General features: G+C 39.4%; 1 protein-coding gene across 1 annotated transcript; it reads left to right on the forward strand.

The window, feature by feature from the left end:
• The first annotated feature begins 28256 nt into the window (after positions 1-28256).
• Positions 28257-31053, forward strand: gpr85 (G protein-coupled receptor 85). Its single transcript, XM_081363143.1, has 2 exons — positions 28257-28386; positions 29528-31053. Exon 2 carries the CDS (start codon positions 29687-29689, stop codon positions 30818-30820), a length of 1134 nt encoding a protein of 377 aa, XP_081219269.1. The 5' UTR covers positions 28257-28386; positions 29528-29686; the 3' UTR covers positions 30821-31053.
• The last annotated feature ends 41036 nt before the right edge of the window (positions 31054-72089 follow it).

Here is a 72089-nt window from a genome sequence, read left to right on the forward strand (position 1 = left end):
CAATGCAAGAAGACAGGTTGCTCTTGAGACAACGTCCCACAGGAAATAGGTTGCTCTCTCTCTCTCTCTCTCACACACACACACACACACACACACACACACACACACACACACACACACACACACTCACGCTTTTGTGCCGCAGTTTGTCACAGGGCCAGTTCGGACAGCCACTCGGCCTGAGCCAATCACTTCAGTTTGTTTTTGCGGTAATTAGTCATTACAACAGAGGCTATATTGATAAGTGCCAAGACAAATGAAATGCTACCATAGTGTATGAGCTGTGGAATAGCAGTTGATGCATAGGGTTCTTTTGGACATGTATCAATAATGCTGCCTTTACGTGCTATCAGAATTATTGTAAATACGAGTTTTATAGTTAACCGGCCTCTATAGTCATATTTACCACTGGAAGGCTCGGGGATAATTTTGATAGCTGAGTTTCCGAGTTGGACGGGCAGTGAACTTCAAACATGGCTGAGAGGAGAACGACTGCTGCTGTGACTGCTAGTCTTTATTCGTTTTTTCCCACAACCGTGATATCGCATCATTTCGTCTTTAAAGTAGTGCATATTTACATACTTGAATAATCATTTGAAGCATATTTGATGTTTTATAAATAGCCTGCATTTTACCCAAATTCCTGGATAGCAAGGTGAATGTTTAAATGGTTGTCAATGAATGGGACGCTAAATATCATTTTGACTTTAAAGGGATAGTTCACCCAAAAATATCATTTACTCACCCTAAAGTTGTTTCAAACCTGTATGAGTTTCTTTCTTCTGTTGAACACGAAAAGAAGATATGTTTGTAACCAGACAGTTGACGGTAACCACTGACTTCCAGAATATTTTATTTCAATGGCTACGGTCAACTGTATGGTTTACAACATTCTTTAAAATATCTTCTTTTTGTGTTCAACAGAAGACAGAAATTCATACAGGTTTGGAACAACTTGAGCGTGAGTAAATTACGAGAATTTAATAAGATTTTCTCAACAAATAAAGGCAAGAATAAACCTGGTGTCCTCCATGATTCCTGCTCTTTCTGACAACAAAGCACTTGAATGCAACAAGCTCGTAACCACAAATTCAGAAGTGGGAAGTAGGAAGTTTCCGATAGCACGAGAGGGCAGCATAGCATGTTGTTTTTTACATTTACCATGGTATTCTAAAAAGTACTTTTTTTATAAGGAAAATTATTGATCTGTGGTGCTCATACAGGCAATGCCATTTAAAATCCGACATTTCCTCAATCCCACTCCCCAACATTTCATGTAATTTCTTTTTCCGTAAGTTTCTGTCCTACCCATAATGTCCATTATTATTAGGCATTGGTAGGACAAAGTTATTTGTGATTAATAATAATAGCAATAATGTTAATAATAATTATTGTTTTTGTTAATGTAATTGTTGTTGTTATTATTATTATTATTATCAGAAATTAAATAACTAGCTTATTTCCAAGAAACAAAAATGATAAAATGGTTATATTAACATCAGACCAGATATGTTCTTAATGTAAACAGACAAATGACTTGTCACTGAAACCTTGATGCATCACGCCTGGTTCGAACATGTGAGAATGTTACCATGCAGTGTGTTTTTTTTAAGCATAAGAACTGCAAGACTGTGAAAACTAGATGATTCATCCCAACTGTTCTGAAAAGAGAGAGTTTCACTCCCCCGCTACTCTGAATGTTCTGTCTCATTCACTTTCTCTCCTTCACACACACACATACACTGTGAGATTGTGAATGTCAGATGAGTACGTCTCTGTGTGTCATGCTCTTTTATTCCCAAACTCTTTCTGTTACACGCTCACTCTCTCACTTTCTTCCTGTTCCTCAATAACAATGTTTTATTCTATATACAGTAGACTCAATGCCACATGATTACACAAGATTGGAATACATAATCAATGCGAAACTCTAACAAGGAGAACTGTAATGGTACCATGGTACAGTGATGGTATGGTACTTTGTTATATAGTATTAATTACCATAATCAAATACCAAGGTACCATGGAACACCATGTCAAAGAAAAAAAAAAAGCACATTGTAATATGGTACTTTGATGTTTGCTACAAAGAATAATACTAGGGTATTACCATAGTATACCAAAACACAGCAATGTCTTGGTACAAGGACACAGTTTATTTACTATTAATTATTATATTAAATATTTATTTAGTTAGACATTTCTTTTGTTATTTTGTAATAACACCAGAACAACAACATTATTATTATTATTATTGGACAAAAAGTAATTGGTGGTTACTAGTACCCTTACAAAAAAGTACTATGGTGATAGCATGGTACATTGTTTTCATTAAACTCTATCAAAAATAATACATTATCGTTATTTTATGGGTATGGCAAAAAATTATTGTTGGTTATTGGTACCCTTACAAAAAAATCCTATGGTGATAACATTGTTTACATGGTACTCCATGGTGCTTCAAAGAATATTACCATGGTACTATATCCACAAAACAAACAAAAAACAAACATGGTATTATCATAGCAACAATGATAAAAATGCCATGGTAATACCATAGTACCTTTTGGCACTTTTATTGTTAGTGAAAGCAGAGGAGTTCTGCAGTGATATACGGCATAGGGTCACACTTCTACACACACACACACACACACACACAAACACACACAAATCCTAACACAGCAGAAGGATCTAGACGGCAAATGGATTGAGGAAGTGTCTCCTCCGTCCACTGGATTGTGTACACGAGCCTCAGAGCTTTCAATCACCTGCTCCTGGTCCAACTAAAGCTCGGCTCCACAGCCATCGAACTGCGCTTTATTATCGCTCCCTGTCCAACACATGAGCCTCAACATGACATCCATCTCCTCCACTGCAGTGTTCACTGCCTGACAAGTGCTCAGACTAGGCGTAAACACAACCTCTGCCATCAGCTCCATTGCTGAAGGCAAAAACGATGGCACAGATGCTTGGCTCCGAGTCCAGTCTGAAATGAAGGGACCAGGGAGATGCTTGTGTGTGGAGATGAAGAGGAGGTGTGTTGGATAATGATGGCTAGTTCGTGATGGGTATATTCGGTGTGGAGTGTAGGTGGAAACACAGAACCTGGCGTGCAAATAAACTGAGGCATGTTTTGAAGAGACGTCTGGGGAGATTCTATTAAAATACCAATACCTACAGGAATAAAGAATATTTAGGTAGCATTCAGCATGGGAGTGTTGACTGCGAAAAGTCATATTTATTCAGGCTAAAAAAGCCACACATACACACGGTATAATGATGAAGTGCAGAGATGCTATGTCTGACATATTATTCTTGTGCGTTTTGTCCCCACAGCCGCCAACGACTGTCTGTTCACTCAAAGCGCCTGGCTTCCTCTTTTGATGCGCACACATCATCCGTCCCATACAGCGTAGAGAGCGTCGCCAGTGATTCACATGGGGTCACATCACAGGGTTCTGCAGCTGCATGTGTTTCCGCCACACGCAATAGAGAGATCAGACCGTGAGGGTATTTCAGTTCAACATTTAACGGTGGAATACTAAAAACTTCAGGACAACATTTCTGTTCCACCGATGACCGATGTGTAACACTGAGGTTTGTCCTGCTCTGTGCTGTCTCGTAAACAAGCGGATATTGCTGACGGTTACATCAGCAATGGTAATTAATTTTGATGACAACATTTACAACATTTCCTCTTTTCTGACTAGGCTGCCAAAACATGTCGGTTTAAATCAAGTGTAAGTCCTCCAACCAATAAATGTTGCTGGTTGATTGTCTTTATTTAGTCTCTACAGAGGTTTCCTAAGTCACTATATACATTAGCTTGCTTGATAGTGAATTTACACCAGAATTACCCTACAAAAAAGTACCGTGGTATAGTGATAGTATCACTGTGTTACTTTGATGTATACTATGGTACTGAAAATTATTTCAACAAAAAAGTACTAAGTGCCACCTTAGAACCGTCATGGTATTTTATATATATATATATATATATATATATATATATATATATATATATATATATATATATATATGTATATATATATTAGGGGTGTAACAATACCCTCATGCAGTGTTGGGGGTAACTCATTACAAGTGAGTTACGTAATCAGATTACTTTTTCAAGTAACTAGTAAAGTAATGCATTATTTTTTCAATTTGCAATAAAAGATCTAAGTTACTTTTCCAAATAAGTTACGCTAGTTACTTTTTCACATTTATTGACTGGCAGCTCTCCTGTCCCCATGTTGAGAGAAATAAAGTGAGGTGGTGGTGTGTGCGCTGTGTAAACATGATGGTTATTGTAGTTCTAGACTAAATGTGAACTTGCATTTACTCATCTCACTGCCACGAAAGCATTCAGTATTCCTCAAAATGAATAAAAACAGTAAAATGCAATCTCAGAATTTTACTCAACTTTTATTATTTAATCTCACTTTATTAATTAATGTCTTTGCTGCTGACCTTCAATGATCTAATTTAACCATACTAAGCAAAAATTACTTTAGATAAGATTTAGAAATAAGAGTGTTTAACTTCCTTCTCCTGTATATTATTGTTCTTTAAAGGGGGGGTGAAATGCTCATTTTCACTCAATCTCCTGTTAATCTTGAGTACCTATAGAGTAGTATTGCATCCTTCATATCTCCAAAAAGTCTTTAGTTTTATTATATTTATAAAAGAAAGATAGGCTGTACCGAGTCTTTCCAGAAAAAAACGAGCGGCTGGGGGCGGGCCATGTGGGCGAAGCTAAAGCTGTGCTAACGCGCCGAGCTAACAACACACAGAGACATTTGAAGCAGTTTTACTCACCGCCCGGTTCCAACGCACGACCGCGAACCTTTATCATTGTGACTGCTCGATCCTTAAGCATTAGACGATCTGCAAATCCGTCGATCTGGGCTTTGTTTATAAAACAATCATCGTCGAAATGCAGGGAACAAACAGTCTTGCACAACTCCATCCACTAGTCCCTTAACGCCGGGTTCTTTGGGAATCTGTGCAGGGTTGTCTTGCCCTGCATCTGACGTCACACAGGCCCATACTCAGAAAAAACTTTCCGAAACTTGTGACAAACCGGAAGGAGTATTTTTGGAACAAAAATACTCCATCAAACGTACAACTTAATTTTTTAAACTTTGTCCATGTTTAGCATGGGAATCCAACTCTTTAACAGTGTAAAAAACTCAGCATGCATGAAATAGCATTTCACCCCCCCTTTAATCCAGAACAGCAGCGCAGCTGAAAGGTTAGTTTGAGCGGCGCCCTCTACTGTACAAGTGTAAATATGCATTTCCTTCAGCCTGAGGCTTATTCAGTTCACTTTTGGTGTGAAAGGGCCTTAACATTTCCAAAAATATAACTTTTTAGTTGTTCTTGTTATTAAAAAACAAACAAGCAAGCCCAGCCCATCCCAGGTGAGAAAAAGTAACGTAAAAGTAACGTAACACATTACTTTTCATAAAAAGTAACTAAGTAATGCAAAATTACTTTTTTTTGGGAGTAACGCAGTGTTGTAATGCATTACTTTTAAAAGTAACTTTCCCCAACACTGCCCTCATGTCACGATTCGATACATATCACAAAACTGAACTCACGATACGATATTATTGCGATACTCCCGATGCACACACATAGGGTAAGCATAACGCGGTATAAGACATGGTACCACTTCAGTACTTTTTTGTGAGGGTGATTGATTCAAACCTCACAGAGCAGAAGCACAAATAAAATTGTGTGAATGAGTAAAAAAAATTAAAAAAATAACACCACTCTTTTCACCCAGCAAGTCGTTTAATGGAAGCTGGGAGGTGAGGAAACAAGGCACACAGCCTGCAGAGGATGTGAAACAAAGTCGACAGCCCTGACTTTCACCTCTGCAAACGCTGGCAGCTCACACTCCTCCTCCTCTGAGGTGCTCACACACACACTGGAAAGCAGCTTCCACTGTAGTCACAAATTACACCTGACTCACACTAAAAAAAAACTGGCCTTGATTACTAAAACCAGTGGGCTTGTTTTTATTGCTCTGGTAGAGGTTTTATGCTTGCTATGCATGAGGAGGAAAAACGTACACTTCCTTGCATGGCTTTTCACAGAGATTGATTTTACCTTGAGCGGCATGCCAGACAAACAGCACCTCGGCCTGCAGCTGTCAGCTCATGAGAATTACTGCCTTTAGCTCATGAGGCTTATGTATGTGTGTATGTCTGCTTAAAAAAAGTATTATACCAGTCTAAGGTGGTTTGCTGGTCTAAGCTGATGTTTAGCTAGTTGGCTAGCTGTTTAAAACCAGCCAACATGTCAGCCTGATCAGGTTTGGAAGTTATCAACCCAGTTTAGGCTGCTATTTTATTGTTTTTAGCAGGATAAGTGCGGGAAAATCTTTATTCTAAACCTTAAGCTGTCTAACTGTGTATTCAATACATAGAAAACTACACGTGTAATGGAGCATGCTAATTAAAATCTCAAAAATGGCTGCTTTAAGAATTAAGATGTTCTTCAAGGGCTGCAACTCTGTTTTTGATAGACATAAAGTGCACAAAAAAGAGAGGGTGATCAGGACCATTTGTTTAAAAAAAAAAAAAAAAAAAAGGACATAAAAATACCCAAAACAATAGTCAATTATACAGTTTTCGGTACAAACAAACATACGCACATACATTTAACGGTAAACTGCATCATTGACCAATCAAAATCAAGTATTACAGCATAAAGGTGCCATCACATTTACCATTGTTCAGCGAATTTTCTTGGGTTAAATGAAGTAATTTCAATAGGAATCCACACAATAAAGAATTTCCTCACACAGATTGGTCGTGCAAATTCCCCACGTTGACCAACAGAAAGCTGCATGGTTTGAAAGTGACTTCTGTGTGAGCTGTGCTTCATACATCGCTACACTATATCAACAAAGGATATTTTTTTTGCTGAAAAATGATATGACCACACCTTAAGGCAAGACAACTTTGCTACCTATACCATTTTGAAACGCATTTCCATCAGGTGCGCACCTGTGATTCCTTGATGTACGGCAAGCTTTGGAACAGAGCTACAGCGTGTGGTTGGACAGGTCTCTTTCTGCATAGAAACACTTACTTACACTCAGTCACACATGCCAACACAAGTGCACCTCAGGCCATGTGTGCTTTTCTTAAGTGAAATGGGTCACTAGACTCCATATGGGCAGGTAATGATGGCAGAAATGGAAGTTGTCCAATCTGATGGTTTTCACAGCTGTCAGAGAGCTATAGGAGCCATCACACATCACGACTCCATGGCCTATGCCTGGCATAAAAGTATGAGGGGGCGGAAAAGCTCCCTTCCAGACCTGATAGGTTGCCATAGCGACTGTCTTTGCATTGAATCGATATAGCCATCTAAAAAAAGCCTTGCATTTCAGCTGTAGCCCAGAAAAAAGATGAAAAAAACAAAACAAAACAGATAAAACATTCCAGCCTGCCCAAGACAAATTCAGCTTGATTTGTAAATATGGATACTGTTTGCATTTGAATAATTCCCATTTGATTTGGTCTGCTTGTGTTTGGGAGGACAAAACAGGGTTTTTTTGGCTCTGTGCCGCCTGTAGAGGTTGGCCGAGTACTGCCAAACAACAAAATCAATTAAGTCTTCAGCTCTCTGTAGCATTACAGTGTTTTACATTGACGCACACAAAATGTGCATGCTACACGTATACAGGTGAACCTGATTTCACCAGGTACAACATGTTCCTGGATCCTGGAACAACGATCCAATCAAGTTTACAGTTTATGTCAAGTTTAGGCTTACAAACAGGGTGCTGCTTCATCAGCATTATTCACCTATCTTTTCCCTCTGATTTTAGGGATAATTTATGGGTAGGATTAGGTTTAGGGGTAGGGATAGCACAACATTTTTGGACAGGAATATTGTTCCAGGATCAACAAAATACATTGACCCAGGTGCGCATCTAACTTGGCAAAATCAGGTTGGTGTCGACGTTACCAACCAGTCATTACCAAAATAAACACATGACCCGATTTGCCATAAAGACAGATTGGTTTGTGTTTGATGTGTGTGAAATTTAATTCGCTCTGTATTCGTCTGAGATGTCAGAAATGGACCTGGCCTCATTTCACAGCAAGGGAAAGGATTCCTGCTTAAACAGGCACAAAGTGTCTTCTGGGAGCAAGAGAGAGGGAGAGAGAAAGAGAAAGAGAAAGAGAAAGAGAAAGAGAAAGAGAGAGAGAGAGAGAGAGAGAGAGAGAGAGAGAGAGAGAGAGAGAGAGAGAGAGAGAGAGAGAGAGAGAGAGAGAGAGAGAGAGAGAGAGAGAGAGAGAGAGAGAGAGAGAGAGAGAGAGAGAGAGAGAGAGAGAGAGAGAGAGAGAGAGAGAGAGAGAGAGAGAGAGAGAGAGGGATGTCCTTCTTCATGTACAGACACAAGGAACAGTCACCAGGCGCTCAGAGACACCCGAACACATCAGGACAGGACTCCACCAATAGAAGCTCACACGTGTGGCGATACGAAGGGTTTCCAAGGCTACCCCTTCTCCCTCGTCTCCGTCCCCTCTGTCTGAATGTCAAACAGCTAATAAACGTGACTGGAACAGCTCCATCAGCTCATAACCCTCTGTGTGCCTTCATATAAGATCTACAGCAAATGAAGTTCAAGTGAAGATCTGACCGAAACTGTTTCCTCTAATCCTCTGAAGAAAATGTGAAAGGTGCTTTCCTCATTGCTAGGTGGTTTATATATGGTTGCTAGTGTGTTCTGGGTGGTCTAAAGTGGCCATATCTAATTCACTGTGAAATTGTGCTCCTTCAAAGTGAATCTTATCACTAGAAAAGTTTTTGCCAGTTTTATAATAATAATAATAATAATTCATTACATTTATATAGCGCTTTTCTCGACACTCAAAGCGCTTTACATAGAAGGGGGGAATCTCCTCAACCACCACCAATGTGCAGCATCCACCTGGATGATGCGACGGCAGCCATATTGCGCCAGAACGCCCACCACACACCAGCTTATGGTGTGACAACTGAAAATAAAGAGTAACTACAAGCCATTTTTTTAATCTATCATATTTAGCAAACTTTGATACTTAGGTTGCATCCAAAATCGCATACTCTCTAAATAGGTACTTTTTTTGAATTGACTGTTAAACAAGTAATAAAAACTCAGTGAGTGTTTTAGCGCAATTTTCTGACGTCATGGGATCACAACACTAAGAGATAGTAAATCTTTTCCTGGATTTTTTTTGTGCGTTCCCGAGATTAGACCTTCCTTAACATAATGCCGAAAACCCGAAGTCTCTATGTGGTCTGGTTGAGGAGTAGATAGAAGTGCAAGATTGGTGCGCACAGACAGAACAGAAATCATGAGTTAATCACAATTTTGTCTGGTGGAAAATTGCGCTAAAAAGTATGATTTATACACTCCTGGGGGGGAAAATGGACCAAGCTCAAAATGGCAAAGCACTAAGCTTTTAATTGTCCTAACCACAAATTATTGTAGTTTGCTCAGGAAACTAGAAGAATTTAAGCAAATGCACTCAAAAGGCCATTGATGTCTCAGAAAATAATCAAAGACAGAATTACGTTTTTGGCAGAAAATGGGAAGTTGTGTGTGGAGTGATGAATCACAATGAAACACGAGTTGCATGGTGATGCTTCAGAGCGATGTCTTAGAATATCTGGTGAGAAATATAATAATAAATGTATCTCTACCACAGTGAAGCATGGAGGAAGACGTGTCATTGGTCTGGTATTGGTGAGCTTCTTCACTGTGAAAAATCATTTAAATCTTTAGAGTACAGGAGAATATTGCAGAATGGTATGCTTCCCACAAATGAAAAGTTGTAACCTAAAGAGGAATAATCAGATGTTATTTTTTAACAAGACAATGTTCCTGCCCAAATTGCAAAGACAACCAAGAAATGGCTTGAGAACGTTTTGTTGTTAAACTGCCACTCACAAATTCTTTCGCATGAACTTATGGGATAGTTAAGATGCGCATCAGATGCGCACTTCAGAATCTTTAATGAAGTAAGAGGTTAGGTACTTTGTGCCTGTTATACTGTGAATTCAGACATACATTTCTTTTTCACCCACTATATAGTAGAGAAGTATAAATATTCAGATGCAGAGTTGGGCTAAGCTCTAACCCTAAATATGAGCAATAGCAATCGTGATGTTTGCCTTGGCAAGCACCACTAATAAAAAGCTACAAATACCCTAAAAGGCGCCTTTTGGTCAAAGCTATTGAGTAAATGTAGTTCTTGAGAGGGATAATCTCTGTTCCCTTTGGAAATGTGGAGATAATCCATGCGTACGGAAGATCTCAGCCATGTGCCTTTGGCTTGTTAAAATGAGAGGCAAATTTAGTAAAACCATTTTGTATTGGTGAGGATGGGTTTTTGAAATAGAAATTTGAAATAGCAACAGTAATAATATAAATGCTTATAAATTACCAAGGTGCATTATCTTCATTGAAAATACATGAATATCCCTTTGTAAAACCTAGGGAGCACGAACATCAAATTGTAAGGCTTATCAACTTGCAATTTTCATACAATGAATGAGGGACCTGAACCATATTTAGAGACTTGGGCTAGTACGCGACCACCTAGCAACCACTCAAAACACCTTAGCAACCTCAAAGAAACAAATTGGCAACACCCTATGTAGGGCATTGTGGCGGTGGGTTTTGCACAGGAAAATGCCATACATTTTCTCCAGAAAATGTTTGAATTGAAAGAGCGTCACACAAACAGACAAAATCATTCTTACCGAGTCAACACTAATAGTCCTTTTGTTTAGAGACTCCAGTGTGTGAGTGCATCGCTTCGCCGTTTGGTGGGCGTTTGCTTCATTAATCTGACTCTTTGGCCCAGTGGGGTACTGGTCTGTTATGGAGCAGTGATAATAAATGCAAACGATCTGCATCTCTTACCAGCAGAAAGAACAAACAGCATCAGATATCAACCCCATGGAATTATGGCACAGTCAGCTGATTTCTTACAAATGTTGGTTAAAAACTGAATGGAAAATAGCTAGTTTGAACTTTTAGGGGAGACAAACCAAAAAGGACATCTTTTTAATATCTCAAATGTTTCTCCTAGATACTGTAGCAGTGAGACATTTCCAATCAAAATGTCTCTAGATCTCAATATGAACTGAAATATTTCACATCAAAGTCTTCCAAAAGTAATCAGAAAGTCTTCCAAAAGTAATCAAGTAAACAGCTGGTTTGGTGGTCTCTGAGCCCAGTCAAGCTGGACCGTTGGCTGGTTTTAGAAGAGATTTTGGTCAGCCCAACTTAAACCTGCTAAGACCCCCAAACCATCTTAAGTTGGTTTATGTTTATGTAGTTTTATCAGAAGGACTGTATGTCAACAATTGGTTCATTTGAAAGAAATACAATTTTAGGACACACGGTTGAAACATACACGAAGCATATCTCAACTTGAACTTGACAAAAACACACTCCTTTAGGATCAGAAAACAATGGTTTTATTTGCTCTAGCCCTACGTAAAACAGGCCTTTGGTCCTGCTGCACATTAAGAGGATACTATGTAAAAATCAGTAGCGCATCTTAGGAAACTGTGAGATGTTTGTCCTCAGTGACATCTTTCTAGAATCAAGTTTTACCTCTATTGATTGTGAATGAAAATGTCATTTCACGTCCTTGGCGAAAGAGGACAATGGGGGATTATTCTCGGTACCTCAACAACCTTATGTAATCCTGAGATTGCTTCCTTCCACTTCACACATCAAATGTTCTTTTGGTGTACTCCGCTGTTATGTACTGTAGTCCTCTTCTATCATTGTGACAAAAAGAGAGGGCACATGAGTTTTGACACATGACTCAAGGTTGTGTCATCTTAGCACTTACCACAGCTGTGGTGCATCTGGTCTTTGTCTCTTTGACAAAATTTATTTAAAAACTTAAAATTTGTGCTTCTGCCTACTCTCTGCAAAGTGTCTACTGGCTCAAACATGCTAGCATTACATTCAGAATTAACATTTGCAATATGTGTACACAAAATGACCTACAGGAGAAAGCTTTGGAGTTGAAGTGTAATCAATGACAACGTTGGGGTAAATCTATGTAAGCCTTGTGTACATAATCATGTTTTTATAGATTAAGCCAGGGAATGACAAACAGGCCACTGCTGTAATTCATCCGTACCAGTCTGATAATTCTCAGCATTGCAAACATATCTGCTGGGCACCAGCTCTGTAGATATACAAATCGGGGCACGTCATAAAAATCAATTAGAGGAGAGGTTTTTCTTCTTCACTCGCATAAATTAGACACTAAAGACATCTCCTCATGAGGTGGCCAAAATTAAATGATTAAATCCATGGGGATTACTCCCCCTTCCATGTCCTGATGTGACATAGCAAAATCAAACACAACCAGATGTGTTTCCACATACATACGGTGTGTCATTATGCAATGGCAGAGTCCCACATATGTATGTGGATAATTACAAAGCTGGGAAACTCATCATGTGATAAGTTAGCCTTCAAACTTGCCACTTTCACCTGGCAGATGATAAAACTGGTGGGGGAAAATCCCATACATTTACATATCTAAATGATTTACACTATCTCTCTAGACAACAGAATGTCATACAAAATAAAGCATGGACTTTTGTCACTTGGGCCAGTAAGAAACCACTTAGAAACCACCCAAGCAACTCCCTAGCAACCACACAGACCACCTGATCAATGACCAAACAACCACCCAGAACACCTGATCAATGAATAAACAACCATCCAGAACAACAGAGCAATCATCAACTACCCAGAACACAATAGCAGTCACTTAGCAACTACCTAGCCACACCCTAACAACCATCCGGTAATGCCCTAGCCTGTAAAAAAAAAAAAACTTTTAAAAGATGATTAATTTTTTTTTTTTATATATTTAATTGGTCTCATTTGAAATGATTTCTTAATGGAGCTTTTGATGTATAAAAAAAAAAAAAAATGGGATTTGAAAAAAAAAAAAAGTCTGCCAAAAGAAATAAAGTTAAAGCAGAACCATTAAACCACCATAATTCACATAGGAAAAGTTATTTTTAGGGGCAGATGTTATAAACTTTGAGATTATCATGAAAAATCTCCACTGAAGTTTCTATAAAGCACTTTTAGCATGTAAATGAGCTCTAGATGGTACCATCATTTCATTCAAATTGTATTTAGACCTCTTAGACAAAATTGCTAGTGGAAGAATCACAGTTTTAATGGGCAGAGATGTTTTATGCATTTAAGAAGTACCTCACTTATAGCGCATGACTGGAGAGGGATTCTAAGAGGAATTTAGAAGATCCCAAACTAAATGGCACATAGTTCTCGAAAGCTGTCTTCTTTAGACATGTGCGTGTGATATGCAGACTCTGAGAGATATATTTTAATTGCGATGTGATGTTAAAAATGTGTTGTGCAAAGGGCAGAGGCATTAAAAAAAGTCTAAAAACCTTGGGAAGAAAGCCAATGGAAACAGCCTTTTCTACACTCAAGTAGAAGCCAAGTCAGGGAACTTTGCATTCACAGGGCATCCAAACATCAAATTACGGCTAAAAAAAGATGTGCTAATTGCATTAGAGTGACTTGTAACCACAATTTCTTGCTGTGCGGATGACACCAAGAGTTACAACACGCTGAAAGGTGTTATGGTATGAAAAGCAAAGAGATTAATTATCGTCTAAAATGTTCACTCCAATAAAACTGAATGTCTCTCCAGAGGGAAAATAAAGGCTTGCAGCATCTATGACAGTGTGTGCATGTCTTTTAACTTTATTAAAGTCAACATGAAGTGACATTCACAATGCAATTCTACTTATGAGTGAAATAGAATATTCAAAATATTCCCTTGCAAGTCTATTGAATATTGAAAAGTGGGCATTCCATACGAACCATGCACAATTAAGAAAGTTAATATTGTAAATTTTGATTTCATGTTGACTTTCTAGTCACTGCAACACATGCGGTGGTTGTTTAAACATTGACTAAAACTTAGTGCATTCACATGTTCTGATGACTACAAAGAGAAATACATACTTCAAGCACTATTAAAAGTGACTAACTGATGAGAATGAATCTTGCTGTCGTATAAATGAAGTGGCACACAATGGACCATATTTCTTTGGACTGAGAGCTATGGAGATCGGCCTGAGTCATCGATTAATCAGCAACCCATGTGGTGCTATAACTGACTCACCACTTTATACATATCTGCCAAAAAAATTGATTTTTTTTTTATTATTTACTGAGAAAATCAACAGTTGTCTAGTGGTAAACATGTTTGAACAGTTCAACACTCAAAAACGAGACAGGGATAGTGCCGGTCGGAGAAATCGACGTACCAAAAGGTAGAGGGCATGGCGAAAGGTACACAATGCTACATCGAATACTAAACCCTAAGTCGACCCTACACCCTAACACGCAGCTTTCACAACCTGACTTTCAGCACGCCCATTGCTCCGGACATTCAGGCCCAAGAGATGGTTAATTTCTTCAATGTTAAAATATTTTCCCCTATATTCGAGCAGGAAACCTGTTTGAAAGCAATACTTTTTGCAATTCTGTCTGGCACAGAAAAGTCTCTTCCTCCAAATCTTGTTTTTATCAAAATGATTTTTCGGTTTCTTTTTCACCTCTCATCTTCCCACCAGAAGAATGTGGTTATTAAAGTAAATGACTACAAATTACCATCCAAAGACATTCACCTGGTATTTCAAAATGAGTCTCTCTGATGTGTCATTTCTTCACCCCATCATCTCCCTATATTTTTTGTTTTCTTTCTGTCCATCAGTACATTTTTATTTTTCTGGAAGACAAAGACAGCAAATTTAGTCAACTTTAGCAGTATACTAGCATCTTAATGGATTTAAAGCTAACAGACATGAACTAAAACCCAGTAAACTCAATAACCTTGATTTCACAAGGTCTCTAAAAGCATTGCAAACCGATAGATATGGACACAATGAGCACCAGTTTCACACACAGAAGCAGGAATGGAGTAATTTGCTTTGAAACTATTCCGGCCGACAAAAACAAACAGTGTACTTTTGACCATATTTATGTCATTTTTTAAAAGTTCCCCCAATGAAGGATAATGATTTCCTCAGTACTCTGAGCCATCTTTACCTGTAAGTCCTTCCTGGAATACAGGAGAAATGCATGGTTAAAAATAACCCACCTCTCTGACACAGCAGAGCTTTCGCCGCACTCGGTAATTACCAGCAGTGCAATCAGCAGTGTCGTTCATTTCCCCTGATTGGCAGGCGCTGACGGCTCAATTGTTGGAAATGTACAACTACGATCTTCATAACTAAATGGAACTGGCATGTATGCAGTTGCGCAGCTCTCGCTGCATTCGTGAGATACTTCGACCGTGTGACACCTGACCGCCAAGCATCAGTATCCATCAAACTTCATCTAAAATAACACCTGCTACAGACTCCAGAGTTACAGAGTTTCCTGATCAAAACTGCATGTAGCCGAGTGAAATGGATTTTGCTATTTGAACCAAAGCCAATGAATCTGCTATACATTCACAGTACAGTCTTGGACCACTCCACGTAATCTTAATATTACAGTAGAGTGCCTGTGCTTTTCTCGAAGAGAGAGGGGGGAGGGGGGCGTTCATCGATTTGAAAGCGAAGCATTCTGAAGTGCTCCACCGCAGACGTTCAGCCAAAGTAATTGCCGTGAGTGAGCTAGCAGAACTGGCCACGGACAAATAGGTCACTTAATAGGTTGTTTACCACGCACTTGGACATGATTCATGGAGGGAAAGCAGCAGAGGTCCTGTGGACAGGGCCGCGGAGGGAATTCTGGGATGGCGCTACGATTATGATGGACAACGCATTTGTAATTGTGGGCTTGCTGCCACTTTCGACAGAGCCTGCACAACCCCTACAGAAAAGACCAGTGAAAAATCACCAGCATATGTTGCATCCCCAGCATGCATTGCTCCCTGCTGGACTGCTAAATGAACCGAATATCTTGTTCAAACCAGAACAGCAATGATCGATCAACTTCATCTTCTGGTGAAGGCTGGTCTAACTAACATTATTAGCCTAAACCAGCATGGAAATGCATACTTGTTTAAGCACTGAGACGGGCATGCAGCAGTCAATTATGGTTAAATATGCATTAATCTTGATTGGTTTCTACAGTATACCAGTGAAAAAAGATGGTCTCTTTCAGCCTGGTCAAGCTGCTTTTCATCTGTTTTAGTTGGTTTAGGAGCTACAAAGTGGCAACATTTCTCTAAAACCAGTCAACAGACAAGCCTGGAAGACCAGCAAACAGACTGGTTTAAGATAGAAATGTGCTAGTTTTAGCTTGTTAAAAAGGTGATTTTTGGGCAGGTTTAGCTATTTTACGAGCTACAAAATGCCAAAAATCTGTCTAAAACCTGTCAACAGACCATCAAACCAGACTGGTTTAAGATAGCAGGGATAGAGGACAAATTGCATTCAAGGCATGTTTTCTATCAGTTCATGGGTTCCCTGGGAGTCAAACCCATAACCTGCTGTTGCTAGAGCTATTATTCTCTACTATTTTAGCAACAGGAACACATCTAGGCACCATGTATATGGTGCGTTAACACGCAGAGACAGCATACACAAACAGGAAATCATGGAAAACAACATCTCACATCGAACAGCGATTGTTTATTCACATGCACAGCGGACAGAAAGCAAGCGTAGCTCAGCATTTATACCTTCTACATGCCAGAAATCTGAAAGACTGACTAAATTATTTGCACAAAAAAGGCTAAATAAAGCTAAAATGATTAAACAGATTGGCCAAATGAAAATCAGTGATACTACCATCAGAAGGGACCACAAGAGGTGTCGGCATCTAACGATTTTTTTTGACAGTGTACAACTGACACTGTGGAAAAAACCTCTGACAAAGAGAATTGCTGATGAAATCCGCTTTGAGGAAACAGTCAGCGCGCACGTTCACCGAGGGCTTGATGGCCCAATTATTAGTCTGTTGACATCCCTCTTGGAAACAGCCAAGAATCCTCTCCTGATGCTTTCATGTGGACTGTGAACCCCGAGCGAGGGCAGAGAGCTTCATGACAACAGCGAAAGCGAGGCTGAAGTCTGCATCACCATGGAAACAGTGAAACCACTGAAATGTTGCCGTCTCTCTACCCTGAAAAAACTCCTCTTAGCAGAAATACACTCCATGCAATCACTCCATGAGGAAAACATTAATGCTAACATTTAATTTAATATTCAACAATTATATTGATTTGCCTGCATTGTGACACACTATTATACAAAAACTGAACTGAGCTGGACGATGACTTCACGGTTTTCTCCAGAATGGCTATATGTATATAAACATGAACTAAATTAATAACTTTTTTAAAACAAAAATGAAACATCACTGAACTTACTTAAGCTGGACTGTGATGCTTTTTTCTTCTGGAAAAAAACTTTTTTGCATTATTTTCCTGTTATCTCTGTAAAGCTGCTTTGAATCAATTCTAAAAAGCGCTATATAAATAAATGTGACTTGACTTGACTCGACATAGCACTATATTTTGTTTGTGGGCATTAGTAGAGAGCCAAAAAGCAGTTCGGAAGTATTTATATAAGGGTGCAAAGGACTGAGTCCACATTGTTTCGCATTTAAACCTGGACATAAACTGAAAGGTTCAGAAAAGGTTAAAAAAAGAAAGAAAGAAATTATGTGAGTCATTAATGCCAAAGAGGGACAAAACGCTTACTGAGACATTCTGAAATTGTTTATTTTTAATTTCAATGGAAAAAACACAATTTTAACTAGTGGTTTCAGACTTTTGGACTAGAGGTCTGCGTGGGATGGATTTTTCAATACTCCTCCCGCACGCTCCTGCAAGATTCTCTACCGCTCTCGCCAAAAATATGCTATATTTTATCCCGCTTCCGCCTGAAACTTTCACATTTTGTCCCTTTCCCACCTGCAAAAGCCTGTGGGAAGAGGTTTACGTGGATTTGTTTTAGTCCCGGTCCAGTTAGATTCTGTCTAATTCCAGTCTTTAGGCTATTTTTTCAAATTTCCACACACATGACGCTTCAGATCTCCAGTTACAGACTTTGAGTGCTGTTATTTTTAGATAATTATATTTTGCGGGAGCCAATGAGTCATTTCTTTCTCCCGCTTCCCGCGCACATATCAGTAATTCAAATTGCAGAAATTCAAAACTCGTCCCGCGCCGCACTCTGTACCCCCGACATCCAAGGGCCTAGGATCTTTGTGTAAAAGTTTATTCAAAAATAGTGCTAAAATATGACCAAAAAATGATGTATGCTAAAATAAATCTGTAATAATGAATAATTGTAAATAATGTGAAAATAATGTATAATAAAAAATATAATAAAAATTCCCAATGATCTCCATATGTTTGAGAAGAAAAGTAATTTCATGACATAAAAAAGCATTTTGTTTCATCCTACTCGCCAACCAAATGAAAAACACTCAAGAAGAAAACAAACCGTTTTCTAGTGCTTCTAGAAATATGGTATTCAGACATAATCTGGATAATCTGCAAAAACCATTCTGACAGATAGATTAAGTTTCCAAATAAGGAGAAAGCCATGGCTTCTGCAAAAAATGTGGTGTAGGCTCCAAAAGTGGGTTTTCACAGGGAATGCCAAAGAAGAACCATTTTTGGTTTGCCAAAGAACCTTTCAGTGAACAGCTCTTAAAAGAACCATTTTTCTTGAGAACCTTTTTCCACTGTAAAGAAGCTGGAAAGATTTTATGGATGTTTAAAGTTATTTACGGGACCATCGATGCCAATACATTTGAATTATTTTTGATATACTTAGGATACTTACTGTAGGATTCTTAGAAATGACACAACATTAAATTTGCATGCATGCACAGTACAATACAATGCATATGTATACATAGAAAATGAAGATGTAAGATGTTTTGCTTGAGTGACCACACAGGTTAGCCTTTGAGAGGCAAAAAGGTCCCGCTGTAACCACCCAGGCACTGGCCCATGAAATGGTTTTGGATTTTGGTTTCTCAGATGCAGGCCTGCACTCGAGGGGTGAATTCAGAAGCGGTGGAAGAAAAGGAGCGCAATCACTTCTGTGCAATTTATCTTTGTAAAAGAAAGAGAGAGAAAAAAAAACACCAGACAGAACACAAACAAAACAAGAAAATAAAGCGGTTTGGTCTCAAAACCATTGATCATAAAATCCATTAAGATTTGACAGCGCACCAGATTGAAACTAGGGCAGTGAGCTTCCTTCACTTTGAGATGGAGCAATATGGAGAGAAAAAAAGAAACTCAGAGGTATAATTGGATTAAAAGGCAATCAAACGACTTAATTGATTTCTTGATTTTTGTCCCACAACTCTCAGATTTTGAGTGCAAACACTATCTGCTTAGCATATTCCCCATAAAACGGAGGAGATAAACATGGAAAACACATCCAGATGCTTTGTGGGAGACACTTACCTTGAAGTCATTTCAGTGTCCCTCTTTCAGTTGTCCGGCCATGAGTCATGAGACCATTCGCCCTTCGTCTCTGCCAGCATCTGAGCTCTGTTAAGTATTTAACATCCAGAACATTAGCACAAAAGCCACAGGACAATCCATTTGTCATGTCTCCTCAAAGGAATTCATTATGGATGTACCAAAGTCTTTGTACAAAGACTCCCATCTTTTCCAAGTCTTATCTCTACTAAGAAACCTATTTCAGTGCACAATTAATCAAGAGTGTTTTGTTCTATTCCAGTACAGATGCTTTGGTCTGTTGTGTAATGGACGACCGCAAGTTTACTAAGGGGCTGTGTTTACACGACACCATTTTCGAACTAAAAAAAGTAAACTTCTTATGCATTTTTTGGCGTTCATTTACACGACAACGGCGGTTTGGACACCTTTTGAAAACGATACCATTATCATCTCCACGTAAACTACAAAATGTGAATTTGTGGTGACATCATGCACATACTTTAATACGTGTTCAATTTATAGGCGTGTAGTGTTTCAAGTGACATTGCCATCTACTGGCCTGGCATGCATAATACAGCATTTTCTTTGTCTTTTTCGCAGATCTGTGTGAACAGGGATCTTTTTGACAACATTGGTGTCTGTACGCAACAAATGCGAAGGAAAAACTTTTCCGTTTTTAGTACATCATTGTCGTGTAAATATAATTTATATATATATATATATATATATATATATATATATATATATATATATATATATATATATATATATATATATATATATATATAAATTTTAAAAGTTGAAATAAATGAACTTTTGCATGATATTCTAATTTTTCAAGTTTCATATACAGTATATATATATTTATATATATATACATATATATATACACATATATATGAAACTTGAAAAATTAGAATATCGTGCAAAAGTTCATTTATTTCAACTTAAAAGGTGGAACTAATATATTATATAGACTCATTACATGCAAAGTGAGATATTTCAAGCCTTCATTTGTTATAGTTTTGATGATTATGGCTTATAGCTTATGAAACCCCCAAATTCAAAATCTCAGAAAGTTTTTAAATGTTCATAAACTGTAAGCCATAATCATCAAAATGATAATAAATAAAGACTTGAAATATCTCACTTTGCATGTAATGAGTCTATATAATATATTAGTTTCACCTTGTAAGTTTTTTAAGAATTACTGAAATAAATGAACTAAATTATATATATTGAACTAAATAAATGAGTGTATGTATATATATATATATACACTCATTTATTTAGTTACATTTTTTGTATATATAGAAGTATATATATATATATATATATATGAAACATTTTCCCTCATATTTTGCTGGTTTAATCAAACTTGTAGGGTCATTAAAATAGTGGTTTTGGCCACTACTGTAAACATCAATAAAAAAAAAATATCTAAATATAAATGCCCTTATATCACAGTCTGAGAATTAGATTTTTTATATACATTTTTATAACAAATGTTTTTTTCTAATATAAATATATTGCAATATATATGAAAAACAAAAATGATCTTGTACAGATAATACTGTCAACTCCTACTAAGTCAGCTAAAAAAAAAAGACCAGTATTGCTAGTCGCCAACATATACAAGTTGTTTTTTGGATGCTGTACTCCATCTTCTTATATACCACCCACGTGTGTTTATCATCCAGTTCTCCATAACCCTACCATCCCACCCGGCTTTGAGCGCCATGTAGAGGCCCTAGTCATCGATCAGTGCTCAAATCGGCAAATGTCGAAGAAATACGAAAATAAATTTTCAAGCAGGTCAGGACAGTGCCATTCATCTCCTGCCGTATGTGTCCTGCATCTAAATGAATGCTTTAGCAAAGAGCTTGCATTTCAAACCAGGTGATAATCTCTGAGCCAGCATGTGGGAGGGAAGGGAAGCGAGTCGGTGGGAGGAAGACAAGGTCGTACAAGCACCATGGCAGGCTTACAAGGTCAATACTTTTTAGTTTGGCAGGTGTGCTCTAATTAAATGACATAGATCTGCGCGGCACGCAGATAGCGAGATGCAAAAGTGCTAAGACCCCACCATGACATACGCCAATTAATCTGTGGCATGGGCTAAAAAGAAACATCAGTAGTGGAAACACAGAAGACTGGAGCAGATTTGTTTTTTTGGACAGCGCTGCAGTCAGAGCTGGCAGGATCCCTGAGAGAAGTCATTTTCAGACATATTTGGAATGAAAAACATAAGCTATCATTCATGGCATTAAGTACACAAAGGTAGACAGTAATTTGACATGGAGTGACGCTCTTTTTATCTACGACTATAAATTGTCAAGGGAGACCTACCAATCAAAATGAATCATTACTGAGGACATTTGATGGCTTGATAATTTATCTTAATTTTTACTCTTCAGTCTCTCACCTGCTGTCAGTGTGATAAAGAATGAGGTTCTCAAGAGGTTTCTAAAAACCACAAGCACACACACACACATTCACCTACAACAAGGGCAGTCAGAAACAACAAAAACACCAAATTAAAGGTATAGCGGAGGATTTTCTTTTTCCGGGTGGGTAGTGTAAACTATTGGTCCACCTAAGTGTCAATCATTCTGGTGATATGTAACGTAAGGCCGTCGTACGTGCTCGTCCCTTAGTTTTCGCTTTCTGTGCATGCGCACTTTCAGGTGTTTATGTGTGGTGGTGAGCTAGAGTTACGGTTTAAGCCATTCATTGAAGCTCGCCGTTTCACCGGGTCTTTTGAAAATGTCTGAGGGTCGCAAGAGAAAAAGTTTGTACGAACTGTATGAGAAGAAGAGAAAGGCCTCAGAAGAGAGAAACAAGATCAGAGTGTTTTTGGGAGATTGTTTCACACGATGGTGTGCGCTGAAAACACAGGTTGGGCTTCCCACTGATGCCTCAGTCGCGAAGTTTCTACTCGACAGGTAAAGTTTGGCATGCTATTTGGTGAAAAAGTGCAAATCTTCTTTTGGAAAGTAATCTTGTATGAGTGATGCCGACAGCAACTTGTAAACAGAGCGTGCACGAGGAGAACCTCGCACACGTTTAATAGGCGTTCCCTCTCGGGAGCAGGTAGAGTGTTGCGCATGTGCATTTTTTCAAAAAGTGGAGAGGGCGGTTCTTATCTAAAATTCGGAAAGATCCTCCGCTATACCTTTAACTCAATAAGAACAATAAAGACAAACTTTCTGTAATGAGATATTATTGTTCTGGTTACATCCGCTGACATGTTATTACCTACTAATAGAAGGGTCCTTAAAATCAACCGAAAACTACATGTAATGTGAAACCATCAAACTAAGAGGCATCATCTCTAAGCTGAAACCTTTTCAGAAATCACAGAACCTAAACCAGTCTCTGAGCAAACAACAAAAAAACTCAGTTTCATTTTATTTTAATCAGCACAGTGTGAAATCTTTGATGGAAATGCTTTCATGCACTAGCACGAAATTTTTATAAATTCTAGCTCCGCTGTTATGAAAAAAATGTCTGGTGTTATTTAGATCTGATTTCTTTTGTTTAGTTTAATAAAGTTCAGAAATGTGACTTCTTAATTTATTCTTTAATCATTTTTGTTAAAGGGATACTCCACTTTAAAATGAAAATGCTGTCATCATATACTCACCCTCATGTTGTTTCAAACCTGTATGAATTTTTCTTCTGCTGAACAGAAAGGAAGATATTTAGAAAAATGTCAGTAACCAGACAGTTTCTGGGTCCCATTGACTTCCATAGTAGGAAAAAAATATACTATGGAGGTCAATGGGACCCAGAAACTGTCTGGTTACTGACATTCTTCTAAATATCTTCCTTTGTGTTCAGCAGAAGAAAGAAATGCATACAGGTTTGAAACAACATGAGGGTGAGTATATGATGACAGAATTTTCATTTTAAAGTGGAGTATCCCTTTAAGCCATCACTGTTCAAGATTTTCTTGCTGGAAATGTTATTCTCAGTCCCCTTTGCCTTTCAGTTAAAATATTATTTGATTTTATAAACTATGTGAATATAAACATATAGGTGAGTAGTTTAATTGGGTTGCATAATCACATATGTATTTTGTTAACTGCCATGAGGTTAACAGTTCTAACAGATCTAGCCAGCTTAAAATGCAACCATGGGCAATTTATCTTTGGTTCTTCTGGGTTTGCATTAATGCCGTCACATTAAGCAGTTATGTATAATCAGTGATTCTTTTATCTGAATTTCATATACCAATTATTATTTTCAAGGCCCTCCTTATAGGAACCCTTTATATCCAATGTCCATTTCCAAAGAAGCTCAGTATTCAATTCAAAAGCTAATTACCTTATTACATAACCAAGACTGCAAAAATTATTTTCTTGGCCCGTGTTAGTTAATTAAGCTATGAAAGACTAATGTCTTTTCTTTTGGTTAAAGGTGCTGTAAGCGATCCCGGGAGACGTTACTTCTTGTTGACATTCAAATTGTTGTCAAACAACACGGAGGCTAGCTAGACCCTCCCTCCTCCTCATCCCGTCTCCTCCCTCCTCCCCTCCCTTCCGACATAAAGGAAAGTCCAAATAGTCTCTACAAACAAAGTTAAGTTTTACTGACTTCATTCAATGAGTAATGTCGCCAAGTTATATAAATGCTTTTATATATTGCAGAACAGAATGCAGAAAAAGAGAAACATTATCTTAAAATCGTCTCGCCACCAGAGGTTATAAATAGCTCCCATATAAGGACGCAATAATAGCATGATAACGTTCGCGTTTCCCAGTGAGCATAAACAACGGCGGCGGCGTAAACAAATTTAGTCAAAGTTGTCAATAGCCTATAAATGAACATTCAAATTCATAACAAACAGTGAATGAAAACAATCATTCACACAAATTGTCGCCCTACTGTAAATTTGCTTGATCATTTACAATAGAGATTGATCGCTGCTAGAAACATACACGTTGTATTCACCAAAGTTAACGCTGACTGCATAGATCTAGCTAATTACATCCTTGTGTTGGTTTGGCGAACATGAACGTCAGTTTAGAAAGAAAAATGGATTTACCTGTTCTGCAAAAACAGAGCAACTGAATGTCGGATTGGAAGCCCTTCTGCCGGCGGAGTTCTCGCCACCTTTAAAAGATTTTTCCGATGTAAATTCGGGACTTTGTGCGTTCCTTATCCTTGTCCCTCTTCTTTGCAATTTGTTCATCGGAACGTCGTCTCTTTGGTCGTGTGTCGGCCATAATTCAAACTTCCCTCTTCATGCTTCTCTGTTCTCTCTCCTCCACACACCCCCTTCACGTGCACGCGCACTCACCCCCCAAACCCCACCCTCCAATACTTCTTGTAAACCTATAGAGCTGTTCAGTCATGGCATCAATATATAGGCAAACTCAGAGCTATAACTTGCTATTGATTCCCTTGAGATTTTCTTATCGATATTTAGAATGGCCTTTTTCCTTTATGCGCAAAATAAGGTCCATGGTTAAAGGAATAGTTCACCCAAACATGAACATTTTGTCATCATTTACTCACCCTCAAGTTGTTCCAAACCCATATGAATTCTGTGGAACACAAAAGAATATATTTTGAAGAATGTCGGTAACCAGACAGTTAATGGGCCCCATTGACTTCCATAGCCAATAGCGTTTAGTTTATACTGTATCACAGCTCGGCCAGAGCCGTTGAGCTCGGTAAAGCCGCAGTTTCCTCCTAATCTCTAACCGTACTAATCTCCCCATATTGCTTTAAAAATATCTTTCTGTACAGAATCGAAATGGGTTCTGGTCTGCGCCGACTTGCACTTATGATCTGCTCTGTGCTATCGTGTCTCTGGACCGGAGCTGCGGCCGTTCATGTGACGCTAACGTCAAACCAGACTTCATTCGCCACAATGGAAAGCATATTTACACTGTCTGAATCGTTCCTGTTATGCATTTAGATTCTAGAGAGCATTTGATGGGACAGAAAATCTGATGAGAAGCTGAACAGCAGTGGCGTCATCGATGGAAGTTAGAGACTCTAAGTTTTTAATGCTTATATCTTCTTAAAGTCCGCGTGAACCGGAAGTTGCAAACGACTTTTCTCCAGTGCTGTGACGTATTTCCCAGTGAAACAGAATATTGAACAGAGGGCAGGGTTTTACTCTAGCGCTCCTCCTCTCCATCTCTCGCTCATTACAGACTAACGATTTGAAGGGAGTGGTTAAGCGTTTCCCAACCCAAGTCCTCAAACCTACGTCATCAGAGAATTGGGACGCCATTCCAGACCGGAAGTAACTTTGTTAATTGTTTAAAATTGATTAATTGTTCACGACTAGTAATATGCGCTAACAAAGTAAATAGGGTCAATTTTGATTTCAGTTGGACTTTAATGTGAATTATGTTGTTGTTTTGAAGCACACTAGCTTATAGATAACAGTAAGGCTATCATATTCACAATAAAAGCTAAAAAAAAAAATTATTTTTGATTTCATGGGGACTAACCACAGACCCAATTTTTCTCATAAATTGAAAACCGCTCTTTTAAAACCCGAATTTCTCCAAATACTGCAAATACTCTTCTTTCGTTTTTGACTTCAAACTAAACTATTTTTTAAAGCCAACTCAATTCAGTGCAAGCTAGTTGGTAGCTGGTTTAGCTGGGTATTAACTGGTTGTTCCAAAAAACATCAATATTTCAAGCAAGAATTTAGCCTCCAAATAAACATTTTAAAATACTTTACTTTTGAGTATTATCCCTACAGTGAACAATTTCGCATGTGAAACGCATAATGAGGGGCGACATTATGAATCCTACTATGGGAACATGTAGCAGGCTCATGAATATTAATTACGCGATGCAAACGTTGCCATCCAACTGTAAAAACATATTATTTAAGTGACGCTGACGTTGCGTCGTTACTTTCCAGCGGCTCGTCGTGGCTTATCAATATTAATAACCAAACCTTTCCCATAGTAGGGTAGGGTTCACAAAATCAGGAAATGCAGCGAGATCACCTGACGCGTCGTCATTGCAGTCGCGCTTCCCTCCTCGCAGCAGACCAACAACAACATGGCTCCCAAAGACCAACACACACACATGATGCTCTGGCTTTTCCTCCTGGCGCTTGTCCAGACCGCCGAGGCGTTTGACGGAGGAGATGCTCTGGCTTTACTCTTGGGCGCGACCGTGACGCTCGTAGGAATCTGCGCGTGCTTGGGCTGGTACGCGCGCACACGGAACGGCCAGTTTTGATGACCAACCTGCTGATCAAGGCCTCATCCGGAAATGTGACTGAGTGCAGAAGGACTGTCATGCATTTCTACTCAAGAGAATTGGAAATGCACGCAGAGGAAAGGACCTATATGGATAATATAAGCTGTTGATTTTATTCTTGACGTATTATCCATTTCAATGACACTATCCTTCCTGCCCCTGTGTACCACGTGAGAAACGTCTACATTATCAGCGTTGAAAAGTCCATTAGATTAGCACTGCATGAGAACGAGATCATGCAGACATTCTCTGACACATTTCTTTGGACTTGGACATCCTGGCGGGCTTGTGATGGTCTCCTGCCATGTTACAATCACTGCAAGACAATCTGCTTTCAATTTCACTCCTAAAATTGTTGAATGCTTTCTCTGTCTTCATAAAGCATTTATTGTCTTTGCCAATGTGCTTTAGAGAGGGAGGGTGATGCTGTTTGCTTTGTCTGTTTAAACATGTTTTGTACATGTTATTAACTGTGCCTATGGTCCAAGTATGAGACTTTGTATCTGTTGCAAATTAATAGACTGAAAATTGAATAACTCTTTCATTTTCATTAATTTTTAATTCTTTGTAAAATGCACACTAAAATAAACTGCATATACAGTGGTTGCAAAAAGTCATTCCTTCTAAGTCATTGAAATACATATAATAAACCAAGTTACATTTTCAAAAAATGATGGCAGTCATATTTCTCAAGCAAAACATTTCACAAAAGGGTATTACATTTATATAGGATTTGGACACTATTTATTTATGCATTTTTACAACTCTTTTACCACTAACATTGCACACAAGGTGTACATTTTTCAGTTCATGCAGACTGATTTGAACCTAGCACCTTATTTTCCTGTTTGAGCTAAAGGAAATTTAGCCACTAGATGCCGGTCCAGCTTGTAAAAGGTTGTTGCAACCATTCTACATGATCAAGTTATTAAGTGTTCAAAAACAACCTTTGGGGTCACTGCATGTCCAGTGCCAAGTATGCAATAGAACTAGACACCCATGTTGGTTCTTATTCAGGGCAATGAGGTGTATCACACACAATAGGCAGTGTCAATTATTGATGCTGAGTAAGTGTATCCTGTGCTGAACCATATGTAACATAGGCTAGCCACTCCTTCTAACATATTCAAATACACAATGAAAGTAATACCCCAGATTAGATAAGTTTAAGTTCAAGGTTTCATTTGTCAAATACAGTACGATACACGGTGATACAAAATAGGTGAAATGTGTGACACATTATACAGTATAAACAAGAAAGAAGTTTTGTTAAATATAAGGTGGCTTTATTATAAATAAAGCCCACCATTATTTTCTCTCTCCCATAGACAGACAGACAGATAGATAGATAGATAGTGACATATAGGCTATTGACAGATACAGTATACACAGTAAACATTTATTATAACACATGCGACGATGTATATTATACAAAAGGGCAAAAGGGATCCGTGATGCTGCTGCACCCATCAGTGCAGATGATGCTGCTGCTGCTGGGATCACAAATAGCGCCAGTGCGCATGCGCCGTCCGCACCGTTTACTGTATAATCACAGTGGGGGAAAAAGAGCAGGCAACAAAACTAAACCTTTTTTTACGGCAAAGTGACTGCTGCCATGTAAATAACCGCCAGGGAAACAAAGGGGGAATATCAACAGGTATGTTTTTAATTGATATTTTATAGCGTTGTCTCTGTTGCACTCGATATTTGCATGCATGTATTTGAAGGAATTGCTGTGCCTATAATGGACGCTCAGCCATCCAGAAATCATTCCGTTTTAAAAAGCAAAGGGAAAAATTGACCGCTTGCGTGCTAAATTCACACGCAGTCACCCAAATGATCCTGTATCTGTTGCTTATTTTGATACAACGCACTAAAACGTCTTCAATGGTGGATGATTTTGTAAAAATGCAACTGTATACAAAGGTTTATTATTTATTATATAGGGAAAGGCTCTTCGTGCATTATAGCTATGAAACAAACGACGGCTATTGTATAGAGTCGGTTAATAGATGCAATCCATTGTTTGTTTTTGCTTTTTTACTCGAATTCGTCGTCATATTAATACTAATTGTTTATAAACAAATAAATCTAGGTTAGAGAGAGAGAAAAAATAGAGATGTAATTCTAAAGCATGTGCTTTTCCCCAAATGACTTGCATTATATTGTGTTGTTGCACTGAACGTCTGTATGGAAGCCACAAATAATCTCTATTTTTATATCTAAAATATAACATGATGCATTTCTTCATATTCCTTTACACAGTCAGTCAAATAAGGATTCATGATTGGTTTTCCACAGTATCATGATAAACAAGAGAGAATGAACACGGTTAGATTCTGCAGGATCTTTGGGTGTGATCAACAGCTTTTCTTGCTGCATTTAGACAAATGTTCCTTTCGGGTGTAGCTGATAACAATCATTAGATTCCACGTCTTTTTCCATTATACCACAGATGAATACGCCTCTAGACGGATGTCTGGTCGTGGTGATGAGCATCTTGTCGACTGCACTCTCTTTCTTTGCTATTATTTATTTAATTTGCCTTGGAAAAGGGGAGATGTTGGGGGTGGGGGTCTGTTATTTTAACCAGGATTTATGTTGGTGTCCAACGGCGAATCCTTATGCTGAATTAAGCAACTGTGTGAGCTCGACATAGACGGCATACCGTTGCAGCCGCAATTTTGTATGCAATTAGAAAAAAGAGCCTCAATGACAAAAGAAATGAGCGATGCAATGCAAAGCCCCCCAGTTTGTTTTGTGTGAGCGAATCCTAATGGGTGGATCGTGTTTTTCAGGCATCCTTTTAGGTGTGATGAGACAAAGGAACAAAGGATGCCTTAGAAGAGAGGCAGCGAAGAACAAGGCTGGAACCTGCTTCAAAGCACACCAGATGGATCTATCGCTCCACTCTCCATCTAGATCATGATACTTGGCTAAAGCTTTAAGCGTTCTCTATGATCCCTTCTCCATCTATGGCGAACTACAGCCATGCAGGGGACCACAACATCTTGCAGAATGTCTCTCCGCTCGCCACTTTCCTTAAACTGACCTCCTTGGGTTTCATCATCGGCGTCGGCGTGGTCGGAAACCTCCTGATCTCCATCCTGCTGGTCAAAGACAAGAGCCTTCATCGAGCGCCCTACTATTTCCTGCTGGACCTCTGCGCTTCGGACATCCTGCGCTCGGCCATCTGCTTCCCCTTCGTGTTCACCTCCGTCAAGAATGGCTCAGCCTGGACGTACGGCACCCTGACTTGCAAAGTGATCGCCTTCTTGGGCGTGCTCTCCTGTTTCCACACTGCCTTCATGCTGTTCTGCGTTAGCGTGACGCGGTACCTGGCCATTGCCCACCACCGTTTTTACACTAAGCGGCTGACCTTCTGGACATGCCTGGCCGTCATATGCATGGTGTGGACCCTGTCGGTAGCCATGGCGTTCCCTCCGGTGCTGGACGTTGGCACGTACTCCTTCATCCGCGAGGAGGACCAGTGCACCTTCCAGCACCGCTCCTTCCGTGCCAATGACTCGTTGGGCTTCATGCTGCTCCTTGCACTCATCCTCCTGGCCACCCAGCTTGTCTACCTCAAGCTCATCTTTTTCGTCCATGACCGCCGAAAGATGAAGCCGGTCCAGTTCGTGCCCGCCGTCAGCCAGAACTGGACCTTCCACGGCCCGGGAGCGAGCGGCCAGGCCGCGGCCAACTGGCTGGCCGGCTTCGGCCGGGGTCCCACGCCTCCGACCCTGCTGGGAATCCGGCAGAACAGCAATGCGGCGGGCCGCAGGCGTCTGCTGGTGCTGGACGAGTTTAAGACTGAAAAGCGGATAAGCAGGATGTTCTACATCATTACCTTCTTCTTCCTGAGCCTGTGGGGACCCTACCTGGTGGCCTGCTACTGGAGGGTGTTCGCCCGAGGCCCAGTGATCCCGGGAGGCTACCTGACAGCGGCCGTGTGGATGAGCTTCGCCCAAGCAGGAGTCAACCCCTTCATCTGCATCTTCTCCAACCGGGAGCTCCGGCGATGCTTCAGCACCACGCTCCTCTACTGCAGAAAATCCAGGTTACCGAGGGAACCCTACTGTGTTATATGAAGGTTCAGTGGCATTTTTTGTTTTTCTGATGTGGTTTTTGTTTGGATGCCCTGGTTGATCAGGGATGTGTTCAATTGTACAGCTCTCTCCTTCTCCTCTTCCTCTCGCTCCCTTTTCGAGGCCTGTAGTTGAACCGTCCGAATGGAATAAGATGATGAACGGACAGAGGACACGTCTCACGTTTATGTTCTAGTAAACAACCAACGCGAAAGGCCATTTGAAACCCAATACGCAAAAAAAAAAAATGAAAATGAAAAAAAAAAATGTGAAAAAAAAAATTTAAAAGAAAAGAAAAAATGGATACATCAAAAAGGGACTTTGGATATCTGGAAGACTCTGGAACAGGTGTAAAAGAAATCAAACTGTTACCTTAAGGAATCACTGGAATTTGTGTCTAAAAAGTTGCACTAACGAGAAGACCAGAAGATGCTTTTTTCGCTCAGTTGCATTGCAAGGATGTCTTGTTTTTCCCAAACTGAAATACGAATGCTTTAATCTGCAACAGACTTCTCTTTCACTGTAAGTAAACAAAACATGTGGGGTGACTAACTGTTGGAATACACCTTCACGAGAGGATAAATTGGTTTAAATGTAAGTGATATCTTTTTTCCTTTTAGGGATGGGTTGGGGCGGGGCGGGCTGGTGGGCGGGTCTTAAGGGGGCGGGTCCTGTCGTGTGGTTTTCGATTTGCAACTTAAATTATTTCCTGTAGTTTTATGATCCATATGGTATGTCTCTGTTGTCTGGCAATGTTATTTTCTTATCTCATTTTTCTAAGTCTAAAAACAAATGTTTGAATTTTAAAACATTGCTCTTGAGAACCTTGTACTTAAACTGACAGTGGAGAACCAGTTAAGCTAAGTTGAGTACGGCATATCCATGTACCCGAACACGCAAATTTTGTTACAGATACCACTCCAGCTGTTCTTGCCTTAATGGTTCTGGTGTTTTGTTCATGTTTTCATTTGCAAGGTGAGGGTTGTTTTCTAAATCCGCTCCTCTGAAATGTCTTTTCACATGAGGGTGAAGTGCATTTTCATTTGAAAAACAGTGTCCACCACCAACACCATCACATGCACAGCCCATTTCTTACCCTGTAACGTTTGCTACACCCCACCGAGTGCGCAGAGCACAGGGAGCATGTGTGTGTGGATGTCTGTGCGTGAGTGTGCGCGTGTGTGCGAGAGTGCTAGACGAACAGCTGTCATGTCAAGACCAGAGCCTTAGTCTGAAATCTTGCACAATTTGTAAAAAATGTAATAGGAAAAACAAAAAACATTGTATTTAAGGCACAGAGTCTTGTTTCTACTTTCCCAACATTTGCTCTCTACTAATTGTTTTGATTAACTTACTTTTTCTCTTGTGGCCATTTTAATATTTATTCTGTATTCTTTTTGTATATTATAGGTAGATAGTGTGTAAGTTTGTGAGTCTTTCATTTTGAAGTCCCGAATGTGAGTACTGTTTAAGTTAGGACTGCAATTGCTGAAAGTTAACTGTGTAATCTGTTGCTTACATTTTTGAAAATAAAATTTTACATTTTGCAAAACCTGTTCTTGCTATTTACTCCAAAAAAGTACGCTTGGTTAAGCAGGCCCAAAGCAAAATGAAAGCTCAATTAGCAGGGGAAACATGTATAAATATTGACCGAGGCAGGCTAACAAGCTTATCTTTGCTATTAATGATCGCTTCGCATTGAACTGTCATGATTAGTCTCTCGCTAATATGTTTCTGTGCCCTGTTTGTGTTCCTGTTTAATTACTGTAAAAATGTCCTCTTGTCTCCTCTCTGATATTACTAGGCTCACTTTAGCCATTATGTGCTTTTTGCTTTGTCACTTTACCTCTTCATCTTCTCTGTTTCATTTCTGGCTAATTTCAGACTGTGTGGAGTTTGTTTGGATGCCGCTTTTCCCTTGTGAGCGCTGTTGAAAGTGATGAATTATCTCTGCATTCTGCAATACGATACAACAACAGAGTTTTTCCTCTGTTAAATGTTACATTTTCAATGCGTATTTCAAACTGACCTGAAAAATGCTTCAAGTAGGCATGCATTTGCAGCAAAAGCGCCCACTATTATGATGTGAGGAGTGTCATTAATATGGCAGAGAAGTTATTCATTTAACTGCAGCCTTCGTCAAAATCCATTTAGGTTTTGTAGGCGACCAGGGATGCTTTCATTTGAGTCCATTAGGGCTTAAGTAATAGGACGCCGGTTAGAATAGATCCTGCCAAATATTTCAACAGCCTCAATTTAAAGCTTTGGATTTTATGTAAACACCCATAGAAATTTTGACATATGTGGGACGCTGCGTATCTAAATTAATAATGGAGCAAGGCCTGGTGCATTTTTAGCAGTAGTTTCCTCTGTAAAGGTCAGCGCTGTCTTATGACCTTATGTCAAAATTATATAATCAAGTGTGTCAAGTAAGATTAAAAGTCATTTGGGGCTTTTCCTGTCTCTATGATTCATGTCTCTGAGCTTAAAGTCATGCCTCTACTTAATGTAGTTTGATTATGCCAATTAAATTACACAATTTTGACATTAATATACAACATATGTTCTTTTCGGTTCACAGTTTGTTGCATGTGTGCATAGCAAACCTCTCATTCACTAATAATCCACAATGAACGTGAATTCTTTAACTTGACTTTACAGAGAAGACATGTTTGAGTCATCATCATTTGTAATCATTGATTATCCTTTACTTTTGTGTTGTTGACCTATGCAACAGTCCAAAAGATTCACCAAAATTCAGTGACCAATACCATTGTAGAAATATGTTATCCACAGGCATATTCGTCACACAAGATTGATTAATCCTGCCACCAAACGTGTTCAATAATGGGGAAATGGGGGGTATAGTAATATAGACCTATAGTTACAGTGGATGGTATTTTTGCAGCTTTCAATGTAACCACAGCAGAATAAATGCCAATGATCGTCTTTGACAAAGGCTTTTAGGCTTTGTTCTGTTGCTGCCTTTAGCGTGCAATAAACCTCACATAGACTTGTGAGAGTCAATGCAGTCCATAACATGCTGACCAGCCAGGCCGTTTTAATGCATGCAAAGGTCAGAGCTTTAGCATGCTGATGTACTGTGATGGCTTTATGCATGTATGTTTAGTTCATTACTTGGCGTGAGTGAGGAAGGTGGATGGGGAAGGGGTGATGGGGGAAGTTCATTACCGCACTGTTGGCGTGAGCTGTAAAGCACGATTGGGGCCACTAGGTCCTTACTTCTCTCAGCATCCCTGGTGAAATAGCACAGAGATGGCTAACAGTTATCAATGTTTCAGGAGACGCCTGGTGCTGTCGAGGCAGAGCTGGAACAGCGGAGGTTTATTCAAGCTTTCGATAGGGCACAGAACTCCTCTAATGTAGCGCTTGTGGATCGATACCTAAAGTGAACAATAATGGATAAGTCATTGTGTTCGTTGTTGAATTTGTGCCCTACAAACAAAATTGACTCTATGCTAACTACAGCAGAGTCGCTTCAAGCAATCCACATTGTGTGGTATTAAACCTCAAAAATCACCATTAATATTTGCCAGCGCAGAACTGAACTTTATTTTTTTCCAGTGATTTCTGATCTTTTGCTATTCTGTTTGCATGAGACACTTCACTTTTAGCAGAAATCAGAACATGTTTAACTACACAAAAACAGCTGCATCACAAACAAATCTGTTTCTTGACTGCTTTAGTCTGAAGATGTATGGATGGGTTGATATGGAGTTTCCCTTGTGTCTTTTTTATTCAGTCAAACATACTCTGCTTGAGAGTAAAACAAATTATTTAGTAATAAAAATAAATAAAACGTTAAGTATTTAACTGGGGGAGCATAAGAAGAGAATAATTCAGTTCACTTGTTACTAAGTTTATGATGTTAAATCATTTATCTAACTCAGTAAACGACCTGTTGCTGGCCATGTTACAAGTTCGCTCGCTCCTCTCTCACAGACAGCAGCGGGAAAACGTAGTGGGCGTGGTCAACCTGTCACTTCGATCCAGGGTAACCAATAGGAAAGGACCTTTCATCCTGGTTGGTAGAGACCGCCCACTGAGACACAGCTTCATTAGCAAGCAAAACTTTTCAACTTATAAGCAAAATATTTAGACCCGCAAAAAAGAGAGCAAAATTAGTGTGTTTTTGATGAAAAAGTGTTTGAAATGCACATAGAAAAATAAAGGTTTTCAAAGAATTACACGCACTGCAAATCATTTTGTTATCAACTTCTTTATTTTTGAGCCTTAAGAAGACTTTTTTGAAATCTTTTATTTTTTTAATTACAAAATAATTAGTTTTACTCTCAAACCCATATGTTTGATTGAATAAAAAAGACACAAAGGAACTCCATTGGTTGAATGCCCTTTATCTGGAAGAAAAAAAATGCATGGCGGAGTGCAAGATGGAGGTGCTTGAATGAAAGGCCAATAAAAATCAAGATGATGATGGCCGTTCCCTTGGGACCTGCTGCGTTGCTGTATTTATCATCATTCTCATTCCTGTAACAGCCCATTGGGGCCTTTGAATACAAATGATCGGGTAGACCAGACCAGAAGTATGTGTGTAAAACTAGATCCTTGTCTCGAAAAGTCTGCATACTTAGTTTTATCTGCCTGACATGCTGCTGGCTTTGTAAAAAATATCCCTGCTTTAAATAATAACTGATTAAATAGCAGGATATGAATAGAAGAAGCTTCAAAGGGTGCCTGCAGCTTATTTAAAGGGATAGAACTAATGAAAATCTGTCAGCATTTATTATCACTCTCATGTTGGAATATTTTCTGTGGAACAAACAAAGAGAAAAGTATCAAAAATAGTGATGCCAGTAGGTGGCGACAAGTTACTAACTGCATCTGAAATCACATACTGAGGAGGTGCAACATCTGAATTTGAATTTATTTTGCCGAAATTAAGAAAGTATGTTCTATATAGTATGAATGTGTGTAGTATGAATGAAATTCAGACGTACTACATCCGACATGTTGTCAGTGTCATGTGACAAACCAGCGTCAGTTTCATCACTTCACTGCCATTCATAAATCGTCTCGCATGGCCTCATGGGATAGTAAAGTCTCCATGGAATGCGCTCTCCAGAATCTCCGCGAAAGTAGTAGGTCATCCGGGGACTTTTCGACTACTGTTTTTCGAATACTATACTAGGACATACTGCTCTTGTACCTTTTTTTCCGCATACTGTATAGTGGGGAAGGATTTGATTTTCGATGCAGCATCTGTCATGTCATCATGAGTGAGTCACTGATTCATTTAATCAACCAATTCGTTCAAAACACAGATTCATTCACAAACGAAACAACTGACTGTCATAGTCAGTGACTTACTGAATCATTCACTCAACCGATTTGTTTAAAAACACTTATAGAAATAACACTCGATTGTGTGTTGCTCAGAGATGCACATTGCCCATTTGAATTTTCAGTAACTTAGTTTGAAGCAAAACTAAACAAATTAACTGGCAACATTATGTCTAAAATGAAAGTCACCCAATCTTATTTTTATTGAACCATTGTAGAAGCAATATCACACTTGCAATATATATAATATAGGCTACTGTATAGTTTATTGCAAATATTCTACTTAGCTTTAATTTATATTTATTTCATTTTAGTTCCTTAGCAACATTTCTAACTTTCATTTAAGTTTTTTACATTTTTCATTTAACATTAATTTTTTATTTTACCTTAGTTTCAACTAACGAAAATGTTTTCTAATATTTTTAATTTAGTTTAACCATAAAACACTGTATACATGTTAAGAAACTTGTGTTACACAAAAAATATCTGCGTACAAATTTGAAAGGGCATGAGAATAAACAATGACAGAACGTTTACTTGTAGCTCTTTAAATACATTTCTTTGTCTCTTCTCCTCTGAAAGAAGGATTAAAATGTAGTTTCATTATACCATCCCAGAGGAATTCAGACATTGTCAGATCATCAGTGCCATACTCCGTTATGGATGACGTGACGGCTGCTTATTTTCCTCACATCAAGCTGACAGAGGACATTATTCAATCATTCTCTATCATTTCCGTCATGTCGGTGCAGCATAAACAGCGATTATCCGCTGGAGATCAAAGATCTTTCCTATAGCTGGGTGGAAACCTTGATTAAAATCTAAATGTTTGCTTTTGTATTCAACTACTGACATATCCCCTAAAAACCCCTTTAGGGTGACTAGTAACTGAATGAACACACGGCTCGAAATGCCTCACAGATCTCGGAGAGAGCTAATGGCACTACATGTTATTTAATAAAAAAATTAGTCAGTTTATTTCAAAGGCAAATCGTTATGATGATTGGTATATTGTTATGATTGAATGTTCTTTAATATGCAAATTATTCAGTTTCACTTTACACTTTCTACTAATTATAAGTAACTTTGCAACAACATGTCAAAATAACTCATTAATGTTTGTTTAGGTGTAAGGGTTCGGGTTACTTATATATTGTATGTGCATTACAACAGTTTACCAACATAAGATCAATGTTTCTGAACTGGTTTTGCTTCAAAGACCCAGATTTTACATTGTACATCAAGTACCAAAATTGAATTTCAATGGTCCCATGCTCTTGGCAGCCAATAATTCATCTCACATTGTGGTCGACACAAACCATATTTATCTTTATTATAAGCGAACCCTATAGTTTGGGTTGCATTTTCTTTTACCTTATGTGGTTTTATTCAGGGTTTTTTGACGATAAAGATATGTCACACAACCTGTCCATGTTGACATCAGTCTAATTTTGTGAGCTTCCACCAAGTGACAGATGAATCTGTCAAAATACCGCAAAATTTGATTGGACTAGACAATAACATTATATGTGACCTTGCATCACAAAACCACTCACAGATCGCACGGGTATATTTGTGGCAATAGCCAACAATACATTGTATGGGTCAAAATTATCGATTTTTCTTTTATGCCAAAAATCATTAGGCTATTAAGTAAAGATCATGTTCCATGAAGATATTTTGTAAATTTCCTACTGTAAATATATAAAACATTTATTTTTGTGAGTGAATGCAGCACAATCGCCAACAAAAATTGATTTTCCTATGTTTAGATTTTTTTGCACCCTCATATTCCGGATTTTCAGATAGTTGTATCTCGGCCAAATATTGTCCTATCCTAACAAACCATACATCAATGGAAAGCATATTTATTCAGCTCTCATATGAGGTATAAATCTCAATTTACAAAAATTTACCCATGTAACTGGTTTTGTGGTCCAGGGTCACATAAGTGAAATTTTTTACCTCTCTTAAATTATCTATATTAAATGGGTGCTTCTTTTTCTGTTTTCCACAACCAGAACAGACTCATTTTTGTGTTGCCGTATCTGCCCAGTCGACCACCAATGCTTTTAGAGCATCTAAGCATGAATGAGGATTCCTGCGGCGAATGTATTACATGTTTATCTGTCATCTCATTTCCAGCCTCATGTAGTGGTACAACAAGCTGATGTGTTTGAAATGCGAGGACTGGTTGTCATTTGCATATCAGCTCTTTCAGTTACAATGACAGGGAGCGTCAGTGTAAATGGGACATACAGTACAGACCACAAGAAAAATTCTTCTTATTTTATAATTTAATTTTCACCAGGGTTATTATTATTAACTAAAACTATCAAAACATTTCTGAAATAAAATAAAATATAACTCTGTATAACTCTACACCCTTGCTTCATTTAATATAGGTGGAATATGAATATGCAAATTGGTCCCCGCCTCCACTCAATCATAGCAGCTCGGACTACTTGATCCAATTGGTCAAATGTAGTAAACGCAACACAATGTCAAGTGAAAACATTGGTTTAATTCAGCCATATGTTTGAACCAGAAAATGATTCAGAAGAAGAAGAGGGAGAGTGAATTATACAGGGTCATCTACAAGTCAATGTATCAGAATGTTAATGCGTTTTATGTATCGCTCTCTACAACGTTGGACACATAATGGTAAATGATATAATTAGCCTTTGGCTTGACTACGTTATTAAACAGCTAATAATGTGTTGCTAATGTTACACAAACCATGTTCCCGTTCGCCATCTCTGAGTCAAACAGCAGCCTTCTAAAAATCAGCATCATTAAAAAACGCTTTGAATATCATAGAAAGTCAGTGGAGAAAAGCCCCGCCCACATGTTGATGGGATTGGCTACATGAGTGTGACAGTGGGAAACAGGGGCTGATTCGGACCACATTTTTAACCATTTGAGCGATACGGCCTCACATGTGGGATCTTTATTTCTGTGCCTCTGGGAGTACAGTCTCGTCACATATACTGCCAGATTCAAATATGCTTTTTTCACACTTTAAATGGTGCTGAGCCAGAGACGGACACGCACAGCGCTTGTCATATTTACATTTATGCATTTGCATATGCATTGGGTAGACGCTTTTATCTAAAGCAACTTACAGTGCATTTCAAGGTACACATTTACATTCTTATAAATTCTTGCTTTCCTAGGGAACTGAACCCATGACCTTGGCGTTGCAAGCACAAACGCTCTACTGTTTGAGCTACAGGAAAGATATATACCACTACTAGTTTTCATACATTTAAATACATACATATAAACAGCATTAATTCTTCCCCTGCCATTGACGGAATTTTCCATAATTTATGACACAACGCTTTCCAGAATTTTCCGGCAATCCATGTTTTCACTGTTATACAGTAGGGGGCACTATTACACAACTTCTGAAATTGTACCGAATCTCCAGATCTAAAAACAAGCGAAGAAGAAGCAGAAACAAGTGACAGAAGCTGTTCTCATGCACATCATCAAACATTCAGCAGCATATAAATCAAAACTGGCAGAATGAAATGTTGACCCAGGAAGAGCTACAGAACTGTGAAGCTTTTGGGGGTGTTGATGGACTCAAACTACTCCATGTTTTGATCATTGTTCTGAATCCGATCCAGACTTGACAAAAACATGATGTTCTCAGCCTATTGTTAAAAATGTATTTTTTTATTAAACTTAACCACATTCAAGTGTTGATAAAAACGAATGCATGAAGCTAGAATAAGATGTTCTGTTCTATCTTTTGATGTATTGTATGTTCAGATATTCATACAACAGAAGATTCTGGGGCAATGGAAGTTTTGTGAAAATGGAAAAAAAAAAAAAAATGCTGGCACTGGCTTGGCAACTTAAAAAAAAGAAAGAAAAACCAACACTGGTGGGGAAAGAGTTAAAAACTTGATTTAAACCACAGGGGGTCTTTTTATTAATTTTGCCCATTTTTTTTTTTTTTTTTTTGCATTTAGCATTTAGCACTGAAATACTGTGGCTAAAGTGACTATTTAGTGAATTTTTAGTGAAATGTAAGGTGATGACTTTGACTTGTAGCGTGTGCTTGGCCTCAAAGAACGCTCTAAATGCATTGTCAAATTTGTTTATGGCAAGACACCAGGATGTGAAGGCTATTTTGAGCATAATGGATTGAGGGAACATGTTTTGAGTGGCTGTAATGGGACACTGGGATGATATAATCAAAGTTTGGATTAATTACCATCTCTCATTCTCAATGAAAGAGCTCTGTGATTCTACCACACTTATCCTGAAGCAGGACTCAATCTCCATCTGCACACACACCATCATCACCATTGAAAGTGAGGATATCCCGCTCCCTTTGGACCCAACTGGGAATCAAGGGGTTTCCGTGGTGATTCTGACCGAGTAGATTATAATCTTAGGACCCGTGCCTGGCAGATGGGAGCGAAACGGAAAGCAGAACTGAAGATGAATATTAAGGTCATGAGAAAACTGAATGGGAAGCTTTGATTGTGGGAAACCAGCAGCTCTTCTTTAACTACCACATGCTGGCCTTAGTTGGTTTTGCCGGCAATATAAACGCTAGCGGGATTAGCCACCACAAACATTTCCCATTTGTTTTATGAAATATTTAAAAGCCACTTAGAGGAGGATGAACTTTTTCCAGGAATACATTTTAGTACCCTTTTTATTTCTCTTCCTTTATATACTAGACAAGATTTTACTACATTTTCTGGTGTGTGTTTGCCATGTTTACTGCCCTACATTTAATAACGTCTGAGGAAGCTTAATAATCATAGAGTCATAATGTTTGATCTGTTTAAAGTGTAGTGTGAAGTGTAATTTTATCAGTGCTTTCCAATACAAGTTTTAATGCTCCATACAGTACTTGCATTTTCTGCAGGATGCAGCTTTTTGTGTGTTCTATTTTTATCATGTTTATTTTAGGGTTTTCTAATGCTGCATATTGTTTTTTTATGCTCTGTATAATGCTAAATAATGTATAATGCTTGAAAATTGTAGGCATCATGCAGTACACTGGTATTCCATTGTAAACATAACATCTGAGTTGTTCAACATGTTAACTTATGGCTCAACCCCTGGCATGAGTTTGGGGCGGGGCTACTTGTTTGACTGGCCAATGGGAGAGGGGGGAAGGGTTTAAGGGGCAGCTGAAAAACCATTTGGTGACACTAGTGTCACAAAAATGAGCAAAAAAGTATTTCATTGACTCTTTTAGGATATAAATTTTATATGAAAGGACATATGTAAGGGATAATGTATAGAGAGGCGGTCGTTATAGCGAATAACAACCCCGACAGGCTGAACAGGACCCCGACGCGAAGCGGAGGGGTCTTGAATCAGCCTGAAGGGGTTGTTATTCGCTATAACGACCGCCTCTCTATACATTATCCCACTTATTACATGGCTACCTAAAAAATAAATAAATAATTTGACACGAATTATTGATTTAAAAAGGAGTTTATTGATTTAAAAACGATTGTATTGCTTCCGCCAAAGAAAATAGTCCGTTCCGCGTCCATAGCAACGCGCTGTTTTTCATGGCAACGGTCTGTTATACTTCGCAGCGGTCTGTTATACTTCGCAGCGGTCTGTTATCAAGAAATAACAGACCGCATTCTACATTGGAATTCAGCCGAGCCATGTAATAATTATAGATATTTTATGGTAGAATTACCAGTAATTGTTGATGGTCATCATATACTCAAAACCCGTAATTACACACTCTTCTTAAGCATGCATTTTGTAAATGGTTATTCCTTGAAAAACTCGGTTTCACTTTATTTTGATGGTCCATTTAACACATTGTGTTGACTGTAAGTAATGTTGCACCTACATGTCTACTAACTCTCATAGAGTGTTAGTCGAGTATTAGTAGACTGGTAGGGTTAGGGTTAGAATAAGTTGACATGTAGTTGCAAAGTTACTTATAGTCAGTAGAAAGTCTGTTCGAGGACCATCACAATACATACTTAGCAGATATTAAGCACACAGTTTACTAATACTCTAATGGGAGTTAGTTGACATGTAGTTGCAAAGTTACTGGTCCCACTTTATATTAAGTGGCTTTAAGTACTATGTACTTACATTGAAATTAATAATTTGATACAATGTACTTATTGTGTAACTGCATGTTTTTACATTGTACTTACATTTAAAAAATTCCTGCATGTAATTACAGCTGTAATTAATTTATGTAATTACATTTGTAATTACACAGTTGACCCTTCCCTTACACCTTAACTCACCCTTAAACCTACCCAATCCACCACACCTGTCCCTAACCTTACCCATATCACACCTCAATAGCAGCAAAAGTGTTTTACAATACAACATGAACACAATAAGTACATTGTACTTAACGCCACTTAATATAAAGTGGGACCAAGTTACTTATAGTCAACAGAATATTCAAAAGGGACCATCAAAATAAAGTGTTACCAAAAACTCCTTTTATACTAATACTTGTGAAGTGCACAGTGCTAATCCAACCCTATGGCTTATATTAAGCATGTTTGTCCTTTATGTACGGCCATTAATGCCTACCATTAGTGCCCCAACCTAATTCAACCCAAAAAAGCCTCAAGCAATTTCAAAATTTAAATTTTTCTCTGTACTAGCACTGTACACAAACACTATATTTATGAAGACTCATTTATTCTTCATCGTCTCACTCAGATTAAAAAAAGTGTCTCAAGAAGAGTCGCTCTGGCTGCCTGAGAAACTAGATCAGCGATGATGGCATTCCTCAGCTGACACAGATCAACCAATTATCACTGCGTCACCTTATAAACCTCGCTATAATTAGAGCGCTACCCTTTTGTCATCCCAAATGATTGTGTTTTGGAGCTCTTATTGGTCTGATTGTGTTTGTCAGCCACGCTGATGATGCAGAGAGGTTGTGGTTTTTGAAGCCAAACTGTGTGTGTGTGTGTGTGTGTGTGTGTGTGTCTCTCGATGGTTTCCAAGGCAACCAAATCAGCTGTGTGAATAATGCAGCACTATAGAGTTGTATAAGAGTCTCTCATGTTACTGTAAGCTGGAAAACATCAGGGAGAAAATACACATATCATTCCCCCCTCTTTGTTTAAATGAGGAAAACATCTTCTGTCCCTTATGTGGTGAGGACAGTCTCTCTGGTTTACTGATCAAGGGCACAATGGTTCAGTTTAAATCTACAACAACTCAGACCATCTGAATTTGCAACTTAATTCTTAGAAAAGTGCAACAGAATTTTTTTTAAATTGGAAATTGATGTGGAAATCCATAACATAAGATACATGTATGCACTTAATAACAAAAATTCAGTTTTGAGCAAATCAAATGCATAAATGAGTCCACACATTAAAGTGCCCCTATAATGCTGTTTTAAAGATTCACATGCATCAAAGGTCCAAAAATAATATACACTGCACATCACCTAATTTCTCAAAGAGTCTGAAAACGGTTAGTTCGAAGATTCAGTCTCTCTAAACCCTTCCTTTCCAAGAGCCTACTCTGCTCTGGTTGGTAAAACGGCCCAGTCTGTTATTATTGATATGATTGCCCATAACCGTATCTAAATTTCAGCTTCTGATTTTCCCCAGCTCTTGATACACAGCGATTCGAACAGTATAATGATGGCTTCGGTTTTACCGTATCAATTCAAGTCAGTGTCCTCATCCTTTTGAAGTGCATGCACAGTGGATTTGCTTCTCGACATGTCGACAACACGATCCAAACACTTCCAGGCCTCAGCTACAACTACAGTGTTTGCGGGCGGGGCAAAGGAGGCGCTGCGCTGGCATTATGCAAATTTGTTACATTGTTATATAGGTTTGTGCAGGAAGTGTGACTGGAATTGCTGGCAACTCATTTTAGGGAGTTCCGAATCAGTTCTTTCTTTTAGGAGACAATAACTTTATTTGTCGTGCACTTTGATCTTTAAAACTTTGAGGAACTTTGACATTCACAAAAAGCTATATTACACGCTGCCTGAAAGGTCGAAAAAGCATAATATAGGGGCAATGATGATAAAATCAGTTTAGCAAACATTTGCAGAGACAGCCAAGTGAAAAACATGGAAATACACCTGCACAACAAATGCAAGCATTCAACAGCATCAGACTGCAAGGAGTGATTATAGGGGACTTGCTATTTTATCAAATAACCCAAAAAGTAGTTTGCTTTTGCTTTCCTTCCTAATAATGGAATGCCTTTCTGGTCACAAGACAGAGATATTGAATATAAATATCCCAAATCTTAGCATTAGATGTCTGCAGCAAACCAATTCTGGACTTGCTGCATTTCCCTCTCAGTAAAGCACAGCCTCAAGTGTCTTTAAACTTTAATCCACCAGTAACCACTTGTTACTAAAACCACCATTTTTTTTCATTTGTGTACTATTTCCAACTTAAAGTTATTTATTTCAGGTAGTTAAAAGGAAACATTAATTTTTTTGGTTGTTTTAAGTTGAATCGTTTCATCTAATATCTATATTTTACTTTAGAATGATTTCTGAAGGATCATGTGACACTGAAGACTGGAGTAATGATGCTGAAAATACAGCTTAGCATCACAGGGATACATTACATTTAAAAATGTATTAATATAGAAAGCAGTTATTTTAAATTGTCAGAATATTTAACAATATTACTGTTTTTTTGTTTTGTTTTTTTTTTAATCAAAGAAATTGCAGCCTTGGTGAGTATAAGAGACTTCTTTTAAAAACATAAAAAATCTTTCTGATCCAAAACTTTTGAACGGCAGTGTGTCTATGTATATATATATATATATGTATATGGGTTTAAAATGGGTTGCAAATATACAGCTTTAAAACTCTAAAATATATCCAGTGCTTGAGTCCTTGTTGCTTTGATTTTACCCCTCTTGAGCTCCACAAATGATGATTTATTAACGTGTCAAACACTTTGACTTGTTTTACAAGCGTGGCCTTTGAAAACATTGAGGATTATAAAGGGTCAGATCCATCTATGAGAATTTTAAGAGCCGCTGCTGCCATTTCATCAATGCATGTTATTTACATGAACGCATTCACGCAAAGAAGAATCTCGGATGGGATTTCGTAGGGATTGTGTCTGCATACATCCATCTGCTTGTATATTTCCTGATTACAGAGGCACCATTAGGATCAGATAAACCTGAAAAGATTACCCAGAGTGAGTAAAGTTCACTAAAGGTTCTGCGCTTAAATAAACAGTCTCCTGCAGCGGGGGCGGTTTGCATAATCAGTGTCGACACAATGCAAAGTGGGAGGGAAGGGAGCTAGATGAGAAAAATAACCCTTCCTCTCTCCCTTCAACACGTCTTCGAGCAGCAAATCTTACACAGCATGCAATTAAAAAAGCAAGCAATAGGTATACTGCACACGCACATGGCCTTCAGTGTTGTCACGCCGCCATGGCTTATCATGGCCAGAGAGGCCTGTTGGGCCGTGGGGCCTGGAAATTACAACACTGTGAGATACCGCTGTGAGACTTGGCCGCTGATTCCACCTCGCTTTAACAGAGCAATCACTTAAACCAAATGAGCCCCGTCAGATCACAGAGGTCAAGTGCTCTTTGTGCTCCAATTAGATCACAAATGGGACTTTCCACAATTACAGCCATGAAGCATTGGTAGCAAGGACTGCGCTATTCATCTATCAGATGATTGCAGTTACATATGTGTGAAATAAACACAGCGATGGTGCTTGGAGAAGAATAAGGTGTGATCTGTTTGTTGACAGATGTGGATGTATGTTTCCTGTCACCTGAAATGACAGTCTGCTGTATTGTGTTGACACTGGGAAATCAATGCTAGTGGAGATATTCTTCTGTTTTTACATGTCAGACATTGATTGATAAGCAGTTTACTAGTGTTTCTTGTGACATAACATAAAATGCATTGTTGGTGAGAGTTAAAATTTTCAGTCGCACAACAATAACTCGGCTGCTTTTAATAGCATAGCAATCTATCAAGCTGTTTTTGCCAACACAGCAGTGTTTTTTTAGGGTCTTTATTCATTTTATACAATGTAGTTTATACACTGTATATTCATATTTACATTTTATTTCACTGTTATGTTCCACTTGTTTGTGTTTGTGCATTTAAGAAAGGCTGTCTGTCTGTGAATATTTTATTGGCTCTTTCTGCAGTTACATTGTCAAACCAGTAGGTATTGACAAGTTTATCAGAGAATCATTTAAATCATTAACTTTGTTCAGAAACTTTGATTCATTCAGGAATGAAACGAGCAACTGTCTGTATGAGTGAGTAATTGCATCATGATTTGTTCAAAAACAGTGATTCATTAAAAAAGGAAACATGTGAGGTCCTGTCCCAAATAGCACACTGTATGTGAATTTGTGGACTTAATGGCTGCCACGTGGGCATGTCCATTAAGTCACCAAGACCGTATGTCCCATTAACATTAGTCAGAAGAGTGTTCGCGAGCGCCCCCTTTCCAGCTGATATGCGCCCTCAATGCACACTTTTGCCAAGCCTGTGAGCTCCGCAGCAAACTTCAACCCAAAAGTCAAATCGGCATTATGTCATGAAAGTGTACTCGGAGGAAGATCGCGAGGGCTTAGGGTTTCATTTGGGACAGGGCCTGATTGTCTTCATGAGTGAGCCATTTTAATTATTCATTCAATGATTTGCTGAAAAGACTGATTTATTCATGGAAAAAAACATGATTATCGTTATGAGAGAGTCATTGAATCATTCATCCATCGGATTCACTCAAAAGCATTGATTCAGAAACTAAACAAATAACTGTTCAACTTAATGAGTCATTTGAATCATTCACTCAACCAATTTATTAAAAAACTGATTAATTCAGGAACAAAAACAAGTGACTGGCTGGCTAAGATAATAAATTGTATATATATATATATATATATATATATATATATATATGTTAGGGCTTTCAATAGATTAGGGTGGTCCAGTGTTTATACATAAATACACATACATACACACATATATATACCGGTATATATGGCTTTTAATCACATTTTATGTAGTGGGGAGATAAGACAGCTCAGTGAATGATTCTCAATACTCTAATTGCTGCTTACTCGTTTCTTTGCTCTTTCGTCCTCCAGCCAGTGACTTGGAAATCAATCAAAGTCATGAAGGACATTAGCCTGACAAGCCAGACCCACATCAAGATGTTGGGTCTGGGAACGCACCATTGGCAGGGCTCAATCTGAGGGGTGGGATAAACGGTTGTCTTTCAAATTCCCTCTGCACGTAATAGGATAGCGCTACAACCAACCAGAGCAACGAAGAAGGTGATGTAGTCAGAGCGACGGAAATGAGTCCATAGGGGAATGTTCCGCGTATGGTGTGTTGTGGAAAAGTTTGATGGAGAGATTCCATCAAATGAAGCCCAATGACTGTTGCCATTTTTGCACAAAGAATATGAGAATTGCGGGCATGCTTGTACATTCATCAAGCATCTTCGAAAAACAGAAGAAACCCCAAAGTATTGCAGAGAGACTACTGCATGTTGGAGTAACACCAGCAAAGTCAAACAGAATTTGTCAGTGGTGTCTCACCCTTTTATCGAGACTTGAACGTGACTTGCCGGTGTACTGGAGATGGGTGGAGGATGAAAAGAACGAGGAAGCCTCCGCAATAGAAACCATGACAGGTCGTTCAGATAAACGAGACCGTGAGCCTACTCCGTTGAAGACACCCAGGGCCTTGAAAAAGAGTCTGCCATAGCCCTGCAAGTCCTGGAAGAACTGATATTTGACACAGCATCACCGAGGTATGTTAGTTGTATTGTTACATATGTTTTAACATTAACACGGAACCGTCGCAACTCTGCCGTCATTATGTTAAGCCCGCCCACCGACTCTATACACGATGTGATTGGCCTGACTAGAGTTTGGTTTTTCCAGCTCGCAAGCCAACGGAGAGTTGCTAGACGGCACTGGCTGCAAATTACATTTGCCGCCGCTAGGGTGCGTTTAGATTTCTAGGCTAGAAGGACATGTCAGTTCTTTGAATGCACTTTGAGGAGATTCAAGGAAAGAAGCTTCCAGAAGAGAAAACACAAAAGTCAACATGCATACATTCTCCTCCACCTTCACATCTGTCACAACAGTTTAAAGTCACGTTTTACCTTTGTTGTTTAAGGAATAACATACGTTTCACATATTTCAACAGCTCATATTGATTTATTAAGATTTATTAAGGATGTCTGGATTAATCAAGGTCTAAGAACATAACAGCAGTTTCCATAAGAACAGAGACGTTGCTTTGAAGGGACGCTTGAGTGAGCAGGATATTCATTTTTACAAATACGTCTTGCTTTGGTTATCGCATCTCATCCTTGCTTCTTTTCCATGCATCTTAAAATGCAAGAAAACAACACAAGAAAAGGAAATGAAAGGAAAATTTTAAGTACAAGTTAAAAAACGTCCGCGAGACTATCACAAATTAGTTTGAACGTAGCTTCCCCAAAACTGATGCAATGAAACAGAAGTTAAATGTTAATACTCTGTCTAGTCATCTACTCTTGGTATTTCTCCAGCAATCAAAAGCCTATCTGACATTTCAGAAAGTCAGCCTAAAGAGGCAGATGATGATTCTCGGTAAGTGAAAAGTTTGCTGAAAGAGCTTCTTGATCATTAGCTTGGACTTGTGTATTTATTGGATAGCTAGAGAGAAATGTCAGGTTAGGTTGTGCCTCCGCTACATCATATTCAGCTGTCAGAAAGAGAATGTGAGAGCTAAGAAGAGCGAGAAAACAGACACAAAGGATAAAAAGAAGCAACTTATTTCAAAGGTTTAGGCAAAATGGGAGCAGGAGAAAGAAATGACAAAAAATATTCTTTTTCTTGAAAGAAAGGATTTGTGCTTTTGCTGTTTTTTTTTTCTTTTGTTTTATTGTTTGCATTTTTATTTTTCTCCAGTGCACCACTTTCCCTAGCAGAGAAAACATTTCTGCTATTTTAATTAATAAATAATTTAATATGACCAAACATTGTTTTTCCATAGCCAGTTGATTTGCTAGTGTTTGTCTTACTGTGTGTAAGACGATCACTTGCATATTTCAAAAGAAACAACACATTCAAAAATAAAATGAGTGTTCATTAGATGGTGCAGGGTCTTGTCAGGTGAAGCAGCCTTGTTTGACCTATCTATCTATCTATCTATCTATCTATCTATCTATCTATCTATCTATCTATCTATCTATCTATCTATCTATCTATCTATCTATCTATCTATCTATCTATCTATCTATCTATCTAAGCACATGCCCAGCTAACAGGGATTGTTCTCAGAACTTTGGCTAATGTTCTGGCAAGGTTCTCTGAAAATTATGAACAAACAATCTTCCAGTAACATTTATAGAATATTTGTTCAAAGCTATCTTTAATAATGTTCTTACAGTAAAATATTACCACAAAATGTTACTAGGCCTACTTGTTTCAGAATGTATTAAGAACATTCAGAAGTAACATTCCCATAATGTTTGAAGAATGATAAAATGGAATGCTTCCGTAATGTTCGCATTACAGTTTTTCTCCATTGGTTTGGCTCATTTCTTGAAACAGAAATTACATCCTCAAAACTCTAAGATCATTTGGCAAAACAGTCTTACAGTTTAGCACAACACTATAGCTCACTTGCAAAAGCTCATATCTCTCCCAAAACTGTTCACTCAAGCTTCAAAACTAAATTTGTTTCCCATATAAAGAGTCAGTGCCACGAAAATGGCAAAGATCCTTCTCAATTGCTTTGGCCCATTTCTTGAAACAGAACGAATGTTCTCAACACTCTTGGTGCTTTTGCCAAAATAACGTGGATGGTTCGGCACAACACCATGGTTCACCTGCAAAAGTTCATACCTCTCCCAAAACAGTTCACTCATGTGTCAAAACTAAATTTCCTTCTCATTTAAACAGTCAGTGCCCCCAAAATGCTTCGTCCCTTTGGCATTGTGTAAGCACTGCAAGTCAAAATGTTTAGATGTTTTGTCACTATGGCAGAGGACCACTGAAATATCCCTCATGTCCACCTTTCAGTCTTAGCCCAGTCCTTCATTGACAATGGTTACTGTACTGTTTTTTGTCTAGCTAACAGAATACAACTGTGTATAAAACTGAAAAAAAAGAAATAGGATTTTAGGGTAAGAGTAGCCTCCAAGGTTTGACATCACACATTGCACTCATACTGCCAAGGAAATTGTAACCATTATCATTCACACACATAAAGTAACTTCCATACATCAGAGTAAAAAGAAAATGTATACAGCATAATATACTGTAATATAAACACACAAACAAAAAACAATGAAAATTCTGGCCACCGTTCTCACCCTCCTGGCCATCCACACGCTGCTGTCTGGCCACAGATTCTCGTCCACATCACAGCGTATATTCTCCCTTGCGATGCAACGAGGGAAGAAACGGCGTGCATGTCGCAACCATCCCCTACACTGATCTCCTGTAATATCCTCACACGCAGCGTCCATTGCAAGGAGCAGGGACCTCTGATCTTGAGCCCGATGCTCATACACTCTCCACCTCCAAGCGGAGAAATACTCCTCAATAGAATTGAGGAAAGGATAGTAAGGTGGTAGGAACACCATGACCATCCTTGGATGAGTAGTGAACCAGGCCCTGATGAGCAGGCCACGGTGGAAATTCACATTGTCCCATACAATGACATATTGTGGTAGGTGAGGCCCTACGAGGCCTCTCTCATTTTCAGGGATCAAATCAAAATGAAGGCGGTCCAAGAAGATGAGGAGTTTCTGTGTATTGTATGAGCCAAGACTGGGGATGTGAGTGGCCACACCATTCTCAGATATAGCAGCACACATAGCTATATTGCCCCCTCGCTGGCCTGGGACATCCACCGTGGCCCGGTGGCCAATAATATTATATGGTATATATATATATATTATATATATATATATATATATATGGTATTCATGGTATTATGTTCTTGACTAATTTTGACAATTGAACAGACTATTGTGCATGTGATGACTTATACAATGAAATGACGCTGACACGTTTTGGAGCGAACAACCATTAGACTGAGAATCAACAATCAGTTTAGATCAACAAGACCTATTCACTTGGAAATTGTGCTAAATGTAGGCTACCTGTACTTAATAATTTGCAAAGATGTACTGAGACATTGAGACATGTACTTAGACATTTGCAATTTTATGAAATGAATGAGAAATTGCCAAGTGGTTTGGAGGTTTGTCCATGTTGTTTTGAGAATGTCATTTCTGTTTCAAGAAATGTGCCAAACCAATGGAGAAAAACTGTAACCAGGAAAAAGCATTTGAAAACGTTTTGAAGATTAAGAGAATGTTTAATGGGAACTTAATGGAAATGATAGCCAAACATTCTTTGAACATAACATCGTTGTCGAGCGAAAACCCAGAAATCTCCATATTTCATCATTTTTTTATATTTATTAAGTTGGCTTGAGAGAGCCAACTTACTGATATTGTACTTAAACTTATTAATGGTGCTTGCTGAAAGCAAGGCATCATTAGTGTTCTCTTGCATACTTATTATTAGTGGTGCTTGCTGAAAGCAAGGCATCACTATTGTTATTGCTCATACTTATTATTCTTATTATTATTATTATTATTATTATTATTATTATTATTCTGGACAAAGTTTGGCGCGTAATGCGCCCCGCACCGTTTGTCACAGACCCCTGAGTAAAGTGTCAAATCGACCGGCTCATTGAGGAGAGGTGTGCTATGACTTTTCTAAGCGATCGGGTGTACGATGTTCGCACAGCGGACGAAAAAGCGGCCAAAAAAGTCCCCATTGACTTTACATTGGGCATTCTAAAAATATTTGAATCCCAACCGACGTTTTCACACACACACCACTCCAAAGGGCCTGACAGCCCTGCGTCTCTCCCTCTCTCTCTCCCTCAGAGGATTTATATTATCAAGCAGCCAATAAGTAATGGCCTAAAATCTTCATAGCCACACCCTAGCAACCAGTTTTAGCACCCTAGCAACCACTAAGAGCTCCCTAGCAACCACCCTAAACCAAAAAAATTTTTTTTTTACATTTTTTTGTATTTTTTAACGCAATATTACACTCGTGGCCTTGCGATATTGCTCCATGCTTGTGCCTATTCAGCCATAGGCACGAGGCCGCAGGCCGAGTGCCGTACTGAAGGCACTCGTTATTAAAGATTTTAATAACTCTATAAAAACTCCATAGTAACCATCTTTGACAACTACCAACCACCTAGTAACAAAATAGCAACTACCAAAAATACCTTAGCAACCATCCTGAACACCCTAGCAACGTCTAGAAACGCTCTAGTAGATCATAGAAACACCAAGGTGGTCTCGTTTCACTCAGGGCATCAAATGGCCAATCATGAATCACCTCAACACTTCCTAGCCCCTCCCTAGCAACCATTGTCGAGCACCTTAGCAACCAAAATCCTAGAGGGATATCTTCTATTCTGAATGTCACAGAGGCATGGAAGTTGGTTTATATCATTCATAGTAACAAAAAGCCTTTGCAGTTTCATCAATGGCAGCTGTCAAGCAACTCCATAGCAACCAAACAGATTACCCTAGCAACCAAAATTCAAAGAGGGATATCTTCCATTCTGAATGTCACAGAGGCATGGGAGTTTGTTTATGTCATTCATACTGAAAAGCAGCCTTTGGAGTTCATCATTAGCAGCTGCCAAGCCACTCCATAGCAACCAAACAGAGTACCCTAGCAACTATTTAGCAAGGCCTATATCTCTGTATCAGAGCATCGTATAGAGATGGGGGAAGGTTTATATAATTCAATATTGACAAGAAGCCTTTGGAGTTTCATGATTGGCAGCTGCCAAGCCACTCCCTAGCAACCAATCATAGTACCCTAGCAACCAAAATCCAAAGAGGGATATCTTCCAGTCTGAATGTCACAGAGGCATGGGAGTTGGTTTATATCCTTCATAGTAACAAAAAGCCGTTGCAGTTTCATCAATGGCAGCTGTCAAGCAACTCCATAGCAACCAAACAGATTACCCTAGCAACCAAAATTCAAAGAGGGATATCTTCCATTCTGAATGTCACAGAGGCATGGGAGTTGGTTTATGTCATTCATACTGACAAGAAGCCTTTGGTGTTTCATGATTGGCAGCTGCCAAGCAACTCCATAACAACCAAACAGAGTACCCTAGCAACCAAAATCCAAACAGGGATCTCTTCCATTCTGAATGTCACAGAGGCATGGGAGTTGGTTTATATCATTCATACTGACAAGAAACCTTTGGAATTTCATCATTGGCAGCTGCCAAGTAACTCCATAGCAACCAAACAGAGTACCCTAGTAACCAAAATCCAAAGAGGGATATCTTCCATTCTGAAAGTCACACAGGCATGGGAGTTGGTTTATATCATTCATTATGACAAGCAGCCTTTGGAGTTTTATGATTGGCACCTGCCAAGTCACTCCCTTGCAACCAAACAGAGGACCCTAGCAACCAAATTCCAAAGAGGGATATCTTCCATTCTGAATGTCACAGAGGCATGGGAGTTGGTTTAAATCATTTATACTGACAATCAGCCTTTGGAGTTTCATCATTGGCACCTGCCAAGTCACTCCCTGGCAACCAAACAGAGGACCCTAGCAACCGTTTATCATGACCCATGTCTCTGCATCAGAACATCACATAGAGATGGGGGTTGGCTCTTTTGTTTTGGTTGGGAAACTGTCTGTAACTATCACCATGGTAACTGATTTCACACCCTAGCAACCGTTTAGAGCCACCTAGCAACCATATTGCAACATATAGAAGCCATATTTCAGCTCCACAACATTGTACAGACATGGTTGTTGGCTCGAATGCAATCATGTACAACACCCTAGCAACCAAGTGGAGAGTTTTGCCACTGCAAGCACCACTTCACATTTTCTTCAGGAAATGTACATTCTAGTTAGTGGTGCTTGCTGAAAGCAAGGCATCACTATTGTTATTGCTCATACTTATTATTCTTATTATTATTATTATTATTATTATTATTCTGGACAAAGTTTGGCGCGTAATGCGCCCCGCACCGTTTGTCACAGACCCCTGAGTAAAGTGTCAAATCGACCGGCTCATTGAGGAGAGGTGTGCTATGACTTTTCTAAGCGATCGGGTGTACGATGTTCGCACAGCGGACGAAAAAGCGGCCAAAAAAGTCCCCATTGACTTTACATTGGGCATTCTAAAAATATTTGAATCCCAACCGACGTTTTCACACACACACCACTCCAAAGGGCCTGACAGCCCTGCGTCTCTCCCTCTCTCTCTCCCTCAGAGGATTTATATTATCAAGCAGCCAATAAGTAATGGCCTAAAATCTTCATAGCCACACCCTAGCAACCAGTTTTAGCACCCTAGCAACCACTAAGAGCTCCCTAGCAACCACCCTAAACCAAAAAAAATTTTTTTTTACATTTTTTTGTATTTTTTAACGCAATATTACACTCGTGGCCTTGCGATATTGCTCCATGCTTGTGCCTATTCAGCCATAGGCACGAGGCCGCAGGCCGAGTGCCGTACTGAAGGCACTCGTTATTAAAGATTTTAATAACTCTATAAAAACTCCATAGTAACCATCTTTGACAACTACCAACCACCTAGTAACAAAATAGCAACTACCAAAAATACCTTAGCAACCATCCTGAACACCCTAGCAACGTCTAGAAACGCTCTAGTAGATCATAGAAACACCAAGGTGGTCTCGTTTCACTCAGGGCATCAAATGGCCAATCATGAATCACCTCAACACTTCCTAGCCCCTCCCTAGCAACCATTGTCGAGCACCTTAGCAACCAAAATCCTAGAGGGATATCTTCTATTCTGAATGTCACAGAGGCATGGAAGTTGGTTTATATCATTCATAGTAACAAAAAGCCTTTGCAGTTTCATCAATGGCAGCTGTCAAGCAACTCCATAGCAACCAAACAGATTACCCTAGCAACCAAAATTCAAAGAGGGATATCTTCCATTCTGAATGTCACAGAGGCATGGGAGTTTGTTTATGTCATTCATACTGAAAAGCAGCCTTTGGAGTTCATCATTAGCAGCTGCCAAGCCACTCCATAGCAACCAAACAGAGTACCCTAGCAACTATTTAGCAAGGCCTATATCTCTGTATCAGAGCATCGTATAGAGATGGGGGAAGGTTTATATAATTCAATATTGACAAGAAGCCTTTGGAGTTTCATGATTGGCAGCTGCCAAGCCACTCCCTAGCAACCAATCATAGTACCCTAGCAACCAAAATCCAAAGAGGGATATCTTCCAGTCTGAATGTCACAGAGGCATGGGAGTTGGTTTATATCCTTCATAGTAACAAAAAGCCGTTGCAGTTTCATCAATGGCAGCTGTCAAGCAACTCCATAGCAACCAAACAGATTACCCTAGCAACCAAAATTCAAAGAGGGATATCTTCCATTCTGAATGTCACAGAGGCATGGGAGTTGGTTTATGTCATTCATACTGACAAGAAGCCTTTGGTGTTTCATGATTGGCAGCTGCCAAGCAACTCCATAACAACCAAACAGAGTACCCTAGCAACCAAAATCCAAACAGGGATCTCTTCCATTCTGAATGTCACAGAGGCATGGGAGTTGGTTTATATCATTCATACTGACAAGAAACCTTTGGAATTTCATCATTGGCAGCTGCCAAGTAACTCCATAGCAACCAAACAGAGTACCCTAGTAACCAAAATCCAAAGAGGGATATCTTCCATTCTGAAAGTCACACAGGCATGGGAGTTGGTTTATATCATTCATTATGACAAGCAGCCTTTGGAGTTTTATGATTGGCACCTGCCAAGTCACTCCCTTGCAACCAAACAGAGGACCCTAGCAACCAAATTCCAAAGAGGGATATCTTCCATTCTGAATGTCACAGAGGCATGGGAGTTGGTTTAAATCATTTATACTGACAATCAGCCTTTGGAGTTTCATCATTGGCACCTGCCAAGTCACTCCCTGGCAACCAAACAGAGGACCCTAGCAACCGTTTATCATGACCCATGTCTCTGCATCAGAACATCACATAGAGATGGGGGTTGGCTCTTTTGTTTTGGTTGGGAAACTGTCTGTAACTATCACCATGGTAACTGATTTCACACCCTAGCAACCGTTTAGAGCCACCTAGCAACCATATTGCAACATATAGAAGCCATATTTCAGCTCCACAACATTGTACAGACATGGTTGTTGGCTCGAATGCAATCATGTACAACACCCTAGCAACCAAGTGGAGAGTTTTGCCACTGCAAGCACCACTTCACATTTTCTTCAGGAAATGTACATTCTAGTTCTTCTTATTATTATTCTGGACAAAGTTTGGCGCGAAACTCGCCCCGCACCGTTTGTCTCAGACCCCTGAGTGAGGTGTCAAATCGACCGGCTCATTAAGGAGAGGTGTGCTATGACTTTTATAAGCGATCGGGGGTGCGGTGTTCGCCCCAGGGGCGAAAAAGCGGCCAAAAAAGTCCCATTGACTTAACATTGCGACGAACTTTGACCACACGTAGCTCTGAGCGAGGATTTCGCAGAAACGTGTGATTTGCCACATTTGAAGAGGCTGACAGGCTCTGTAAGAACATACCTCACAATGGGGTAAAAGTTGCACCCCTGGGGGGCAGGAGCGTCCCAAAGTTGCCCCATTGACTTACTATGGGGAAGGAATGTCCTGTGAAACACACATGCTTTTCCTACTATGGTAAATTGCATAGGGATTTTGTATTGAACGTAGCTCTGGATCACAGTGTCAGAGAGACAAGGGGGCGGGCTCATTTTACTCAGACGACCAATCAGTCTCTAAGGATCATTGTGAAGCTATCAAGCCACGCCCTAGCAACCATTTAGAGCCCCTTAGCAACAAGTCCCATAGACTTACATTGAAAGAGATCAAAGGGATATCTCTGGACTGAATTGTCATAGAAACATGGGGGTGGTCTCAGTTGACTCGGGGCAGCAAACAGCCAATCATGAATCACCTCAACACTTCCTAGCCCCTCCCTAGCAACCATTGTCGAGCACCTTAGCAACCAAAATCCAAAGAGGGATATCTTCCATTCTGAATGTCACAGAGGCATGGGAGTTGGTTTATATAATTCATAGTGACAAGCAGCCTTTGCAGTTTCATCATTGGCAGCTGCCAAGCAACTCCATAGCAACCAAACAGAGTACCCTAGCAACCATTTTACAAGACCTTTATCTCTGCATCAGAACATCATAAAGAGATGGGGTTAAGACAAGTTTGACTCAGGGCAGCAAACAGCCATTCATGAGACACCACAACACTTGCTAGCCCCGTCCTAGCAACCATTGTCAAGCACCTTAGCAACCAAAATCCATAGAGGGATATCTTTCATTCTGAATGTCACAGAGGAATGGAAGTTGGTTTATATCATTCATACTGACAAGCAGCCTTTAGAGTTTCATGATTGGCAGCTGCCAAGCCACTCCCTAGCAACCAAACAAAGTACCTTAGCAACCATTTTGCAAGACCTATTTCTCTGCATCAGAACATCGTATAGAGATGGGGCTTGGCTCTTTTGACTCATGCTAGCAAAGAGGAATTCCAACATGCTACACATGCTAGCTGTGAATAGCTACATGCTAATAGCAATTAGGTAAGTGCTAATCATGCCAAGAAAATGATAAGAACTCCAATAGTAATCATCTGTGACAACTACCAACCACTTAGTAACACCATAGCAACCACCCAGAACACCCTAGCAACTGCCTAGCAACGCCCTAGCAACCACCCAGAATACCCTAGCAACTTCCTAGCAACGCCCTAGCAACCACCAAGAATACCCTAGCAACCGCCTAGCAACCACCCTGAACACCCTAGCAACTGCATAGCAACTCCCTAGCAACCACCTAAAATACCCTACCAACCATCTAGCAACACCATAGCAACCACCCAGAACACCCTAGCAACTGCCTAGCAACGCCCTAGCAACCACCCAGAATACCCTAGCAACTTCCTAGCAACGCCCTAGCAACCACCAAGAATACCCTAGCAACCGCCTAGCAACCACCCAGAATACCCTAGCAACCGCCTAGCAACACCATAGCAACCACCCAGAATACCCTAGCAACTGCCTAGCAACACCCTAGCAACCGCCTAGCAACACCATAACAACCACCCAGAACACCCTAGCAACCACCTAGGAACACCATAGCAACCACCCAGAATACCCTAGCAACTGCCTAGCAACACCATAGCAACCACCCAGAATACCCTAGCAACCGCCTAGCAACGCCCTAGCAACCACCCAGAATACCCTAGCAACCGCCTAGCAACACCATAGCAACCACCCAGAACACCATAGCAACCACCTAGCAAAGCCCTAGCAACCACACAGAACACCCTAGCAACCACCTGAACAACATGAATAAGCCATATTTCAGCACCAGAACATCGTACAGACATGTTTGTTGGCTTGTATGCAATCATGTACCACACCCTAGCAACCGCCTAGCAACGCCCTAGCAACCGCCTAGCAACACCATAGCAACCACCCAGAATACCCTAGCAACTGCCTAGCAATGCCCTAGCAACCACCCAGAATACACTAGCAACTGCCTAGCAACGCCCTAGCAACCACACAGAATACCCTAGCAACCGCCTAGCAACGCCCTAGCAACCACCCAGAATACCCTAGCAATTCCATAGCAACCACCCAGAACACCCTAGCAATGCCCTAGCAACCACCCAGAATACCCTAGCAACCGCCTAGCAACACCATAGCAACCACCCAGAATACCTTAGCAACTCCATAGCAACCACCCAGAATACCCTAGCAACTGCCTAGCAATGCCCTAGCAACCACCCAGAATACACTAGCAACTGCCTAGCAACGCCCTAGCAACCACACAGAATACCCTAGCAACCGCCTAGCAACGCCCTAGCAACCACCCAGAATACCCTAGCAATTCCATAGCAACCACCCAGAACACCCTAGCAATGCCCTAGCAACCACCCAGAATACCCTAGCAACCGCCTAGCAACACCATAGCAACCACCCAGAATACCCTAGCAACTCCATAGCAACCACCCAGAACACCCTAGCAACACCCTAGCAACCGCCCTGAACACCCTAGCAACTGCCTAGCAACTCCCTAGGAACCACCCAAAATACCCTAGCAACCACCTAGGAACACCATAGCAACCACCCAGAATACCATAGCAACTGCCTAGCAACGCCCTAGCAACCACCCAGAATACCCTAGCAACAGCCTAGCAACGCCCTAGCAACCACCCAGAATACCCTAGCAACTGCCTAGCAATGCCCTAGCAACCACACAGAATACCCTAGCAACCGCCTAGCAACGCCCTAGCAACCACCCAGAATACCCTAGCAACTGCCTAACAACGCCCTAGCAACCACCCAGAATATCCTAGCAATTCCATAGCAACCACCCAGAACACCCTAGCAATGCCCTAGCAACCACCCAGAATACCCTAGCAACCGCCTAGCAACACCATAGCAACCACCCAGAATACCCTAGCAACTCCATAGCAACCACCCAGAACACCCTAGCAACACCCTAGCAACCGCCCTGAACACCCTAGCAACTGCCTAGCAACTCCCTAGGAACCACCCAAAATACCCTAGCAACCACCTAGGAACACCATAGCAACCACCCAGAATACCATAGCAACTGCCTAGCAACGCCCTAGCAACCACCCAGAATACCCTAGCAACTGCCTAGCAACGCCCTAGCAACCACCCAGAATACCCTAGCAACCGCCTAGCAACACCATAGCAACCACCCAGAACACCATAGCAACCACCTAGCAAAGCCCTAGCAACCACACAGAACACCCTAGCAACCACCTGAACAACATGAATAAGCCATATTTCAGCACCAGAACATCGTACAGACATGTTTGTTGGCTTGTATGCAATCATGTACCACACTCTAGCAACCGAGTGGCGAGTTTTGCCACTGCAAGCACCACTTTACATTTTCTTCAGGAAATGTACATTCTAGTTATTATTATTATTCTTCTGTTAAAAACTGTTGACTCAAACTCGTCCTAGAGCTTTAACACTACATACTCCAAACTCGGCTCAGACACTCAAACTGATCTGAAGTTAGTTGCTATATCTTTTTAGACTGATCGGACTTACGGTTTTCCTAAAAATGCCGATCAAAACTCGGAAAAACTCCCATTGACTTACATTGGGGAGTTCTAAAAAATTCAAATTTACATTCAAACTCACCAACCGACGAAAATTCAAATCTAAACACCTTGAAGACTAAACCAAACTGCCGTTCTATATACTATATTAGCCAATGAGACTAATTTAAACTAATAAACTCTAAACTCATACACTTATAAACTAATTAACTTATAAACTCATGAATTCATAGACTTATTAACTCTTTAACTCATAAATTAATAAACTCTGAACTCTTAAACTCATTTAAACTTATAAACTCTAAACTCATTAAAACTTATAAACTCTAAACTCATTTAAAACTTATAAACTCTAAACTCAAAAACTCTAACACTTATAAACTCATCAATTTATACACTTATAAACTCTAAACTCATAAGCTCTGAGTGTGTGTGTGTGTGTGTGTGTGAACACACACACACACACACACACACACACACACACACACTAAACTCATTTAAACTTAAACTCTAAACTCATTTAAACTTGTAAACTCAAAACTCGTAAACTACTTTAAACTTCAAACCACTTTAAACTTCTTAAGTTTAAAGCTTCAAGCTCCCAAGCAACTCCATAGCAACCAAACTTGAGTACCCTAGCAACCGTTTTGCAAGACCTATATCTCAGTATCAGAACATCGTATAGAGATGAGGTTTGGCTCTTTTGACTCATGCTAGCAAACAGCACTTCCAACATGCTACACATGCTAGCAGTGAATAGCTACATGCTAATATCATTTAGTTAAGTGCTAAATCATACCAAGATCATGCTAAGGACTCTATAAAAACTCCATAGTAACCATCTGTGACAACTACCAACCACCTAGCAACACCATAGCAACCGCCCAGAACACCCTAGCAACTGCCTAGCAACCGCCCAGAATACCTTAGCAACCGCCTAGCAACATCATAGCAACCACCCAGAACACCCTAGCAACCGCCTAGCAACACCATAGCAACCACCCAGAACACCCTAGCAACCGCCTAGCAACCACCCAGAATACCCTAGCAACCGCCTAGAAACACCATAGCAACCCCCCAGAACACCCTAGCAACCGCCTAGCAACCACCCAGAATACCTTAGCAACAGCATAGCAACCACTCAGAACACCCTAGCAACTGCCTAGCAACCACCCAGAATACCTTAGCAACCGCCTAGCAACAGCATAGCAACCACCCAGAACACCCTAGCAACCGCCTAGCAACCACCCTTAACACCCTAGCAACCACTTAGCAACCACCCAGAATACCCTAGCAACCGTCTAGCAACAGCATAGCAACCACCCAGAACACCCTAGCAACCGCCTAGCAACCACCCAGAATACCCTAGCAACCGCCTAGCAACACCCTAGAAACCACCCAGAACACCCTAGCAACCGCCTAGCAACACCATAGCAACCACTAAAACACCCTAGCAACCGCCTAGCAACCACCCAGAACACCCTAGCAACCACCCAGAACACCCTAGCAACCACCCAAAATACCATAGCAACCGCCTAGCAACCACCCAGAACACCCTAGCAACCGCCTAGCAACCACCCAGAATACCCTAGCAACCGCCTAGCAACACCATAGCAACCACCCAGAACACCCTAGCAACCGCCTAGCAACATCCTAGCAACCACCCAAAATACCTTAGCAACCGCCTATCAACACCATAGCAACCACCCAGAACACCCTAGCAACCGCCTAGCAACCACCCAAAATACCTTAGCAACCACCCAGAACACCCTAGCAACACCCTAGCAACCACCCAAAATACCCTAGCAACCGCTTAGCAACACCCTAGCAACCACCCAGAACACCATAGAAACCGCCTAGCAACCACCCAAAATACCTTAGCATCTGCCTAGCAACACCATAGCAACCACCCAGAACACCCTAGCAACCACCTAGCAACCACCCAAAATACCTTAGCAACCATCTAGCAACACAATAGCAACCACCCAGAACACCCTAGCAACCGCCTAGCAACCACCGAGAACACCTTAGCAACCCACTAGAAAACCCCCAACAACTTTTTAACTTTAAACTACCTAATTTAAACTTTAAACTACTTTAAACTTCAAACTAATTTAAACTTTAAACTAATTTAAACTTCAAACTAATTTAAACTTTAAGCTAATTTAAACTTCAAACTAATTTAAACTTTAAACTACTTTAAACTTCAAACTAATTTAAACTTTAAACTACTTTAAACTTTAAACTAATTTAAACTTTAAACTACTTTAAACTTCAAACTAATTTAAACTTTAAACTACTTTAAACTTTAAACTAATTTAAACTCCAAACTATTTTAAACTTCTTTAAACTTTCTGGTCCGGCTTTCTCAAGCCAACTTAAAGTTTGTCTCGACGAACTTTTTAATCTAGTTTATATTTATATTTATTTATATTTATTATCATTACTATTGGTAACAACTTTACGTGTGTCTATGAGCTGTGCAAATATTTAACCGATGAAAAGAACTACTGACTAAACCTCGTAACTCCATTGGATCTTCAAACTGTCAGTTAAACCTCATAACTCCACCCGCCTCTATTGTGAATGTTAGTGTTGCACGCAATTTGGACCATCTTTGCTTGTTTGCTATGCAAGGGTAAATAAAGAACTGCTTCTTTCAAAACGTACAGCGTTTTCTTTACTCAAGAAACACTATATAAAGGCTAATATTTTACGTATCTGAGGTGCAGAGAGTCGTCAAATACTTAAGATATACACACAAAGCTCAGGACGAGCTTTAGGACTGTGCAGTTAGGGGTGTTGAAGGACTCGATCTACTCCACCTGTTTTGATTACCTTTCTTCATTCCATCCAGATGTAGACTTTGACTTTTCTCAGGTTTTTGCTCAAAATGTTGCTTTTTTTATGAAACTTACCCACATTCAAGTGGTGATAAAAAAAAAGGAAGGCATGAAGCTAATATATATATATATATATATATAGTTTTTTTTTTGATTGTTTGTTTAAAAGCAGAGGGTATTTTCTTTCTTTTGATATATAGCACATTCAGATACTCATACGTCAAAATATGCTGGGGGCCATGAAACTTTTGCTGGCGGGGAAAGTTAATTGTCAGTTCAGGTAACAGTTTTAGAGATTTCAGTATTCCCCCATTCAAGTAGATAGGACTTGGTTTTGAATGCCCGAAAATAGCTGCAAATATTGCCACAGAGTGAACAGACTTTCCTTGAAAGGGACTTTGGAAGAGTGTCTCGCTCTAGCATTCGTCATCGAGTCATAGCCAGTCTTAAATAGACCGTGTGTTTACTTCGTCTTTAATCACATGAGATTTTGGCCAAGTCTTAAGCTATTTTATAGTTCAAGGGGCGGCTCTCAAGTCAGAAACCTGTGTTTGGTCAAAGCAGGTGTCGGTGCCGCTCTCTGTCCCTACATGCATCTCTGTCTCTCTTATCTTTGGGGACCAATGCTCCAGCACCATGTTTGTGCCAGGACCACAACTCAAGATAAAGTTGAAAGTAAAATCCTGCAGCCAACAACCTCTCGGTCTCAGATAAGCATCCCGTGTCCGCAGGTCCTGCAGGGTTTGGTGTAAAGAAGAGCAACGAGAATTAATGGAGACAAAATGGTTACACCCATAGCCATCATTTTTTTGCCGTCTACTAACCCCAAAACCTCCAACTGATAAATGGATACTTAAGCAGATGGGTCACTGCTTTCTTCTTCAAATTCTCAAGAGAAACTTTACTTATTTCAAAACAAAAATATGAGCTCAGAATATCAAACTGAATGGGAATGTTCACTTTAGAGGAATTTCCACTGCACACTTAATCAATACACATCTTAGTGAATTAGGCCATGTAGACAGGGCCGAGCCATCAGCACAGCGGCTTTCGGGAGCCTCAGGGATCTCTAGTCTATTATCTGTTAATGTACAGTTTGCAGGCTGAGCCAAACTAATCCTCTTCAGGACCATCCCTAACATTGACTCAGTGTTGTACAACATTCTATTATATCACAACAGAGGAACGAAATGTGGGTGTGTGTCGTTTTGGAAATGTGGGCCTGGTGATGTGGGTGCATGGCCCTTTTTTCTTCATTTTTCCAGTCAGAATTCCTTAAAGGACACATAAAATGGCATTCTGCAAGACATTTAACTTCTTTAATGTGACATTCCTGAGTAAAACTGAACATTCAATGGACAGGATTTGATTCGGTTGGTTAATATCATTTAAAACTGGATATGAAATATTCCAACATATTTCGACCATAAAGTTCCATCGCCCAATTTTTGGAAGGAATCAAAAAGGATTTGCTAACATTAGCTGTGCAGGTTTGAATATCAACAGCGATACATCAACTGTGGAGGGAAACATGCAATGCTAGCATGATTGTCAACAGGACCATTTATCAAACCCATTCATGTAGGAAACTCGACTCAGTGATGCATTTTATTTGCTTGAAAGTTAATATTTATCATCAATTTATCATCACTCCGGGTGCTGCCATGTTTGTGCAGTCTTCAAGTGTCATTCAGTTGCATTATTTCCCAACAGGAAGGTGGACATTTCTGAGTTTTATCTGAGCATTATCTGCAGAAAATCACAATTTAATGAAAGATTTACATTGTTAAATTATTCTATTTCAAGTAAATGCTGTTTGTATTATATCTATTCATCATAAAAAAAACATATCAGGTTTCCACTAAAATATTAAGCAGCACTGTTTTTAACATTGATAATAATCAGAAATGTTTCTTGAGCAGCAAATCAGCATATTAGAATGATTTCTGAAAGATCATGTGACACAGCCTCATTTAATCCTTACCTCTGTTTACTTTGACCACATAAACTGAGGTGGAAATTATAGGATCCAATTCAATTAAGTACAGAACAACGATCAATGTTCAGGAGGAGCAGCTCTTGACTCACTGCCAGCCGACGCTTTCTGCCGCGCACTGACTAAAACTGACAGCGTGCGAGGAGCTGCGGTCCCTTCTGCTTAAAAATGCACACACAGTTGTTTTTACAAGATGACTCCGCTGATGAAGGATTCTGGGCCGTCCGACCCAAATCACTGCACACTGATATTAAGCATTCGCTGTATGAACTAATTAGAGCACCATTAGCACCCGCCCTTCCTTTTCTCTCGTATTTCATTATCACTTGTGCAGCAAGAGCTGGAGGCGAAAAAAGAGAAAGAAACCTAAGAAAGAAGAAAAACATGCATTAATCATCTACGCTAAAATCCAGGTTGGACTACGGAAACATGCTAATTTAGAATATTGTTTTTCCGTGAGTGTTAACTAATATTTTGCGGCTTTCTAGTTAAGATGAAGCGTCCTTCTGTTAAGCACACATGTTTAAACCTTTCTCAAAATAAGGAAATGATTGCAAAAAACTAATTATGGTTTAGTATTTAAATGTGCAAGATGTGCTGAGAGAAACTAAACAAAAATGCAAATTTCAGACTCATTAACGTATATTTTTTTATGGGGATTATAGGCCTGGTTTCACAGACAGGGCTTATATTAAGCCAGGATTAGTTAGTTCATTTAGGACATTTTAGTAGTTTTTATAAATGTGCCTAAGAAAAAAAAATCATTACTGGTGTACATCTTGAGACAAAACAACAGCACTGACATATTTTAAGATATGTCAGTACAACTTACTTTTAGTTAAAGGGGTGGTTTACTGCCTTTTTTCTTTGCTTGATTGTGTTTATGGGCTGCAATATAACATGTCTTCGTGTTTCGTTTGTTAAAAAAACGCCTTATTTTTCATAAATTTCACCTTTATTGTAAGCCGCTTCCTCCTCTGTCATTTGAACGACCGGTTGACTTCCTGAGTCTATGAAACCACTCCCTCAGAAACAGGCAATAGGCTTAGATTGGTTAGTTCGGCCGGTGTGTTGTAATTGGCTAAACTGCGTCCGGAATCTTCACGCCCATTACCTTTACGGGCGACAGCTGCATGTGCTCCGAACCATAGACATCATATAGCTATGCTCCGAACCCGGTCAAATGTAATGGTGTCAATATTGCCTCAGTTTGAGCCAGAATCAGACCCAGAGAGCGGTGATGAAGAGAGTCAAGCAGAACCTCCGCAAACACGGCTCTTACTAAACGTTTCTGAATGGTAATTTTTTTTAATTATTATTATTTTCTCAAAGAATTTCCACACGCTGTTACTTGAAAATGCTACTGCTGTTTGTTAGCTTTTGAGATACGCTTTCCCCCTGATTAAACATTTAATATAACTGAATACATGACTGAGCAATACCGTTTTTTAAAGAAATTGTTTTATTGATAGAATGAACAACCGTTTAACTATTCACAAAACTTACCGGTAGTTTACTCAGTTTGTCGTTTTCTTTAGGTGTACATATGATAACAGCAGCTGAAGTTTGCTGTTGCGATAATTTTTTGAAGTTTGTACACGTTTCTTCTACACACAAAATAACATCGAACTAACTAGCTCTTATAACCAAACAGCTTTGGCATTGGTTTGCATTCTTGATCAAATAAAAAAATTACGTCATAAAGTATACATGGAAAATACGTTTACAAAATTTGTACATATACAAATTCGGGTCCAAAATGTTTATACGCATCTAAAGCCAGCGCTGGCATTTTTTTACATCCTTGATCAAACTAAAACATTCCGTCTTAAATTATAAAGGCAAATACATTTAAAATGATTAAATCTTACTTGCAGGTTGTGGCCTCTGGTTTTAAAGCTGTAACTGCTTCATGTTGGAGTAATAGTTTCTTGTTTAATCCGACATTGAACTCGTGTAGATTCTGGAAGCTGTCTTCCGTAAAATGCGCAGCACAGACAGCTAAACTACGATTGTAATTGTCAGGAACATAATCAAACTTAAATTTTAACCATTGTTGACGAACTACAGCGTCTGTAGGAAGCCTGAACACAGAAGACCTGACAGCTACAGCTCTCCACTATAACTCCTCTTCGACAGCAGAACATGTTCCGGAGGGAGGGTTGATGTAAACGTATGGGTTAGTTACGTATAAAACCCGGGAAGTATCTCGTTGTAGTCCCATTCGAGTCGTTTTTGTAGGCATTAAACTTCCTGATTTTTAAAAGACAATATCTCTGCTTACGTTGAACTTTCAGCGCAGCAACTTTGCAGATACTGTTCATGCACCAACAGCAACATTACACAGTATTTAAAATGAAAAAAGTGAAATAGCAATCAACCACCCCTTTAAAACATCTCAAACATGCATTTTAGTCTGGGACAAGGATTAAGCCTTGTCTGTGAAACCGGGGGTAAGTGTAAGTTTTCTTCCAAGAAAATTCCATCCAGGCATTATCTTTTGACCCGAATGTTCTTTGACAATGGATACGCAATACATTGGTTATTGTCCATATTTGACATTTTGGATATTTAATTGTGCATGATAATTTGATGCTATTTTTTTTTTTTTATGCCTTTGTTGATGTAACAAAATTAAAATTTTCCTCTAATTATTTAATAACACTCTGATGGAGTACCTCCATTATGCGGTTTAAAATGTTCCTAATTTTGTTTTGGAGGTCTTCTTCACAAGGTTAACACGTGCCCAAGGTCATTTTTTTCACAATATATACTGCACGTCACCTAATTTCTGTGCCTGACAACGGTTCGTTCGAAGATTCAGTCTCTCTAAAGTCCTCCTATCCGAACGGCTACTTTGCTCTGATTGGTCAGATGGCTCAGTCTGTTGTGATTGGTCTGCTTACAGTGCGTGTCAGAAACTAAACAACCATTACCATATCTGGATTTCAGCTCCAGATCTTCCTCAGAGATTGATACACAGTGACAAGAACAATGGCATCAGCATTTTCTGTATCAATGCTAGCGCGAGTCCTCATCCTTTGGAGGAGCATGCAAAGGCTGCCACTATTACGTAGGTATTTAACAGGAAGTGAGACTGGAATTGCTGATGACTCAAATTCTTTATTTTGGGAGACAATAACTTTATTTGTCGTGTACTTTGATCTTTAAAACTTTGCAGAACTTTTACATTCACAAACAGCTATATTACACACTGCATTATGGTCATATTGGAAAAAGCTTAATAGGGCACTTTAAAAGTCTCAAAATAAATAAACATACTGTACATTATAATGTTGTGATGCCTAAATTCACTTGCTGCATTAAATTTAGTTTTTTTAGTGATTCATTTTTTTGTATTCCATATCTTTGACTTGTGTGATGTAATAACAACAATCATCCAAATAATTCACTCTGGTGGAAAACAAACACAATTAACCAACAAGGGATTTTGCAACCTAAAGTAAAAGACATTGGGCCCTATCTTGCACCCAGCGCAATTGACTTTGTACACCGACGCATGTATCAGACGCACGTCGGTAAGTTAGGAAATACACTTGCGCTCCCCAGGGCGGTTCAGCGCAAAGAGGAGGCGTGTTCCGGCGCAAACGTTCCTTCATGCTATTTTGCAAGTTTAGAAAACAATTGCGCCACTAACCAGGAAAAAATAGTTTAAAGTCAGTGGCGCATTGCGCATGTTATTCATATGCTATTTTAAGGGCGCATGCTTGGCCATAATCAATGTAGCGTGTGCACAATGCACACTTTGATTCTCTCAACTACACAGAAGCAGCAGTTTACATTTTTGCAAATCATACATTATTACGATAGATAGATAGATAGACAGACAATTTATTATAAAAGCATAATCTAGCTTACACATTTACCCAAATTATCATACGCCTGTTTAACCGAAGTTAATTTGGGTGGGTTTCTCCATTTCAATGTAACTTCTCTCTTTTACGGCCGTGACGAGAGCGTTGCTCTCCTTGGCTGTGAACCGCGCCTGGCAAATCCGCCGTTACAATAGCATCCGCTATGGAAAAAGCGCGTCTGCTCTTAAAGGGAATGTGAGATGATGCTCTGATTGGTTTATTTCACGTTACGCCCAAACCACACCTATGAATAATGAAGCTACTTCAGACCAACCCCTTTTAGATTTGCGCCGGGCGCAAGAGTCATTTATCCCGCCGGGAAAATAGCAACAGCGCCCAAGACCCGCCCACAAAGTTACTTGCGCTTTGCGCTTGACACTTGTGTTTCAGATCGTTAAAATAGGGCCCATTGTGTTATTTAAGGTGCTTTTAACTAGGATGTGGTTGTTGTACTTTCGTGGGTCAAACACAAGAGTCTGCATGCACAGTTTAAAGCCTCACTGCTTTCTGTTTCATGTAATTGTACATTCAGAACGATGTTCTGTTTTTGGCACGGCGCGCACAACTGTAAATAGCACCGGGAGCTTGTGCGGTGTAAGCCAGCCGTTTTGTTTTGCCAGGGTTTTGATAAAGAGAGTCTCTCAGCGCTGATCAGAGGAAGCTTTGTTGACGAATCTTTGGCGATTTATAACCAAACATGACATGAATCTTTATGAACACACCACTGCTTTTTAAAAGGGGGGACGGGAACGCAATAGGGACACCTTCAACACACTTAACAACCAACCGTAAGAGTCTGAAGGAATAAAAACACAACATATCCATCATACATATACAAGCCAAAAGCTTCATCTCTGCCTCTGACCTATTTGTTTTGCACGCCATGGAAAAAAACATTGCAGCTTCTTACATAAGAGTATAATTATAGTCACTGTTGGTGGTTTGCGATTGGTGCGCATGCTAAAACAAGGAACATTGGGGGCGTTACATGCTTGGATGTTGTTTACTTCTTGACAACCATAATTTTTTTTGGCTTGATATTATTGTTTACTCAGACAGCAGTGTTTTAAAACAGGAACGCATCAAGCTTTTATCACATTTGATTAGAATGATTTCCAACAAAAACACACAACAACACACTGAGTTCCATGAACCGGTGGGTGCAAAACTGTTCCAAGAGAACATGACGAATGTGTATTTTCCTCTACTTCAAATCACAAAGTGGTATTTTGCACCATTTGAGAGAACTGGGATTTAAAAAACAAAACAAAAAAAAACATTCTTTGAAACATTTGAAAATGATTGATGCAATGAGACAAAAGCTCTACATATTTTTCAAAGCATCAAAAGGCCTTCAATATATCTCTCTGCTACAATACAGAGAATATAGCGCTTTTTTAACTTGTTTTCTTTATGCCTCCCAATACTGTTCATTTCATAGGCAACAAAGGCAAAACATAAAATGAATTGATTTGTTCATTTTTCCTCCTTGTGTGTACGCTCATTGGCATTTGAGGCCTTAAAATGTCATAAAATGATTGCTTTTAGCTGTTGCATATGTCAAAACTCACATGCAAATGTCCATTTTGCATCTCAAATGTGTTCATCTGGCATCATTTCCTATTAAGAAAAGATAAGTACATGTTGGAAGACAGCAAACCAGTCAAAACTGTCATGTATAATTCATCACATTTTCCATATCTGAGCATGTGAATGTCTTGTAGTGTCAGTCTGCTTAAATGGTAATATGTGATGTCCGAGTTAAACAAAGTCACTTTTGAATATATGGTGTTGTGGAGGACGAGGAGACTGCCTACAAGAGACATTTTATAAGGATCTGCATCCATTCATGGTGGAAAGAAGGTAATGGAACTGTGAGCTGATTGTGTGTGAATGAGAGGTAGCGTGAATGCATCACACAGGGCGGCTGAAATAACACCGTCACCGTATCCTCAAATACCTTTTAAGATCTTATTCATCTCAATAATTTGCACCCCTGCAATGTGATCATTTTCCACTCACATCCTCCATATGGTGTGCAACTTCTCTGAGTTTTTGACATCCATGAATTAGCATTAACAGCCTGTTTCACTGTAATGTGAGATATTTCAAATTGAAACTATGAAAAAAGGCCAGCTAACTGCACCATGGTAACTAGCCAAGAGGGAGGAGATTGTGAAGGATTAAAAATGTTTACTTAAATTCTGTTTTCTTAAGGGTCTGTTTTCTTAACTTTTATGGAATACGTATTTGGAAGAAAAGTCACAGATTATTTCAAAACTAATTCATATTAAAACATATCTCACAAAAGGTGTAATTACACAACCTCGCTCGCCAATGTTTTAAAGTGCCCATATTATGCAGTTTTAAAGTTGTGAGCTGATTGATTCACTAACAAGAATGATTCATGTTCAGGGATTGGTTTCGATCTGTTTGGGATTCTGTTTCAAAATGTACATTTAGAAAAAGTGTTGCAGAGTAGTAGCTGGATAGTAGTGCAGAAAACTATTGCTATGGTATTTCGTTCGCATAGACGGATGAAGGCATTTGTGAAACAAGTTAACGGGACCGAACCTCATGAATAGTTCACAAGACCAAAAGCATGTATAAACCAAGAAATTTGGGTCCATTTTGATTTAATGCTGTCTTTAAAAAAACAAAAATACTTCATCCACAGTAAAACAAAATAAAGGATAGTTTGAGTGCTTAATCTGAAATAAAACAAGCTTATTGGAGGCTCAACTTAGGAAACAATCTAGCAACATTTGAAAAATCTCTTTAGTCTCTGCAGGAATCATCAACACCAGACTCACTCTGACATATTAAACATTCACAGCAGTATAATATGAGAGGATTTGTTGAGCTGTATCCCTGATGTACAAATATTGCAAATTTCGTATGCATATTTGTAATATTTTATCCATTTTCTTGTTGATATGTGTGCCAACCCCTGCACGCTCCACCACGGGAGGTTGTGTGATTAAAGGTGTTTATCAGCTGGAGTGGACGGTTTGCCAGCCAGCCATAGCGCATCCTAAGATCCATCGTTCAGAGCGGAG

This window comes from Scardinius erythrophthalmus (genome assembly GCF_964197995.2).
Source record: "Scardinius erythrophthalmus genome assembly, chromosome: 4".
NCBI classification, from domain to species: Eukaryota; Metazoa; Chordata; class Actinopteri; order Cypriniformes; family Leuciscidae; genus Scardinius; species Scardinius erythrophthalmus.

What these genes read in the sequence shown, in the direction of transcription:
- gpr85 (XM_081363143.1), top strand. Translation starts at nt 29,687, where the DNA reads ATGATCCCTTCTCCATCTATGGCGAACTACAGCCATGCAGGGGACCAC.